We start from the raw sequence: 63220 nt of genomic DNA, 5'->3' as shown, positions 1-63220 counted from the left end.
ATTGAATCAGAGATGTTATAATACAAATGAATTTAAGTTAAATGTTACCAGAAGGCACCAACTTACCAGCAGACAGGAAGTTTCTCCATCCCTAACCTTTATATTTGTAGTGTTTCCTAAACTTTTAAACACTCTTTGATTGTTTTTCTGTGGAAAAAATGAAACTACACAGTCGGTAGAGTCACATCATGCTTTTATGACGAAAAAGGAATTAATTTACAAGACAGATAGTATATAAAACACTGAAATAAAAAAAAACAACTCTGAAGTGTTTTATAGACATGTACATTATTGTTATTATTATCCTTTCCTTTGAGATCAAGCAGTCATATGGGACTGAGCAAAACCTGGGTGATCCCTGGAGAAAAGAAATGGCAGTTAAATTCTATATCTCTATACCTACACTATTTACAGGTCAACAGTCATTTTCCTCTGCCAGACGTGACGTCTACAGATCTGATGACATGATATGGCTAAGAGAGCTAATATGTACATGTTTCTCTTCTTTACGTCCAAGGATCAACACATTATGGCACAAAATACACTCAATTTCGGATTTGATCGAATGGTTCAAAGACGTCAATTTTTAAAAACAGTCTTATTCTGTCGTTGACTGTTGTTAGATTGGAGCACTCATTCCTAGGTTTCATGTGGATCTTAGAGAGGAAAATAGTGCAAAAGCATCAAAGAAAAGAGAATTACGAGATTGGTGCCTAAATTACCAACAGAGAGGAAGAGGAGTGGAATAAATTACAAATTGTGTCCTGTTTTAAGAGCTGAAAAACATACCTGTGAGAGTGTTTTATAGAGTGGAGGAGGCCAGAGGATGTCAACATGGGCTCAGACCTGAAGAAAACAGATCAAATCTGGCACCTTCTCGTTTTTAAACATCATTAAAGGTAAGACAGAAACCTAGGAATGAGTGCCGCGCAGGTCTGATGGAGCCCCGGACGCCTCTTCCTCCTCCCTCATCAAGATCGAGAATATTCAAGAAAAAAACGAATCAATGAAACCATTGATAATTCTGTCCCCATAAAGCATTGATCAGTCCCACCACCTAGCTCGGAATATCAATCACTTATCAATCACTACAGCTTACATCTGCTTGTGGATGGAGATGTGTAAAAATACAATCATCCGTTACTTATAGAAGATGCATGCTCCTTCAATAATCTGACCTGGATTAGATTAAAAAAACAGTAATTTTATACTCTATATCAACCTTATCTGCAATCAGCATGACCCCTGGATCTCAGTGAGAGTGCACACAACAGTTTGGCAACACCACTCAGTGTGTACAAAAGGCATGCATAGATTTAACCTGCTCAGACCACGAGAAATCCACTTTTCCAATTAGCAGATGCTCAGAGAAATGGTTCTGTGAGGACAGTTTCTCAGCAAAAACTGTTGGTTTTGATCAAACTGAGGCCCGACCCGATGCACAGGACATGCTCAGAGGAGCTCACACTATGGCTATATGAGAACCAGACTTTTAAGGATAACAGTCAGTGTGCTTTTTTCAGATCTTTAACAGGGCTGCTGGTTCATTTCTTTTGTCAGTGGCGCATCTCTCATCCTGACCACTGGAGGGCAGTGTTGTCACATGACAAATGCAGTCCTGCAGGTGTTGAAGAAAGACCAGATTTGATTTTTTTTTTTTTTTTTTAGTAAAGCTCTGCAATGTGCTCATTTTACCTGAATGTCAGCCATCTGCATTTCCTTCTCATAATACAGCCAGAGGAAATTAGGAACACAGGTATTATTGCTGTCTGACACATGCTAGTACAAGTACGCCGAGACAAAAAGAAACGGATCGACTCCTGTGTTTCTCTGACATTTGGTTTGTAGAGATTGCTTATGGAAATGGAAATAATAAGCTAAATAATCACCCCAACGAGGCAGATTCACATCTCCATCATTCCATTACACCTCGTTTGAGCTCTGATAATTCGCCTCAAACTTAATCCAATCAAAACAGCAGCTGCAGGATGTGGAGTGAGAGATTGATTCATTAAGATCTAATGAGGATCAGAAACAACGGGAGGAAAAAAGCCGAAAGAATTCGGTTTTAAGTGTAATATTGAAGCTTTCAAAATAGATTTTGGTAGATTTAGTAGGAGGTTTGAGGCCTGGGTGGCCAAAACTTTCAGGTGTCCTAAAAGTTTTTGCTTCCTTAAATGGGGCTTCTAGACAAGAATACAGCAAGGACGAACTTGAAGAGAGAACAAGAGAAAGCTCAGCCTATTTCTCAACGTCAGATGAGGAGATGGATGTATCTGGCCTCCTCCAGGAGAAATGAACACAAGAGAGTCTTAGTCAAAGTGAGGTAAAAAAAAAAAAAAACTAATAAAAAATGTTTTGTCCAATAATCAATATCAATCAAGTTCTTCAACATTCTACAGAAGAACTGCCTTTAATGAAGAAATCAGGGATAAAAAACACAACTTTTCTTTTAGAGAAAGGTTGATCCCCTCCAGCTTTCAAGGACTTTTGAGGCTTCTTTCCATCATGATCAACAAAGATAGTTTTCAGAGAACAGACAGCGGACCTCAGTAGGCAGAAAGTGAGACAAGGCTTCAGTAACAACCCCGTTTCGACTTCAAGAAGTGTGACAACATCATTGTTAGAAAATACATACAGTATAGTGCATGGGTTTTCACATCCAGAGAAAAAAAACCCATCACTGCGCAGAGTGGCAAAGTTCATTACGTTTTTTTTTTTTTTTTTTTTTTTTTTTTTTAAGGGATGAATAAGGAGTGAAAGGGGATGTTTTGTGTTCTTGCTGCTTTTTTTTCTCCTGTTTTATTATTTTTTAAATTTTTTGAAGGGAACCTGGGTCACCCCTTTCTTCTTTTGTCACTACTTCGTGTTTGGTGGCATCACGAGGAGCAACGAATCACTACGTCACAGACTCACCGACCACACAGAACATGTGTCTACTACCACACAACCAGAATCCAGCCTAATACTGTGAACAAAGACAGAGAGGGCTGCTAAAGGAGGCAGGCGAGAGAAAAGGGAGGACAAGGATTGAGAAGGAGGAAACAAAATGAAACACACTCATCTATGCTCACATTTCTGAATGATGTTTACACAACAACACCATCAAAAATCACTACAGACATTCTCACTGTCTTCTAAACCTAGAGTTTCCACTGAAAAATACCAGGGAATGGAAGCACAAAAGGGACGCTGCAGGGACAAAAGACATCCATCCATGAAGGCTAGTTCCTGTTCTCAACACCATGAGGCCAAAGTGCCAAAGCCTAAAAGTAGCAATGCATGCGTTCAAAACGAGGCCATTTTTTTCTCCATCTCTTCTCATTTAGTCTCATAAATCATTAACAGATGCTCAGTTATTCATCCTGACAAGAGCTGCTGTCCCATCATCCCCGGCAAGGGACTTAGAGGAGTTTGAAGGATCTTTTTTCTCCTACGAGAAGAACAATTTTACCAAATCATGATTGCAAAAAGGAAGATTCGATCAACTTTTATTAAATTTTACTGTTTACAAACAGTTGTAAAGGAATGGATTCAATTTATTCCTCTATTATCTTTTCATGGTCAAATTCATGCTCATGGATTTTTTTTTTTGCCTGCACATTCTTGGATTCACATTAAACTTATTTTTAAATGGGAGCTTCCCCCTTTCGACCATTCTTTGGCAGTCACTCAGATCAGCCGAGCAACTGCAGCTGCGCACTCTTTAAACTGTTGTTGACCTAAAACCACACGAAAAGCTCAGAGCAGTCTGAGCTTTCATGCTGCCAGCTCCCAAAACTGTGGAAAAAACAGGTTATTGCACGAAAAAAATCTTCTTTCTGCCTTTAAGCCTCTTCCTTTAATGTTGTATTTTGTCTCAATTTTGCTTTTTGTTTGAATTAATTCCTTGTGGATTTTGCCTGTTCAGCACTTTAGTCAATAATGCTGCTTTATAATTAATATACTTGAAGAATTGTTCAGAAGAGATGGATATATTTTAAATTTATTCCTAAATTTGATTTTTTTTTGTTGTATATATTTGCATTGACACTTCTTCCTGCATCCAAAAATTGGTTAATTTTTTTCACTGATTTGGAGTTTTTTTTTCCATCAAGCTGCATACACACCAAGCATTTGAAGTTTAGCCCATGGTGTTCACACTGGACAAGCAGGGAGGGGCTTCTTTTTCTACTGTTTTTTTAGAACATTTATTTTTTTAGACTTGCAGTTGGAAGACACTTGGTACAAAATGTCAAAGGCAGAATCAGAATTCTTCCCCTAAGTTATGGAAAAATAGTGTCTTAGACTTGGACGTTGCTCCCACTTGATGACATCATCAAATAGTTGCAGGTCAGCTATGTTAGCGTGAAGCTGCTAGTGCTCAGAAATACATAACAGCATTGGTTCTATAAATGTAAAAAGGTCACGTTAAAACAAAAAATCATTACTTACGTTTAAATATAAACTCGTGCTTCAGAACATAGCCATGTAAAGAAAAACACTTCTTCTCTGCGGCACAGTGCGACATGGAATACCCTCGTGGTGGAGGGCTCTGCTGCGAGGTTTAGCCTTTAAAAAACAATTTTGGACAACCCTACCCCTCCAAATGACCCTACAATTGGAGGGGTAGCGAGAAGCTGTGGGGGTAGGGGAAGAATTAGGATTTGCCCAAAGTTTTGTAAATTTTGCTATTCTGACATGAAACTAAAATTGTTCATCACCGGTGTCCTTGCAATGGCGAATATGGGTTACCATCATGTCAGGAGAGTGGTCTTGATTTATCTTTTTTAAATTTTTTTATTATCTGGTTTTATTTGATTATTTGATGCTGTTAGGCTCATCGCTGAGTCTGGATTCAAACCAACTATCCTCTGAGTTTGTTAAGTTTTACCGCGTCACAACCAAATCCAAGTCCCTGATTGTTCAAAGTTTGACCTTGTTTTAGCTTGCAACGCTCCTTCATTAACAACGTGTTTTATATTTAAAGCTTGAAAACAGCTATAAAAACTTACATTCCTATGTGTAAACTAGGAAGAATTTGGAAATATGATACATATCTCAATATATCCCAATACTGTACCAGAGTGAGTTTTCACTTTTTTATTTAAAGAGCATGACTTAGAAAAAAATCAAGTCATACTGACTAGTACCTGTCTTATAACAGCTAAAACTGACTGAACCAATGAGATTGAATATTTAACAAAAGCTGGCTCTCGCGATTTCTTGTTGTTCTGATACTCAAAGTGCGCTGTGCTGTCAACTCGCGGTCGAGGGATTAGGTGGAAATCAAAAGTAAAACGCTGATGGATGCTCATAAATCATATATTAAATATTGTCTTGTCAGCAAAATATCGTGATATATCAATAAAAATCGATTTTTCCCTACACCCCTAACACACGATTAAATAAATTTTTCATTAGAAGTGGGTGCGTACTGCTGAGGGCGGTGTGAACGTGGCTTCAGGTTTAATGCACAAAACAACAAAGTTAGATGAGAGCTTGAGGCCACAATGAGAGATCATTTTCAGTTCAGTGTCTTTTAAACCCATTTAACCTGTAAACTGATTAAATAGGTTTGTCAGCTGATTGTCTTTAAAGGAGTAACCAAGCAAAGTAATTATTGATAAAAATTGTTTTTTTACTTCAGCAAGTGACTGAATCCAGCTCTAATGAGAAAACGTTCAATATTCCTATATTGTGAATCACCAACTTCCTGTTATAATTGACTTACCCTCCTTTAGGTTACTTCCATTGTTCGTTATCTAATCTGGGCTCATTTCATAATTATCAGGATCTATCCAGTGTGCTTTACTTGGAGTTGAGAACAGGAACCGACCTACATGGAAGAGTGGGAACTGCAAAACAGTAAACAGCCAAAAAGGTCACGGAGAACAAAAACAGAAAAAAAAAACTAAAAAAAAGGAAAAACAAGAATAAATTCCAAAGAAAGTTTTCATCATTTTTTGAACCATAAAAACCACAGTACTATTCTCCACTGCACGACGCACATGGTGTGGGTAGGGTTAACACGACTTCATTTACATTTGAATCCTCAGTCTCCAGCCAGGGACCCCTCCCAAAGGAGGACCCAGTGGGGGTGTTTGGGGGATGTGGGTAGAGGGGGGGGATGCACTGGGCTAGGGGGGGCAGAGACATTCGCGCACTGGCCGTGTCAGAGACAGAGAGAGGGTAGCTAGCATCACACTGAGGTTTCTGTGGCGTTTTATTGACTAAATCTTTCATTTCTGTCACTTCCTGTTCCTGTGTGCTGCAGGATGAAACATTTCTGCAAGTACAACTAAAGATAAGGAGCACTGATGTCATGAATCATGCAGACACTTCTGTAAAACCAAATGTATTTTCTTGCTTATCTTGGAGAGTAAAGATTTGTTCATGGCTCTAAATGTAGTATTTTTACTTTAAATGTAGTAGGTTTGTATTACAAGTTTTTTCACTCTTCCTGAGAAAAGATATTTGTCATGAGAACACTTCAGTGTGGACCGTGGGCCCAATTTCTGTCTCTGAGTCAGACCCAACCCTCCATGCTGCTCCCCCCGGGCAGCCCTGGTGAGGTCAGGTTAGCCCCAACATAAGAGACAAGAGCTGAGGGAGGCCGGCAGACTCTCTGCTGTTTAGAAAAAAAAAATCCCCAATGACGTCTGATGATGGAGATTCAGCGATTTGAGGGAACTTTGCAGCGGCGCTCTGCCCACAGCTCTTTCTTCTCCTCCGTTGTTGGCAGCCGTGCTGAACGTGGCAGCCTGTGGCAGCGGGGTAAGCAACCTGTCCGGGCCACAGGCAGCCACGGTCGTTCTCGGTCAGTGCGCTCGTCCCAAACTCACACAGCTAGTGCCATGGCAAATCTCACAAAGAGAAAACAGCCGAAGTGTGCTTTTGATTTTTCATCTTCAATGGACATTGAGAGAAAATGAAGTCAATGACAGATTTGAAGCCATGAAATTCAGCTTGTTAGTTTAGTCAATTTTACATTTGTTGTCTTAATTTAAGTTAAACCTTTTTACAAAAACTCTTTAAAGTAGAAATATCCATGTAAACTAATTTAAAGCTTTTTTTAATGTTTTATACCACTTTACCTTTGGTTTTTTTATAACTCTCCAATCAGCAGTTAAATTTACAGCAAATCTTCTACTTATATTAAAAGACAAAAACTATTTGACTACAAGCTGATGCAGATAAAAGTGGCGTGGAGGAACCAGGAATACCAAATGAGCTCCTCTTTCGAAGTTTGGTGCTTTTTTGTTCTTCTATAGTGTTTTCAAACTTCTTTGTGAGACTGTGGCTGTGTGTGTTTGCATGCATCAAACACGCTTGTGGAACGTGTTCATGCCTCCCCCGAGGGACCCCTGGCTGCGTTGTTTCATATCATTTTCATGTTAAACTTCCTGGTCCCTCCTGAAGAGCTCCCGGTTGTGGGTTCAGATTTCCGGAAGGAGTACTCCACTGTGAAGTTGTTCCTGCGCTGGCCCCGCCCCCGGCTCCACACGAACAGCAGCAGGAAACAGAAGAGGACAACTCCCAGGAAGGTGATGCAGCCCATCGCCGTGGAGACCAAGATGGTTGTCAGGTCCAAGGTGAACTTCAGGAAAACCCGTGTGTTGTTCATATTTGTGTCGTTGAAAAACTCTCCGCTGTACATGGAGCGGTTAAGAAAGAAGGCTGAGGCGGCATCCATCGGCTGCCCGTGCACCGTGAGAGTGGCAAAGTAAGTGTCATTGCCGCCAGCGTTGCTGGCGATGCAAATGTAGGTTCCTGTGTCAGTGAGTTTGGCAAAACGGATCTCCAGGGTCCCACTCGGAAGAACAGTGATGCGTCCTGGAGTCTTGGATGTGATCCGTCTGCGTTGTGGTGAAATCCAGACGATCGCTGGCGTGGGTTCCCCGTCAGCTCGACACAGAAAACTCACCGCTTGACCTTCGTTAGCAACCACCTGGACGATGAAGGAGGGGGAAAGGTGACAAAATAAACAAAGCTGTTTAAAAATAAGTCACCATAATGTATTAAAATGTTTCTCAGGATTTCTTAAAGAGCCACTCTGATCGTCTTTGATTTAGTCAAAGCGTTCCTAGTGGTTTCTTAGTTATGATGATGCTATTTTAAGACAAAATAAAAACCTGCTTTTTTTTAGGACATAGCTGTGTGTACATGTGCAAAATGTTTTGATCGGATCAAAGATCGGATTAGAATAAAACTGTGTACATAGGCCCTAAAAATCTTTATCCGATAACAAACGTTTACGTACGCTACATGTTCGATTGGATAAAGCAGTTCTCCTCTTCCAAAGCTCATCGGAGTGGGTCTTTAAAACCTTGTCATCCTGAATAAAGTTACTTGTGTGTTCTCTATTCAAGCAATTAGAATCATGAATTCTCATTACCTTCTGCATCTTACGGTTGCGTATTCTAGGTTTCTGGCATGTAAAGTGATCGAACAGTGCAGAGTCAGTGAAGGCGCTGAGGCTGACCCCCTGCACCTCCACTGGCCCTGCACACACCGGCACTCTGCCGTCAAAGTTGAGGGTCTTGCGCCTTTGCAGGATCCACAACAGACGGCAGTCGCACAGCAGGGGGTTATCGTCCACTCTGAGGGTCTCCAGACTGTTGACAGAGTGGAAGGAGCTCTCTTCTAGCGTCTGCAGGTCGTTGGAGGAGAAGTTGAGCACCCGTATCTGCCTGAGGCCGCCGAGGGCATGGGGCCCGACAGTCACCAACCCTGTGCTTACCATGATGAGCTCCTTCAACCTCAACAAGTCCTTGAAGGCCCAAGGCTCTAATGTGGTGATAGGATTGTAGGAGAGATTGAGGTGGGTCAGGTGAACCATGTTCTTGAAGGAGCCAGATGGTACGGATGTGATGTTAGTGTTTGTGATGGACAGCCAGTGGAGATCCAGACCCTGAAAACTTAGCGGGGAGATGTACTCAAGATATGGCCAGTGATCAATTTCCAGACCCCGCAAGCTGTAGAGCTTTCGGAAATTCTGGTCCTCCAGAGCAATAATGCTGAGGTGACGAAGGTGAAGCGAGACCAAACTGCGGAGATAGGACAGCGTCTGGCCAGAAATGGATGTCAGGTTACAGCGTTCTATTGTGAGATCCTCCAGTCCGAGCAATCCTGAGAAAGCCTGAAGACAAAACAGACCAAAATAGATAACTTAAATTAAGCATTTAAGAGTTCTTTCATATCTGGCTGTTTGAGTTATTTTTCTCAAGTAATCCACTTCATTTGGTTTGAAAGCCAAAGACGCATAAACACACTGAACCATTTATTTCTTAAATCACTGAGGTGGGATTATATAAGTTTGCTTCCTCCTACTCTCTTTCAAGCAATCGATAATTTGATGCCTAGTTATCCTATGGCTGACATATCTTTGTACAGAAGTAAATCCTCTCTAGATTGTATTGCACATGCATTTTACTTGTATTTGATTGCTTGAAATAAACCGTATCAAATCAAATAAAAAAATCAAATCCTGAAGAGGATCAGGTATAATGGCTGGAAAAACAGCTTCCACTAACTGCGTGGGAAGCAGTAAAACTTGACGTGTTGGGTGTCCAAAACTTGTCATTTTTTGACGTGCTGGCTGTTAAATCCGGGGGTCCCCAACCTCTGGGCCGCATTTATTCTGTTTTTGATTTTAAGTTTAAGTTTATTATATTTATATGGCATCTTAAAATGACCTCGGTCGAACAAGGCGCCGCACATTAAAAGTTCAAAGAACAATAAAATCACAGCTAAAAGGTAAAAAAACAAAAAAAAAAAAGAAAGAAATTACATTAGATAAAAGACAAAAACACCAGATAAATACAAAGATAAAAACAATAAAGAATAAAACACAACAGAAACACACCAGCAGAGCAGAGTCTCATGCCATGTCAAATGCCTGGCGGTAAAAATGGGTTTTAAGAAGTGTTTTTAAAAAAATGGATTTTGATTTAGTGTTTCTGATGTTCCTGATGCTTCATGAAAGGAACAATGTCTGATACCGCTTCCGGTACCGGGTTTGGGTACTACTACTTCCGAGGACCAGTCCTCATCTGGTACCGCGTCCAAATGGACAAATGGATTGATTTCACAAACAACCAGCACGTCAAATATTGCTGAGTTGGGGACACCCATCACGCTCGGTAAGTGATGTAAGCGCCACACATTTAGACATTTTGAATCCCAAGAAAGTTTAAAAAATTTGAGGCACTTCCTACAAATTCAAATGAGTCTTCCAAAATATTTGAGCATAACAGGCTCACAGGTTTTGACATTGCTTTCTGTTGTATTTGGTGCAGGTAAGCTTACCTTGTGAGAAATGTAAACCAAATCGTTGTCTCCAACTTCCAGGTGTTTTAGATTCCTCAGATCCTGGAAGGTGTAATCTAGTAAAATCACCATCTTGTTTTCACTCAGGTCAAGGCTGGTCAGGTTTCCTAATTTGGCAAAGGCTCCCATGGGCACTAACTTCAGCTGGTTCCCCCTTAACTTTAGCACTTTAAGATTCTGAAGGGCTGAGAAGGCATTGGGCTCTAATGTGGCGATGAGATTCTCACTGAGGTCCACCTCCTCTAGCCGTGGGTACGGTGAAAGGTCACCCGCCTGGACCCAGCGAAGCCGATTTCTGCTGAGGTCCAGAAGCCTCGTCTCGGTGGGAATGCCCTCAGGGATGTTGACGAGCCTCCGCCGCTGGCATGACACTGACCTCAGCTGAGCTGAGCACTCACACCGCGGAGGACAGGCCTGGCTGTTCCCTGGTAGAGTCAAGGTAATCCCAGCAACCAGTGAGGTGGCCAGGACCCATCTCCACACCTTCAGCCATGGCACTAAGGCACACCGACCAGGGCCAGAAAAGCCAGTCATGACCCTGGTCCTCTGACACCTCGCCTGTTGAAGGCAGGGTCAGTGCACCAGACACCTGCAAGACAAGACAGAGGGGATCTATTAGCACACTTGAAATGGAAAATGAGTTGCTCAGTGGTGCAGTGGTTAATCACAGGGAGAATGTGCTGGTTTAAATACCAGCTGAGAGTTTTGCATGTGCTCCACGTGCATGCATGGGTTTTCTCCGTGTACTCTGGTTTTTTTTACAAAATATTGATGTGCATTAAACATCTAATTGATGTAGGAATTACTATAAAAATTTGATTTATTTACAAGGAAGTTACAATAATTTAACAGAGCATTTTGTTGACTTTTTATTGTGACTCCTATTACTGTAAATCAATTTAGATATATTTATTCTATAATGTAATTTATGGTGCAACTGTAGTTTTTATGGAATTTCTCTGGTAACCCCAGCTGCTGGAATTATTCCGTGAATAGATGGATGGATGAAATGGAAAAAAAAGAGGAATATAAATCTAATAAACTATCATACTTCTCGTTCATGAAACTTGCAAATGATCTTCAAGCATTTTGGATAGAATCTGATTAAAGCTGAGAGAAAAAAAAAAAAAGAAAAAAAAACCTATGACCCACATTTAAATAAAACTGGCCTGAACCAATCATAGCCCCCTCATCACTTTTGAATGTTTATGACAATTTGACTTATTTACAAATGTATCTTGGGCTTCCGCTGAGAAACTGCCATGTCTTGAGCCATGTAAAGAAGCCTCCTGCCTGAGCAGAATTCATGCATCTTGCATCGTTTCTGCTCTCTATGCAGATCTATGGCTGCTGCTCCACTTTGACAGACAATAAATATTATATCACAATGGAACTGGTTTCCTCAGCAGCCCTTCAGCATCACACGTGAGAAGACGCGCATCACAGTAACATCATGTCATGTGCTGGGGTATAATTTGATGGATGCTCGTGCGGGCTTGGCAGCATGAATTAAAAACTGTTTGGTCCTTCTAGCATAAAGATGAAATGAATCACCTGTGGTTTGACATCCCTTCGAGCTGCTGGTTCTCCCCTTCCACCCGCTGTCAATAAGCACCTGCTGGTGGATCTGGAGGACTGCCTCACATCTCCATGTAGTTCCATGGAATTAACATTTTTATACTTAAGAAACTTGATAAATTGTTTGCTAGCTCAAGAAGATCCCTACAGGGTTGCTTGCTAACGTATCTTTTAGAGAGGAAATAGAAGAGAATACATTAATCATCGCTTGGGAGTATCATGTTAAAATGCACTCTGATGCTGGCAGTGAAAGGAGACAGAGCCAAACAGATTAATAAAATATGAGTTAGTTTGTGCTGAATGGGCAACACTCGGAGGGGCAAGAAAAATTGTTAAAAATGATGTCTGGTTGCAAGCTTGGACTCAGAAAGCCTTTTCTGGTAAGTTAAATCAAAGAACCAGCGCATCGAACAGCTAATCATATCTAACTGTTTCAACAAGCTGGCATTAGGGGCTTCTCAGCCAACGAAACGGTATGTAAAATAAATTTGACTCATGGCAGACAAATTCTGCACACTCAAGCATGTTTCTCAGAAACTTTCAAACATGACCACCCAACCCCAGAGGGTTTGGTCTCATCTCGGCAGGCTCGCCTGTTTACCGTTTGAAATCTGGCACAGTGTTTCCTCTCACCGAGACAAAACCCTGACACAGAAGGGATGCTGCGCAGGCTGCCGCACAAACTGACCCACTTCTCAGCGGCAACGTAGGCGCTGTCAGCTGACAGCAGCTCATCATGACCACAACAACAGAGCAGAAAACCTCAGCATCCCTCAGGAATACAACCCAAGAGAGGATGTGAGAGACATGAGAGCCCCCATTTTCCTACTGAAATAAATGTCCATTCAAAGGATGAAACCAACCATGGAAAAACACAGGACTGTTTTCTGTCTTCTTCTATGCAAACACGATTCGCTTTTTAAAACTGCAATAGTCTTGTTGGTTGTATCATTTATTAACATGTCTTAAATGCAAAAATAAAAATGTTCTGTAAAAAAAAAAAAAAAAATCCAAATCTCAACACCACCCTCAGGTGACTTTAAAAAAAAAATTATGTGACAAATTTAAAATAGGAGCTTGGTATGAAGAATTTATGGAAAATGTAAAGAAACGACGAAAGAAATGATCTTTTTTTTTTACATATTAGGACATTTTTAAGTGTAGGGGGCAAGATGGATTATGGATTTTCATAATCCAGATTGTAAAATGACATTAAATATTTAAATTGCAACCATCTCTCATGTAGATGTTTGTGATGTTTCCAAAAAAGTAACATTTCCGTCATCCAATCTCAATTATCATCTTTCAAATATTGTTCTTAGCTTTTTTTTTTTTTTATAGTTTGAGTACTTAAAAACCCCATTTTGAATATTTTGAAAAGGTTAGTTCAAAAAGGTTTGCAAGAACTGAGCAGAAAGGCTGAACGAGCTTTCTGAGTTAATGTGTTGCAACATCAATTTCAATATGCTCTGGCCTGGGCTTTAGGAAAAACACTGCATTATAATGACACGATCTATATTACACACTTCATCCTTCAGTGCTCTAAATGCTGTAGCCCAAATATGTTTGTGCAGCATTGAGCCCGTAAGTGGAGTGATGGATGTTGCCTCCACGCCCCACCTGGACTCCATCCTGTGGGTCAGTGAGATACCGGTCGGTCCTCCAGGCACTGAAAGTTGGCACAGTTTATTTCAAGGTTGTTTTGTGTGGTTTTATTTATGTATCCATTAAGACAAACTTTTCACAAAATGGGTTCATCTCAATAAATCACTATATCATCAGAGTCATGATTTTAGTCATTCAGATCAGTAAAAAAAAAAAAAAAAGATGATTAAGCATTTTTGCATGTTTCAAGATTAATTTCCCAAAATTTGATTATTCCGAGGAGGCACAATGTGGTATCCAGTGTGGGGGCTTAGGCAAAACCCTTCCCAATCCAAAAAGAAAAAGATGAAAAGCAACACAAATGATGGCAACCTTTGAAGGATTTTAAAACAAAGTCTAGTCAAAAACTCAGCCTATACTCTAAATGTTTCTTGAGGTACAGTGGAAAGTTTTCTCAGTCAGTGGAGACTTGAGAAGAAGTCATGTCGTCTATCGGGTCGGTTCACTGCGTTTGTCAGGTCGAACATCAGCTCAGCTGTCTGCCAAGGAGCTTCAGGGCTCTTAATGTTTCTCTTGACCCTCCAGCTTTATACTGGTTTCCTTTTTCAGCAAGACGTGGTACCTGCACTTACAGAAGTACCAGTTCATGGTCTGAGAACTATAGCATCGCCTGTGAAGAACTGAACAGCAAACACAGCCAACCAAAACCTGAATCTGACCCAACAATGCAGAAGAAGAGATCAGTGTCAGATTAATTTTATATTTTTTTAACCTTTATTTTATTTAACATTTTTTCTTACCAGGAAATCACATTCAGATTAGATCTCCTTCTGAAGGGAGACTTAGGCCGAAAGGCATCATCACAAAAATAACTATAGTTAAAACAATAAAGTAGAAATAAAATTCAATTAAAAGGAACTATAATTATCATGACTTCTACAGTCAAGAGTGACATGTGACAGAGTGACATTAATCACCTCTGCACAGCCACAGAGCGATCAGTTTACAGCCCTTCTAGTAAACTGCGAGTCACAATTTTTTAAAATGAGAAAAAACTAGACAAAAATATGCCAATTTGTTGAGAAAATTCGTCTTACCAGGAATTCTTGTTAAAATATTTGATTCAATAAAACATGTTTTCTTGAATTTAGATTATTTTGGTTTTGGAAAAACTTTCTTGATAAGATTATTTTTCTTGCAAGACAAAAAATTAAGGCATTTTTTCTTGAAACAATTGGCTTTTATTTTCTCAACATTCCATTTTTTTGTATCACCATTGATGACAAAATGATCATAAAAATAGTTTCATCCAAAAAACTCAGATGTTAATCCTTTATATGCCAACATTTTTGTGCTTCTTTCTTTCATTTGGTCTTAAATAATACAAAATTTCATTAGCTTAAATTTGAATTCTTGAAATGTAAAGAAATAAATCCGTCTGTAATTAATCTATGATTTCTATTTTTTAAACTTAACTTTTGAAACCATTTTTTTATCTATTTTTTTTTTTGTTTAACATATGGTATGGGTTGCCTCTGCATTTACACACTGATAAGCATTATGCATTTTCCAAGGACTCTACGATGTTTATAGGAGCTGAGTGTCAAACGATTGACTTTGTTGTTTGAGCAAACCTTCCCTTTAATCCACAGCTGCCCCAAGAAAAACACAGAAACTAAACACCCTCCGTCTTACTCTGACACCAGAAAAATATAGATTTTTATTTTGCTCATGCCACTAAAATGCTATCTAATTGTGAGTTTTCATCCTCTGGTGAGTCAGATCTGTTCAAAGTTTTCTCAGATATTTTTCCTGAATCTGGATGGTGGACAAACTGTGGAAAAAGTTATCGTCCGTCAAGCCTTTATATCTGCACTACAAACATGGAATTACCATCCGCCAGATGTTAAGCCAACATCAAGGATGAGTCCAGCAGTTCCTCCGACAGCGAGCGTGTAAACTACCCTCCACTGGGAAAGAGGTAGAGCAGAGGAAGTGAAATCACCTCCAAAGCTAAAAATACTGCGGCTGCATTTCACACAGCTGACCTTACGAGCAGATGTTGTGATGCAACTCCACTGCCCAATCGTGCATTCATCAGCAGCTTGCACAGGCACAACACCGATGACCACAGCCAGCTGTTCGGCACAGCGCTTCGCCCGTCACCGTCAGCAGAGTCTGATCAAAACCAACAAGCAGTCAAAGAGCACACACATCAAAAAACGGCAGGGGAAAATACAAGGTGGTGGCTTTTTGCTCGTTGTTTCTCAGTTTCTGACTATAAATAGGTCATGCATATTGACTGGTCGCCTTTATAAGCCATTATATTTGGCCAGCAGAGCGTGGATCTCCTCAACCCAATATCCCTTCTCCAGCATCCCTGCTTCCTCTGTGTTGTCCGCCTTTTCTATCTCTCATCCTCTCTTGGCCTGTCTCACACTCTTGCCCACTACTACACACAGTCACACATTCAATAAAAATGCTCATTTAGCACATGATGTCAGGGCAGCCAAGCAGTCAGCAGGTTATTAAAGAAAGCCTTTTTCTGTATTGTTGCAAATATTGCAGGAACCAAACTTGACAAGTTTTTACTTTTCACGCTTAAGATGACAGCTTATGCTAAGTTACTTTAAAACCAATATTAAATTGGTGCTTAGTCACTGTCTTTTAAGGCCAAGTCAGCTGTGGAATACAGCTCTGCTGCTCTCGTGGGGTGGGAATGGAAAGGCAGGCGTCAGGCCAGAGAAAAGAAAAAAGCTTTAGAGATCTTTTTCAGAGAATAATTGAATTCTTAAAGACTCACTCTAATGAATATCGTGCTTTTAACATGTTCTTAGGGCATTTTTCTGTCAATGAAAGACATTTATCAAGAAAATCAAGCTTAAATTTTGCATTTCTGAGTATTTATTTTTTCAAATTTGGAGCAGACGAAAAATGCCATTTGAGAAAGATCGTAATTGTTATGTGGAAAAAAATACTCGGCGGGCCACAATCCCCCACTCACTCCACTTGGATGCATCAACTTGCAGTCAAATTGATCCATGTATGTCTTTATTTTTCTCGTCTGAGCTGGTATCTGGCTGAAAAATTGTACAGCTGAATAGTTCCAATATTGCCCACCACTTTTTTTGCACTGATAATGTTAGGTTGTGGGAGTGAGGGGCTGTGAGTTAGTAGAAGAGTGTTAAAATAAACTGCTTAGTTTAGTAAACTTTAACGAATTACTGCCACTCTGCAGAAACTATTTCCAAGAAAATTACAGAATTTTTTAAAAATTCATAAATAAAAGACCACTGGGAACGCTTTTACAATAGATTAAATGATGGTTGAAATAAGACTTAAAACAGGATTTAAAACAATTAAAGTTTAAAAAAGGTTATTTGATCCTTTTTTTTTGCAAACATCATAGAAGTTCCAAAAACAACTAAAAACAAAGATTCAATTTTCATCACAGAAGTAAAAAAAAAAAGAAAATGCAAACTTTTGACCCGAGTCATAACCACAGAAATGTAATGCATTCAAAGGCCCAATCCGAAGAACTTCATCTTTTTTGTGTTTTTAACATTTTCTTGTAGCATTCTTCTCATAAAAGAAGATCTGAAAGAATTTACTATTTAAACTGTGTTTCAGAGTATTTCCTTGTTCAAATCGCAATGGATCATAAGACCGGATTCTTGAAAATGCTAATTTTGTAGCTACAGAGGTGTACCAAAGTCTCCTCTTCCGCCTCTGCACACCCTGGCCTGCTAACACTTAGGTGTGTGAAACATGACGAGCGTTCCACCCTCGTGCTGTAGCATATTGTGATTTTTGGCTCAAAACTGTAAGGCTGGATTGATGCAATATTGCCCGCCATAAGTTTTGCGTTGTTAATGCTGGCTTGAGACTATAAGTTTGCGCATAAGCTTGCGAACAGAAAGCCAACAACCCGGAATTGTATTTCTAGTAAGCTTTTGACACTGTGAATAAAATATGTCTTAAAAAAACGACAAAGGATTTTTAATTTGGCTAAAAACTGCAAAACCGTAACTAAAAAATAACTAAAACGATTTTACAACAGGAAAAAAAAATGGTTGGAGTAGGAATGTAAGTTGCAGTCAAAGAGGCCCTGAAAAATACGTGGCAGCAGGAGCTTTAGAATAAATAGATTGTCGAATTAAACCAAATAAAAAACAGAACCCAAAGAGATGAGAAAGAGAAAATACTGAGCCAAGATCTAGATTGCTTCAGTCATTCGTCAACATCATGGCACTTGTTATCACAGCACAGAGTTACAGACAACAACTATGAGGCTGTAATGAAAGAACATTTTTCAAGCTGACATGATATCAGTGGGCTGCAGTATGCAGTGAGAGGGACACCGCTCCTGCTTCAGCGTGCGCAGAATGATGATACTCGTGACATGAAATCTGACTGGAGCAGCCTCCTCTTCTGCTACAAGAACTCTGAGTCACTGACGCAGCAACAGAGGATGGATCGGGCCTGACGTGCTGCCTAGCTTGACCTTCAACTGGTTGGAGATAAAAAACACAACAACCTTTGACTTGAGTTTGGCTTTAATGCTTTAGTGAACAGTGTGCAGCTAAAAATAGATGTAACATCTTGAATTGTGTTTTTTTGTTTGTGGTTAAAATGTTGTAGTGTGTTACATTTTGCTCTTGTGTTGCAGTCTTGCCTTTAATTAATATTAATTTTTCACACTTGATTTCACTTAATTGAGCTCTTCAAATAACCTTAACCGGATCCCATTTTGCAGTTATTAGTTTTCTTTGTTTTATGTCACATCCCTACGTTTTGCTCTTTTCCTTGTTTGCTTCTTTTTAAATGGTGAATAGCGTATAATTATGTAGCGCTTTAGTTTCTTAGAAGGCCCAAAGCGCTTTATAGTCACAGTCTCACCCCCCCACACACACATTGACACATTGATGGCAGCTCTATTTTCGATCACTGGTGCAAACCTATAACCACCCGGAGCAAATGTGGAGTTGCCCAAGAAATGTTGACAGATGGACGGGCAAGGTGGGAACCAAACATACGATCTTCAAATCAAAGGTTGACTGCTCTACCACTGCACCACAGCCATCATTTAAGTTTCAATATTTGATTTTTAAATAAAACATTTAAGTTATTCGACTGTTGTTTCCATCAAATATACCTCTGATATTCCATCTTCCATCAATAATAAAAAATTAATTGCTGGTAGAATGTGCAAAATTTAGGAAATTTTCACATCAAGATAGATCTCCTTAAAATAATGATTTTTGTTGATCATTCTTTTTGGAGAATTAGAATTATGACAATAATATTATATGTCACGTAACCTATACAGAAGAATATTAAACTGCATGGTCCAGCCATTGACTGTATAAAAGAACTGGACTGAGTGAGCCCTCCCCTTTCGCGTTCCAAACAGGAAGTAACCGCTGGTCCCGCAGGTGAGAAATAAGCAGCCAAAATAAACAGCTATTACTCAGTCGTTCTATTTGTTAGAATAAACATTCTTGCTCTGATACCTTTTTGAAAATCCTTGTTTGTTTTTTTTTTTTTTAATCTTTTTTGCAACTTATTGAAGTTATAAATTGGCCAATCAGATGCCTCAATAAATGTAGGCAGGCGAATGTTTAATTGACAGATTCTTTTGAGCCCGCTTTCAGTGGAAGGGGTGTGGCCTTCTAATATGCTCTCTCCTGATTTGAGAGAGTGGTTGCCATAGAAATGTAGACTCATGGATCTATCATGGTTTGATAGGGACGTCTGGTTCCAACATGCCAACAGACATCCTGGAAAAAGGGTGACTGAATTGACTTGATTTGGGTGGAACGAGAAGCAATTCATTTTCTATGGGTGACTTCATACTTGCTCTGTCCAGTTCTCTTATACAGGCAATGGTCCCAGCATGCAGCAGTGAGGAGAGATCACCTGGTAAAGCCTTTCATTTGTAGAAAGAATAACAATAGTTAGAATTCATTATTGAAAATCATGTAAAGCTTTGGCATAATATCAATAATTTACCTCACTTCCTGGTTGTTACTTCTCTCTACACACCACTCATCGATTCCGCCTTCTCTCTAAACCAATAGCTAAACTGCTCGTCTTTTTATCTCTACCAACCACAAACATATTTTTCATTTTCTCCAATGAGGGTGATGCTTTGGCACAGTCTTGACCAAAACCAGATTCTAGGCTCTGGGGTTCATAAATCTACGTTTATCCCAAGAACACAAGACAGCATCAGCCCAGAGCCAAACCACCAAAGATAATGGACTCATTTCATGCACATTTTTCTGTATCACAAATAAATCTTTACTCATATTCCTAAAGTCTCTCCTTATTGAAATGTCAGCTCTTATTATTATTGGATTTGCATTCAGTCAACACATTTCATGACTGTGCTTTTGAAAATAATAACACACTATTAGATTACACCAGCAGAACCGTTTCTTTAATCTTTAAAAATGAAAATTAAAGTCAGTTGTTTGTGCGGGAACTTATTTTCATAAAATTAATGAGCGCAAAGAATAAAACTCACCATCTCCATGTTGGTCTTGTTGCATAGATTGTTGCACAAGGACCACATCATTTGTCTTGCAACATTTTGGGTACATTTGCTTTTGTTGTCTGATAATATCTGACAGCTTACTTGAAATTAGAGTAACATGACAGGATCCTGTTGTCCTTAGTCACACACAACTGTCTTCAGGAAGCAACACTTTTTTAAATTAATGATGTAGTGATGGAGAATGCATGAAAATCTCAAATATCTTTTTATTATTTTTGGAAAAAATGTATCCTAGTTCTGCAAGGCAGGTGTCTTGTTTTTCTTGCACCTCCCACACGATTGAGGTGTTGCACCAAAGGAGGAGCATGGGAAACAAATAGGATTGTTGGCTATTCACCCATCCCAGTGATTCAGACATGCATGGACAGTGATTATAAAAGAGTGGAACTAACAAGACAGAAATATAACCTCACAACCTCAGGACTGATGTAAACTAATCTAGAGAGAGCTTTAGCACTGACATGCAAAACTAATGATATGAGTGCATCCAAGGCTAAACTTTTTGCACTGTGGAGTCCAAACTCTGCCCTCAGTTGTTAAATTGCCTCAAAGTCTTCCAGCCTTACAGTGGAACTAAACACGCACACAGTGCATTAAGAGTAATGCCTGACAGCCACAGGGGAACAGCACAACAAACACAACTAAAACAAGCTCAGACCCAAAAGAACAACAAAGAAATCTGATTATGAGCAGCTTCTTTTGCAGAATCCTCACATGACTTCCTCAACAAATCAGTCCAAGAACCATTTATGGCTGAAAGCAGAAATCTATCTCAATGTTGGAACAGCCGCCTGTGATAAAACGTAAAAATTCCCTGAAAGCTCCTGAATTCAGAATGGAGCTGTCTGGGATGATGTGTGGGCAGGAGGTAGACGATGCTATGAAGATTAGAAAGGAGGTGAGCCCAAAAGGTCATTTCATCTTTCTCTTTTTTCCCTCCCTCCCTGCTTGCGTGCATCATGCTTTCGCTTTGAACTTCACCGACACTGAAACATCAGTGTGGGGCATCGGCGCAACGGGGAGTGGAACTGGCAAATCCATTGACGTTGATAGCTTTAATCTCTGTCTCAGTACAGCAGAAGTCACTGAATGTGATTAGTTACATGCAGCTAATCTGAAATGTATCGACACAAAGGCGACGAGTGGCTACGGAACAGATCACTGTGAACACGAGTGTGCCAACAAAAGTTTGATGACTTTGCCAAAGCAGTAGTTTGTGAGCTGTTCAGGAAATCAAACATGAGGAGCAGTATGAGAACAGACTGAGCCAAAGTACCAAAGTATTTAGAAATCTTCTAATTTCTAATTGCAATTCATGTGTTGTCCTTTTTTCCCACTCCCTTCTGGGAGAGATTCAATGTGGCTGGTCTGTGCTCTTGTGCCTGGCAGTGGACCTCGCCTCTGGCTCCCAGCTGTCCCCCAATTCCATCTGAATGAAACACTGAATGTTACACTAGTCAAGCTTGTAGTTGTAGAATTAGATAAGCTAACTTCTTTAACAGTCCTGGTAAATCGCTTGTTCCTCAGGTTTCTTTGTTTTTTTGTGACAGAATCCGTTTTTTTTTTCTTGGAGTTTTTCCTTACCGAGAAGGAGGGTCTAAGGTCAGTTTAGTTTAGTTTAGTTAAGGAGCCAGCTATTGTTTAGATTTTATGTTTATAGACAATTTCCAGTGTGAAGCTCACTGATACAACTATGTTGTGTAATTGGGCTATATAAATAAAACCAAATTGTTGAACTGGAATATACCACCTTCTGCTGCTTTTAAAATCTCAGAATTGTTGTGTTGTCATTGTGCAAAAGTTTAAAACAAAACAGCCTGTACGACTTACCAAGTACATCCAATTTTGTGGCAGTTATTAAATGTTGGTGTAATTATATAATGCATTAATTTGGCTTTTTGTGTGAATTTCTCTTCTGTGACTTAAATAAACTTCTATTATATTCTGTTCTGTTCTATTCCAAACATATGCAGCTTTAAAATGCTTTGATTTCAAACCTTTTCATATTTTTCGTAGTTCCAACAGTAGTGTATGAATCTGAAACACGTGAGCCTCAATTTAACCAAAACTGCATTTCTAAAAAATTCTAAAATGTCAGTCCATATAAAAACAGACAAGTCCATTCCAAAATAACTTGTGAAATGTAGGCATTTCCTAAAGCTTTTTCTTTGAGGGTTGTGGAGCACATGGACTGATAGGAAAAAAAAACTGATGCTACTTTAAACTGCTTATTAATTAAGGAATGAGACATTTATTAGGCAAGAAAAGACAAATAGATGAAAAAATGGCAAGAAATATCAAATAATGCACTTCTACAGATGCTTTGATGCAAAAACATGTCATATCTTTATTTAGATTCCCTCAATATGAAAGCAAACTGGTTACAACAGCTGCTCACGTGCATGGGGACACCATTAACTAAAGTGCTAATCTGGAAGAAAAGAAACTTGAAGAAAATAATTGGTTTGTCCTTCTAATCCTTTGACTGTCATGTATTCATTAGCACCTCCTAACAACACAACATAGATTGACAAAACATTTTCCAACCTTTTCACACTTCATTAGATTCGTTCTCTTCACTTTAATTCCTGCTCTACACTTTCAACACGCCACCTACAGATCTTTGTTTGGTTTTTGTCTGTTATTTGGTGCAGAAAGTCGATGTATTTTCACACGGTTACTGAAATGAACCTTAAAGATGAATTGAAATTCTTATTTTTTGCATCTGGTTTGTGTGGTCAGCTGAGCTTTTCCACCTGCTAAAAAGCAGACTATCCCATAGAACAACTTTGCCCCAGAGTCAAAATCCCAGAGAGAAGTCCTCCTTTGTGTCTGCATCTGTGCCTGTATTTATATTTCATAGCATATAAGCTTTCCCTGGTATGCTAATTTTAACAGAAAGCAGGCATTATCGCTTCGAAAACAGTCCTGGCAGTTGTGATAAACACACGGCGAAGTAGGGCGAGGAAGACAGAGAAAAACAAAAACATCCAGCGAGTCACTTCAAATGCGCTTTGTTCTTTCTTGAAAGGCAATAATCATCTCTGTGTTTATGCAGGAACCTGTTGAGTCCCATCTGTTGCCTCTTTCTCTCTTTCATATTTAAATTGAATTACACATAAAATTTCACTCAGATATTACTGCATTCTGGATTTCCCAAGTGTCATTAGTTTATCCATTAATTCTAAAATAAACCGTTCAATAAAGTTTAAGCCTTTTATTTTATTTAAAATTATTTTTCCATATAAAAATATTTAAAATACAAATTTTAAAAGATTTATTACTAAAAAAATCTGAAAATAAAACCTAATACTCTTTTTTTTGTCAGTTTATTTTACTAGAAAGAACAGAATACTTTCTTATTAAATGTGTTTCTAAACACATATTTTAACAAAATGTTTAAAAAATATAATTTTCAAATATTGGTAAATAGCTATGATACATTAAATCTAGAGAGACAGTCTTATAACAGTTATAATAGTTTGAATATATGCAGCATTGTTATAAATAATAACCTTTTATGAACTCAAATCCTTTTTTTTTTAAATTAAATCCTCTTATTTTGATACTCACAACACTACGGAGGGGTTGTAAGTGACGTCATTGAACTTCCTGTCTGCCATGCTGGAGGGCAAGCGAACAACTACTAGCAACACATCAACTCACTGTTTACTGTTGAGGTTTTATACTAAATGAATGCTATAAAGAAAAAAACTTTAACACTATGTTACACTTTTATACTTTGGTATTAAGACGTTGATGAATGCATACATGAACCCACATGGCTATTTTGGCTAATATGAGTTTGCTCTGATCTTTTTGTCAAGGTGAGTTGCGATTTGTGAACTTTCGCTAAATATACACTAGTTTATGCGTTGCAGTGAATAGCAATGAAATTCAGTGCATGTTTACAGTCGCTAACGCAAATTTTGCCAAGAACTGTAGGGCTTAGTCATGACAGTGGACCCATACATGTGTGTGCATGATACTCTGTGTACTAGAGTGTGTAGTTTAGAGAGTGCATAGACTCTGAGCAGTAGCACGTATTTTTGTGTTGCTTTCTGTGTACAAAAAAATGCAAATAGAACTCCCCCCAGCTTTGATTACAGCAATGTTCAGTTTGGGAAACACCACAGCAATATCACATCCTATTGTGAAACAATTCCACTGTGAATTAGCGTTTCTTTTGACAGTAAGAAGGTATTGCAAGTTTTTATATTACAAGAACCACCGTTCATATTCCCCAATTTCACCTTAATTTGCACTTTGTACCGCCATTGCCCTCCAGCATTGCATTCCAACGTGGTTGGTAGTCGCTCACTGATGATATAACTGGAACCTCTTTATAGTGATTCGACCATTGACTGTGTATAAGGAACTGGACTTAGTGACGCCACTCCCCCTCCTCGCATTCCAAATAGGAAATACCTGCTGCCTCCAAGAAGTCAAAATACATTTTTTGAGAAATAAACAGCTGTTACTCAGTCATTCTTTTGTCCAGAATAAATATTTTGCTTTGTTTTTTTCTTAAAAAAAGAAAAAAAAATCTCTCTCTCTCTTTCTCTCTTTCTCTCTCTCTCTCTCTATCTCTCTCTCTCTCTCTCTCTCTCTATATATATATACATTTTTTTTCTGGTAATTTTCTCTTTGTATCTTCTTGCCAATCCTAATCTTTTTTTTTTCATAATGTTTTTGTCTTGAAAGTGACTATTTGCATGTATTTTTTAAAATACGCAGTCCATGCAGCCAAGAAAAAAGTTCAGCACTGGCCACACGGACCCGGAGGAAGGAGTTGAGGTTAGGATTACGGTTAGGGTTAAAGCACCAAATGGTTCCTGAGTAGAGCCTTGTCTGCAGTTCATCACTCCCCCACGGGATGGATTAATTGCGGAGAAAACATTTCACACACCTAGGAACATGACAGCTAATTGGACTTTAACTTTAATTTAAAATATGAGAGGCCAACAACAAAATTCTGCCCTGGATGCACTTAAAATACTTGTGGGCAATGCAGAAATGTGCATCTTGGCTGCACGTATTACGTGTGGCCAACATGAATTTTTATTACTTTTCGCATGTAAATATGTGTGAATAACATCAACCTTTTATTTTTTTTTTTAGTGTATTGTATTCATGTTATAAACTGACCAATCAGATGGTTCAATTAAAGCATGTGCTTCCCACTAGAGTGATTGACAAATTCTCCTGAACCCGTTTACATGTTAGGGGTTTGTACTTCCAGCAAGCTTACCTATGATTAGCTGCCTAGAAACGTTGACTCAGACTGACTTGGACCAATCACTGATGTTTGGCTCCATCATGGCGATGCTCGTATTGTGGAAAAATGGTGATTGAATTAGCTTAATTTCTCTGAAACTGCAGGTTTAAGGCATTTTCTATGGGTGACGTCATATGCATTCCGTTCATGCTCTCTATTTATAGTCAATGGTTTTGTCTTTTGTCTGGCAAATCCTTGAGCCCACGGATCAGAAAACTTGAGAATCCACACACATGAAATACAATGCTAAGCCGGCTTTCAAACAAACCAACACATGAGCAGACTCACAAACTAGCTTGTTCTTAAGAATTTTGCGTACTAAGCATTCAAAAGAGGGAAGTGTGGATCCATTAGCCCATACCTGCATGAGAAGCAGGATCTTTCTCAGATGTCACATCCTTAGACTTTTAAGTAGATCCTATTTCCATAAATTCACCCACGCTGCATCTGCTCTTTGACCTCCGGAGGTCAGGAGTCCCTGCGTGATCATAAATCTTGAGTGCAGGTTCTACCTTAACTCCTTTGACAGGCATTAATAGCTTGCTCGGATTAAACGAGCGGATTAGTTTACATTCAAGTCAGGCACAAATTAAGACAACACTTGCTCTCGGCTTTCCTTAAACTCCAGACATAAATATACTCCAAAAATATCTGCAGACCAGCTTTGCAAACTTGCAAGTCTTAATCAACATGACTTCACTTCTATTTTTGTCAAACAGAGGACTTAAAGTGGAGTTATTATAGTGGCTAAATATTTTCATTGGCTGCTAGTTCTGTATGCAGAACTCATAATACTTAATAAAGTCTGGCTATCCTGAATTAGACTTTGCCTCACATGCAGATTGGAGCTCAGACAGATTTCTAGCTAACAGATGCATGAAATCACCTGTTTCTTCTGGGACCAGACTGGAGCTAAACAACTGTGGTCTGTCTGGCTGTATGTGTGATACAGAGATGCATGTGAACAACTGTGTTTTTTTTCTTTTTTTTCCATCCTGAGTGATGAGGAGCTGCGTCTACAGATCAGACGCTTGGACACCTGCCAGACACAAGTCATCAAGTGTGTTGTATGCGCACTGCTGAAGCTACACAGTTTCACAGAAGCCTGAGCATGTTGATTTTTTTAAAATGTGTTTCAGGAAAAGCATTTAGAGTGGTAATTGTTTTTTCTTGAGAGTAATTAAGCAGAAAGTAAAGATTATTACTCTGTTAAAAAAAAAAAGCAACCGAAAGAAGTAGAGCAAAGGAAGTAAGTTAAAGCATTTAACAAACACTGATCTCTTGCATACCTCAAATTAATTTAAAGGATCTATGGCTTTGTAGCTGGTCTCAGTTGAAAACAAGTTAATTAATTCTGTTAAATTGGCTAGGAAATTTATAATTTGACATATTTTAACACTTTTCCTTAAAGATGAACGCCAACCATTTTTTGAGCTATTTTGAAAGTGTTACCAGTGGACTTTTAAACATGATTATATTTTTATCCAAAATAAAAAAATAAACCTGTGTTGTTTGCTTGTACATATTTTCTGCAGAGCAGCAGTAGTTCCCCTCAGAATTGCAGAGTAAACCTATCCCCATTTCCCATCATCCATCTATTTATGTGCTCTCCAGCTAGCTCACAGCCCCTTGCAGCCCCGACACAAGATTACTGGTGCAATAAAAAGGGCGATCAATATCAAAGTTACCCAACTGTACAGTTCTGAGCAAGATGCCAGCTCAGATGAGAAAAACAAAGATGAACATGGATTGATTTCTGTGCAAGTGGATGCAAGCTTGTGGCCTGCTGATTTTTAACACCTCTGCTACAAGCTTTTACCAATGGAATCTTTCCATCTGTTCCTGATCCATGATGATTTATATTATGAAATACTCTGAATTTGAGCCTATTTTAAGCTTAATTTCCTTATATATGTCCTCTATTATGATAAAAATGCCAAAAATACACAAAAGGTGCAGATATCATACTATTTCAAGCTTTCAAGAGTAAATCATTTCCATATATATTATAATATATTACCTTTGGTCACTAAAGAATACATTTTCTATGAAACATGAGCTATATTTGCAAGCTCTTTTTCCCTATCCAGAAGTAAGACATTTTCATTCTCTGAGGTACTGACTCTGGGAAACCAGAACAAACTCCTAAATCTCTTTTGCCACTTAGAAGACATTGTCTTACGCAAAAAAAAAGACCAGTTTTCATCTCTGAAGATTAGGTGCAAGAGTAACCATGACTTCTCAGAGTTGATACTAAAATGAAAGCTGATCACTGCTAGCTCTGTGGGTAAAGTGGGTGTGTGTGTTAGTCTGGGGGCGGTGCTGGCAGCGAAGACTCTTCCTGGAAGGGGCTGTTCCCTTTGTATGAACATGGGGACTCAGTCATTCTTGGGATTTGGAAGGGGCTGGTGCTCAGATAGCAGGGTGCTAGAGGAATTCTCAGAGATGCATGAATGGATCAAAATACTGCTTTGGGTTTGCTTTTTGTGAGGAATTTACATTATAATACAAAAAAGCTAAAAAAAAGAGTTAATTTTGCATGATGTAGGCCATTTAAATGCACCATTTTCACTGGAGTGGGTCTTTAAATTTCCCTTTGTATCAATGTAGTATACTTAGGCTCAGCTCTGACTCAACATCACATTTCCGTTCACAGAGCTCTGATTACTGGACTCAGGATGAGAAGGGAGTTCACTCCTGGTGTCATTTCTTTGTAAAGGCTAATGAGCTTACAGATGAGGAAACGCTGATAAAATCCCAAAGGTTGGTGCAATCGCTTCGGCAGAGCGGCCTCAGATTGGAGGATGATATCCGGTCAACTCTTGTGGAGGAAAGCATTTCCCTTGAGACGCCTCACCTGAAAGGCAGCACCTCCCCCTTCGTCACCCTCTGTCTGAGAGTGCCAGCATCGGCATGTGTGTGTGGTGCGTTATTACATCCCTTTGGTATCAGGAAAAAGGAAATAATTCAATCCTCCTGCTTCTTAGATACGTAGAGGCAAGACAGAGCTGACGCCAACGCGCCTTTGATATGCCACTGCAAATATGAAGGCTGCACCGAGAGGTGTGAAGAAAACCAATCGCAGGGAAAAAGATTGAAATAGATAAGAGCATATTATGACCAGAGTGTGAGTGAGGGATGGAGTTGTGTGTCAGGGGAGGAGATGATGGAGGACAGGAAGGAAGAAGAAGGAGGAATGAAAGAGGAGGTGGGAGGGACTCTGTCACTCATAAATGGAGGAAGGTCAGCGCTGTGCAGCAATTTAACAATGCAAATTAGGGATGAAGCTCAGTTTAAAGGCAGGAAATGATGATGCTCCTCCTCCACAAACCGTACTGTACCAGCAGCTCAATGTCAAGGAGAAAGGTCACGTCGTCTCAGCAAGACAGCGAGAAAAACTTTGAATGTGTGGAGCCAAAAACAGCACGACCCAGTGAATGGTACAAGTACATAACAGCCAGGGCGGCGAGTAAACAGCGAGGAAAGGAGTTGGAAGGAAAAAGACGGGGGAGGGGAAGAGTGTGACAGCTTTCCTTCCGCAGTCTTTGAAGAGCAGCGTGGTGCTGGATTCACATGGGGAAAATCTATGATGAATATGTTCGCACGCTTTGACCTGAATGCATAAAACCATTTGCAAATGCATCCTCGGCTCAATTCGAGCTCGTCGAAATTCCTCCATTTATTGGAAAATGTAAGAATCCTATTCACCCTGAGATCTCCGACATAAAATCATGACCTTCCTTTCTCTATCGAGGTGCTTAAAAGACAACAGATGCATGCTGGTGCACGGCAGAACTGTGCAGGGATGAGGAAAGCGTTGCATGTGCCTCTCCTGGCAGGCATGTAGACAGCGGTAATTGCGCTGCTTCATGGATAACAGTGACCCTGTTAGCCCAAAAGCTTATTGGCTGCACGTTCCTCTGATTCGGCCGCCACGACCAATCGGAGCCGCCAGCAGCTGTGTGGACGACGGAACAGAAAGAAGGGGGTGAAACGGTGAAATAGAGGTGAAGGTTAAAAAAATATGGATGATGTGGTGGGGAGGAGAGAGAAAATGGAGAGTGACAGGAATGGAGATGTGGGATCAAAGGAAGCAGGAGCGCTGGAGTAGACTGCTTAATCCTCTGCACTGAGGAGACAAAGCGACAACCCCTGAGCACTGGCAAAGCTGTTCAGCTTGTGGTTGAACAACACCAACAGAGCATATGTGTGTGTGTGGAGGGGGCAGGGAGGCAAGGATGTGCCGTAAAGCGGCGTTTTGTGTGTAAAGTTATGGTGTGCTTCACAGAACATTAGGGGATCATCACACTTCCTTGACCCTCTTCTCACCAGAGATCCCACAGGATGAAATACAGCCGCCGCAACACACAAACGCACACATGAACTTAGTAAACACAGAGCAAGGTGGTGTAAATGAAACAAGGAGAAGGGGAGACCACAGAAAAAAGGAAGGTTCTGGAAGTGGCTGTAGAAGTAAAATAAGGAAAATGGTTAAAAAAGAAAAACTGGTGGAGAACGTCTGGGGAGAGCTTCTGGCTGGATAACTGACAGATGATTATCTGGACTCGGAGGACGGTGAAAGCCTCTCCATGCCTGTACATGCATGAAGTGTTGAAAAACACTTTTAGTCGGGGTGTCATTCTTTACAGTTTTACATCTCCAGTATGAAACAAAACACAACAAATTCTTAAACTGAGACTGCAGTTCTTTACAATACCTATAAAGCAACAAACCAAACCCCAAATTTATTTAAAATCCCTGAAAAAATGTAATAAAAGAGGGCAAAACAATAAATAATAGGAATGGAACGGTTCGCTTTTTCACAACAATTTGGTTTAAAAGCCGAGGGGCACGGTTTTGTTTGGTTCAGTATAGAATTTGTGTATTCTAAAATGACAAAACCTTTAGAAAAATCCCCCTTTTAATTTGCTAATTTAATTAAATGTATTGAATTTAATTATTGAATAAGGACAGATATAAACACATGCTGTGAGTAACAGTCCCATCCATCTCATGATGCTTTTGGTCGGGGCTAGTTTACAGCATTTGTTCTTAGCTGGGCTTTTTTTGATTTACAATTACAAAAATACTTAAATAAGATTAAAAAAATGTTAAAATTACATAAACCAGTTTAAAAGATGCAGGAACAATTATAATAATTGTATAACAAGCAAATGACAATAAAGAAAAAGATTCTGATTAGCTTACACTAAATCTGGTGTAATACGATAAAACAATAATAAATTCTTCTTAATTTTGGCATGACAATTGTTAGACACTTTTACCATAAACATGCGATATGGAATATTAAACAGCGATTCACTTTCCTCACATTTCAGCTTAATGGTGTAACGTACAGTTCGGTTTTAAACCGAGAATTGTCGAGTCCCTAATAAATAATATCAAGAAAAAAGAAAACAACAGAGAAATAACAGAGGAAGTCTTAAAACAGTCCAAAGCAATTTGGTTTTTGCATTATAAATGGTAGGGAAGAGGATTTTTTTTCATCCTTTATTTATTTATTTTTTAAGGTTTCTTTGCTGTTTTGTCAAAAAAAAATATTTATCTTGTATTCCCTCTCTAAAAGATTTTTCTAAACTTCCAAAAGTAAAAATCTGACTTTGAATAAAGGAAAGAGAATAAAGGAGTCTGTAACATTGAGTCTACCACAGGGCAGACTGAGAACAGTTTCAGCAAACGGTCCATCACTGGTTGCTTTCATCTCCCGAAGAAGACAGATTTTTGCATTCATGATGCAATTTTCCAAAATCCCATTTCTCTTTTTTGCATGATTTGCATCATTCTTATCAACATCTGATCACAGCGTGTCCTCAGTGCCTCAAAACGCTTCTCAGATCAGAGTTAAATATTTTTGGAACTCATTGACAGGAACAGAAAATAATGTTTATTCTGTTTGAGCTTTAGCTAAAATGTTGAAAAATACTGTTTTTTTTTTTAATTTACCAAAAATAAAATACATTTACAAAGTTTGAAGAGTTTCAGGTTCAGGAAATTGGGTCAACTGAAAAAAAATATTCAAAGTCTCACTCCAATCATCTTTTAATCTGTTGTAAAATCGTTCCCATTTGCCTTTTAATTATAACTAAGCTGTTTTTAATGAATAAACTTGTGTCGTTTTCTGGGACATAGTTTTTGCAGTTAATCAGAAATTTGCCTCTGAGTTGTGGGTGGGACTGTTGGTGGGGAAGTAAGCTTCCACTGATATCCCATTGTCCCTTTGACATCAAACAAACTCGGACAGAAATCAAACTGAATCTAGAAAACAAACTATAGTGATGTGTAAACAAAATAGAAGAGTTATTCGCTGGCTGACCATTGACATAAATTAGAGGGAAGAAAATACTGACTGAATTAATATACGATTAAACCACAGTCTTAACAAAGGTCATGTTTAAATATTTATAAAAGGATAATTACACAAGATAACAGAACAAAAATAACTAAATTCTCACACTACGTAAAGTCATCCTTGCTGTCATAAAAAACTGAATAAAGCTAATTCTTCAAAATTTTCTATTTCTATTTCTATTGCCACAAATTCTCAATTTTGTGGCAAATCCACTTTTATTTTAAGTTTGGCTTCATGAAACTTTCCTCCAGGAAGTTGTGCAAACTTAAAAAAAAAAACAAAAAAAAACGACCAAACTTTGGGTTTTAGAAAAATAAGTTGCACCCTCTAGTCCATGATAAAAACATTGATCGTAAGTGAGTAGGAACACTGTTGTTCATTAATGCAAGAAAAAAGTAGAACTTCTGAAAAAATAAATAATCATTACAAAAAAAGGGGGTCACACTCATTCTGAAAGTGTATTACATATAACTCTGGAGTTATTTTTGTCCAAACATCACTTAAGAAATTAGCATTTAACATTATGGCTGGAAAATATTTTTGAGCAACTTTTAGGCATCTTCCATGTTTATTTGAAATGATGGGTAACTTTGAAGAAAGAAAATGTTGGATTTTGTTTTGGTTCCAGTGCTCTGTGGTATTTGGTTAAACATTTAACATTTTGCAGCTTAGAAAATAGCGAGGAGGCCTAAGTCTGGGTCTCCCTATTGTTGTGTCAGAAAGGGCAAAATAAGGGTGTAAAAATCTCTGCGGAACCACCTGTGTGAGTCAATGAAAAAGCTGATTTGCTGTGGCAACCCCACATCAACAGACTGTAGAAATTAACTCCAATAATCATAACTTATTCTAAATATGTTGATATTTTAAATATTGTTAAAATGGAAAACCTTTCTGATTGGTGTAGCCAGAATAAGACTCAGTTAGGACAGGATGCTGGTTTTAGCTGAAATGTTCTGAAATGTGAAAACAGCTTGTGCTGTAACAACATGCAACAGTGAGTCCTAATGCTGTCATAACTTTTCCCATCAGAGAGACAGAGTTTACTGAGTTTAGTGCTGATGAAAACTTGTGCAGAAATTTTCAGTTTGGATTTGTGAACTCAAAATAAAATGGCCACACATATGGCATGCCAACGAGTGGCATTGCCATTGTGTGTGGGCGATTTTGTAAAATGAGACACAGAATAACAAAAAAAATGCAAAGCGTCACAATTTATTTTTTCCTGCTGAGAAAATGTCTGTTTTTGTGGAGGAATGTGCAATGTCATAAAGTTTTTGCAGCAGACTGTTTCAATTAAAAATGTTTGTTGAAATAAGAATAAACCTGCTTGTTTTTGAGAATATGCTCTAATCCAGAACATGTCATTTATTTGGACAGATTTACAGATTAGTGTTCAGATGAAGAACATGACAGGTTCTATGTTTGAGGAAATTCTTCAGATCAATGCTAAGAAAGATGGCTGAATTTTTAACTGCAAATTACAGGAAGAATGTATCCAGATTGCACTAATAGTATTTGATTTTAACGTGGAATTTACCCTGAAATTGATTGAAGTCAATAAAAAAACAGATATTATTCGTTTAAATGTTTTTTCTGGATTTTCATCTTACATTTTTTCATCAAAGGAGACGTCGGCGTCTTATTCAGGCCATGGTGAAAGAAACTACGTGGGAGTGACTACGGATGAAACACTTTTGGGAAATCGTGGTTGGTGATTTTACAGAGGAGAAATTCGGCATGACACGCTCAATTTCTGATGAGTTCCGTGACGCTTTGGGACGAGACACTGCACAGCTAAGCATGGTATCCGGTTGTTGATCATGAGACTTTGATCGAAAAAAGTGTTTCCATTGTAGTTTATCAAAATATGACAATTTCATTAAGTTGTTCCTACTTTATCCATGAACGTTACAGAGCAAAACGTTGGTTAAGTGTTAAATTATTACCAGTATGAACTGTTTAGTTTTGTTTGAAGTCAATGCTGACGACAACATTCTGCACAAGTTAATGGGGGATCAGGACGCTAACCTTGTGGTCAACTGTGTGGCACGCTGTCTGTTTTGAGATATTTTTTTGGTAAAATTTTTTTGTTGTTTGAGATTTTTTTTTACTTTTTGACATCGTTTTTAACATTTTTCGAGATTTTTCTTTTCACTTTTACAACCTATTTTTTTGTTTTGCTTTTTGGCTCTAATTTTTTTTTTTTTTTTTTTGGATTACAACAGTTGTAGTCCTAAAGTGAGAAGATAAGGAAACATCTAGAACTTGCATTACTCAAAGAAGCTGGTTCACTCTGTGATAAAGAGTAATGATGCATTTTTATTTTTTCTGGAGTTTGTTTTAATAATAATGGGTACTTATGATGTTTTTGAGATTTTTTATGGTGAATCAGTGAGAAATTGATGTTTGTCTTGGGTGTTTTTGTGTACTTTATTGACGGTCCCTGAGCTTCTTGTGGATCAACCTCAAGTAAAACATCAAAGCTCAGTACAGGCGGATGCATTTATCGAAAAATAGATTATAGCTAATTTTCTGCATCAACACAAACAAAAATGAAAGTTAATACTAATACTTCTTCAATATTTTGCTCTGTAATGTTTGTGGATAAAGCATATAAATACTCATATATATATGTATTCCCTTTTAATTAGGAGCAAAAAATACTGATGCAGTGAACATTGTTTTCACAAAAAGAAGCAAAGAGATTGATGGAAAAATAAGAAATGGTTCCCTTTGAGAATAATTTAGTCATCAGGGTTCCTGAGAAACAGGAAACTGAGCACTCTGCCACTGAGGATGCACAGGGATGATTGGAGTCCCCCCCACCCACCCCAAAGCATCCAGTTAAAATTCAAGGACTCTCTTCATCTCCCATTTTTGCTGCCTCTAGTGCTTGTCCTGCTCCCGCTTTGCCTCTTAGCAAGGTCATGACTGAAAAGCTTGAATGGTTCCCCAGGAGGCTGAGAATAATCACCCATGTGTACGTCTGCGTCTAAGTGTGTGTTCAAGCGCATGATAAGCCTTATGTGAATACAAAACCATGCGTTTGTCCATGTGAGGATCCTGTATGGATGTGCCTCTGCCCTTGCAGGGTTACCAAATGCACCGTTTGGCAAATGAGGCAGGTCGTGATGTGGAGCAAGGTCTGTTTTACCCCTGTGAAGCCCCCTCCATCAACGTCATGAATGACAGCTTATGGAATTCGTTCAAGGAATTCAATATCTGTCACAGCTGCCAGTTCCTCATCAGTTTTTATGAGCGTTGAAAAGAAATGTCTTCGGTGCAAATAAAAATCAGCAAAAATATATCCTCAATGCTTAGAATAAATAATAAAAAAAGATAGATTAAACTGTAAATAAACAGTAACATGGGAAAAAAAAGCCACAAAATGACAATTTTGCTCAGACTAACACGAAGTCTCATCCCATATGCTTGATTTGCAGTCCCTTCCAAGGACAAGGAAGATGCTGTTGGATCTTGATGTGATAGTGAATGAGCTGGTGAGAGAAATGAGAGGCAGCAAGAAGAGAGAGAAAAAAATAAGCGCCGCAGGAGAAGCGCTGACAGCTCACCATTCCAAAATAGCCTGAATAGTGCAGCTTGAAAATAATTCTCTGGTCCTAATTTCAACCACAGTGTCTGCATTATTCATTCTAGACCAATGACATGCGGAGAAGAGGACGAACAGTCATTGCTCTATTTTGATTCGCATAATAAATTCATGACGGGATATTTAAAAGGGGGAAGAAATAGGCCAGGGAGGAAGGTGGGTTGGAGATAGTTCAGCTCTCAGGACATGTGCTGAGTGCAAGAAAATGTAAAACACTGGAGAAACAGGAAGAAGGAAAGGGTGATAAAACACAGTTTTTAAAGTGGAGAAAGTTGTAAAGCCTCGGTAGATAAATAAATGAAGTGATTTTTAAATGAGTTAAGCTCTCTGGGGTTAAAGAAATCAAGTAAAGGAGCCTGAAGAAGATAAAAGTTGAATTTGTAATCGACTAAAGTGTAAAAAAAGTCTGACATATTTTTAAGGATATACAGATGAAATTAGGAACAAAACATAGTTTAGTTTCTTTTTTGAAAAACTGTTTCAAATACTGTTGCCTAATCAATCTTTTATATGATGTATGTAATGTAAGGTTTACACAAGTGATGTTCAAGCTGCAGGCGTTGCTCATTTACATTTAACTTGTTGGAGAGTTTACAGTCTGCAGTGCAGTCACAGACAAACTTTCTGAAATGTTGAATTATTGCACTAAATGCTGCTCAGTGCTCAAAGGTTGTTGTGTGTCAGAAAGTAATCTGAGTTAATCTGACGAGCAACTTTGAACAGCAGTTCCTAATGCTTTCTGTGCTGCTGATTTAAATATGCAAAACCTTCATCTCCTCCCCGTATAGAAAATCTGTGCTAGAGAGTACACTTCTTATGGAACAGCTTGATATATGTTTTGTTTGGATGCTGCTCATCGCATAAAGCTTTATCAGGAACAGACTGCAGTCATCTTTCAGCTGACTTCCAGCTGTCAGAAGGAAAATTCAAACAGATTAACAGCCTTTCCTATAATATTAATGTACATTAAGGTAGAAGAAACAGTTATAAGAGTAAGAAGTTCTAGTTTCACAGCCATCTTCACAACCACAAAAAATGATTTCTTGTTGTCGTCTCTTGCAAAGAAGTGTTTTTTTGCACATATGGAGATAACGTTTGATTGCTTGTTTTACAAAAATGTCATTTTATGTTTATATTAGGACATCTTAAGATCAAACTGTAGTAAAAAACTGCCATAATATGATAGCAGTTCACAGTTTAATCCTTAATCCCTAAAAAAAAATTCAATATGATGATAATGTATGGCTATTGTTTAACATTTCTCAGGTTTATGCAACATGTTGCTTTCCTTAAATTAATATAAGCGTAAATGAATGCAAATAAGTGTTTGCAATAAGAAGTAACCCCATAACTTCTCTCTCTAATGAAAAATGTGTTTCTAAGATGTTCTTGTGCATTTCGGAATATTTTTTATTCAAATCGTGAATCAGTAGTAAAAGAAATAAATGCTGTTTAAAAAAGGGCACATTTGTTACATGTAATACACACTAGAGGGCCAGTAGCTCCCTGCTCCGCTTCATTCTGAAGCATCCACTTGTAGATAACTAGATCCACGTACGTCTGACGTTTGGCTCAAAGCTGAACGGCTGGGTAGCTCCGATATTGCTTGCTATTTTTGTTGCACCAGTAATGTTAGGTTGGGGGTGCGGGGGGCTGTAAGCTAAAGAGTGGAAACAAAAGGATGATGGGATGTAGCGGGAGGCTTACCGGTTGGAGAACGTAAGAGAACACTGATTTTAGCATCACTCCAGATTTGATCTTAAAATTTAATTTAAAGATTTTTTTATTTGTTTTAAAGTCTGACTCCAAATTACCTCTCTGAGCTGCTTTCTCCTTATCAGCTCCTTCTGGAGATATCGAGGTCCAAGCAGAAGGTCAGAGAGGACAGAGCCTTTGCTGGCTATTAATGCAACATGAGACTGCTGATTTTTTATTGTTATTTTATTGCTTTTATTATTTTTATTGTCTTTGAAATTCTGCTTTTACCTTGTTTTAATGTCATCGTCTTTTATGTTCAGCACAGGTTTTATATAAATAACGCTCAGTTGAGTTACTCCACACCCACAACTGTAGAAACTATGCAGAAAAAAACAGTTTTTTTTTTTTTTAATTTTGCCTAAAATCGGTATAATCATAATTAAATGACCACTGGGAACGCTTTTCCAACAGATCAAAAATGATCAGAGAGGGACTTTAATAAACTAAAGTAACAGGAGATCAGTTCATCAAGTAACCCCTCAATATGCTGTTACATAAGCATCTCAGATCCGACTCACTACAAAGCGTCTAATCCTACAACATCTGAAAACTTGGGGTCTCCTTTCACACAAAAGCCAGAGCCAACTAGTTTTCTGAAAAAGGGCAGAAAAGCAGAGAAGTGAAGAAGCAACTCTGCATAAGTTTATGCTCCTTCTGGCCAGCCCAGCCACTTTTACAGCCTGGAACAGTCTGAGTCATGTGCAGCAATGCATCATGCAGTCTGTGCACAAGAAGATGTCTTTTTTATTACCGAGTGTATTTCAACCCCTTTTGTCTGAGCTCTTAACATTCTGAGCTGTAAATTCTCTGTGGACTTGGCTTTACATTTCTGGTGTTTGTTTCTGTATACTGATAAAATGCCCCGTGCTCCCTTGCCACCAGGGGAGAAGTCTAAACCAATTTAAAGCTGGTGCCAAACATAGAATTCAGCCTGCAATGGAGCGCATGATTCAAGGCATTTTAGTTCATGAAAGTGGGAAGAATCCAAGCAGAGTCATTTCACTTAAAAAATGCAGCTAACCTTTAATCTCCATGAGAATCCAGCAGATATTTTATGCACACTCCAACTCAACGATTGTTCTCTTTATTACATGTGACAAATAATAAGGACAAAGCCACACATATGTGCTTCCATACCCAAGCATCGCACACAGGCCTGTAGACATACAGGGAGGGAGAGTGTGCGAATGCGTATGTCTGTGTGTGCATGTATATGCACGCTAATGGTGAATGGTCCTTAGGCCTCTGCGAGCCTGTTTGTGCAGCAGTGAAGCAGAAGTAACGTCTGAATCTGTGCTCCCTCTGAGCGAAATGTATGTGCAACTGGCGTGTGTCTGTGTGTGTGCACGAACATGGGGTCAACACTGAAGGACAACACAAATTCACTCCATCTTCCTTCATTAGACAAAGTGGTCTTGAGGAAAAGTTGGGGTTAACTGGCAAATGGGAGATTCTTTTTTAAAAAGCCTTATGGTTATTTTTGCTCTCAGTAATTAGCTGACACTTAAGCTAACTTAGTTGTTTGATGTTGCCATCATTTCCTGTTATCTGGTCACTATCTTGAATTGGGTGGGGTTTTTAAAGAATTGCTGTTTATTTTAATGACTTTTCTCTTATATAACAAATCGAGTCTTTACAGTCTATCATTGGCGTCTTCTTCTGACTGAGGAAAATAAAATTATTTGAAAAGCTGTAGTACAGAAACATGATTTAGCCTTGAAAAATGTTGAACTCTCAAATATTTTGTTGGTTAATATGGAGACCACTATGGAGCTCCACTGACAAGACTTAACCTGGGAGGTAGTGACCAGTCTTCTATTGATCATTTACTCTCATAGAACATCGAAATTTTGCCCAACAAAAAGAAAAATATAATTTTTGACAAATCTAGATATAAAAACACAAGAACAGAGCCGCAGTTGTCTGGCACATCTGTTGCATTTAAGATGTGAACTTCACAAAATTCTTAAAACCCCACTCCGATCATCATTTGATCCATTTTAAAAGCATCCCCAATGGTCTTTTAATTATGATTTTGCTGTTTTTAGCCAAATTTTAAAAATCAGTGTTGCTTTCAAGGAGATATTTTCTGTAGAGTATTTCAAGTTCATACAAATTCACCTTTTTTTGTCACAAATGTGCTCATTTCTTGTCCTTTCCCGATATACAATGATTTGTATAAATAAATACTCTGAAATGCAAATTTAAGCTTAGTTTTCTTGTCCTCCATCATCAGGAAAATGCCTCAAGAACATATTAAATACACAAATAACACTGTTGTCTTTGGAATGGCTCTTTAAAAATGTTCTACTATAAATGATAGGTTGCATTCATTTTCAAGGCTATAAGGCCTGCAACAGATTTTAAGTGTTTTTTTAAGCAGCATTCCCACGCAGTCGGATGCTAATGTCTCCTGCAGAACAATGCCCAGAGCATTGCAGTCTCTCCATTTGCCTTATTTAAGAGTGCATCTCGAGCTGTGCACTCACACTCATCTGTCTGTGTGACACAAATAGAAATGTCATTCATCATCCAGGTCACTGTTTCACATTGCTTCACGGTTCTCATGTTTTCAGTGTAAACGCTGCCGGCGCTGAGCAGAAGTCACCATCAGCTCTTCCATCAATTTGGAGCTTACCTGCCCCCGTGCACAGTTAGCTGTGTGCACTGGCACGTTTTGATCATGCTCAGCAACTTACACCAAAGAACCAGTGGCTTTTTCATGTTGTATTAACATGAAGGATTTGTTTTTTTATGCACAAGTGAGCTCAGCTTGACCATAACTCAACCTCAAATCAGTGTTTCCTTTACTACGGTACTTCTCTCTTTCTGCTTCTCTGCTCTTGAATTCACAACTTGTGTTTGTGTTCTCTGTGTTTAAACTGGGACTATTGATTACGTCCTTCCCGATCCTGGTTTTCTTCAGGTTCTGTTCCCGTTAAAGACCCATTCCAATGAAAACTGTGTTTTTGGTGATTTTAAAATGTTCTTGTAGCTTCTTCTCAGCTCCAATAGTAAATCCTCCACTTGCAAACAAACAGATCCATTAACGTCTTCACTATTCTCATCTAAGCTACCATCTGTACCATAACTGTACGACTAGATAGCTACAATATTGTTCGCCATTTTATTTTGCTACGCTAATGCTAGCTTTGACTTGTAGTGTGGTTTAAGCTAGTTGGAGAGAGTGTAAACAAAGGAATGCTGGGAAGTTAGTGAGAGGCTAACTTCTGTGCAAACAGTCCCACCCTCAACTTGGTGAAAACACTTTTTGATTTGCGCTAAAAAAAACGGCATAATTTTAACTAAAAGACCACTGGGAATGATTTTAAATAGATCAAAATATAGTTGGAGTGGGACTTTAAGAAGTCTGTTATCTGGGTAAAAAGGTAAACACAACCTGTTTTTATCTGCTATGAATATTAGATGAAATTCACAAAAGAAAATATTTTTACCAGTACTGAAACAGACTGGAATGAATCATCACAAACTGGACTCAGCTACAGCTGAATTCGACAGAATTAGAACAAATGATTAGTGTGGTTCAGTTTAGGTCAGAGCATAAACAGTTTGGATAGATGTGATGAGCCATTTAGACTGTACTGAAGAGAAGCAGCTAAGAAAAGCAAAGATTTAGAATTCACTAAAATGAGGATAATTTAAGTTTTACTCATATTAGTCATGTTTGGCAAGTTTTTCCAACATATATTTTTATTTGACTTCTGAAACTACAACAACCAACAGTTTTGACCTGTTTCCTGTTTGCCTTTCTTGCAGGTTACCACCTTCTCCTCTGCAGGGAGCAGTCAGCAGTGTTCAAGAAATGATACTTTAATCATTGAAATCCAATTTGGAGGACCAGGGCGCAACACTCCATCACCGCTTTCAGCTGAGCCCTGCTCTCGACAGGAAAATGAGGTTTGTATTGTGTCTTGACAAACTCAGGAATTAGTAGAAGAATCAATACCAATGCAATGTTGTTTAACAGAGTTCCTGTGATCAAAGAGCTGTTAGAACCGCAGATGAAAGGGAGAAGAATGGCGACGGAGAGAGAAAGAGTCAAGAGGGGAGGAGAGGAACGAAACAAGTCAGACTGCTTGGTTTCATGCGAGTAACGACATTGTTCCACACTCACACTCCCGTAGTGCTTGTGTCTTGAAATCATGCTGTTGGAGTTAATGAATAACTTCCCCCCTGCCCCCAAGATCAGATCTACAGATGGCATTAGATGGCAATACATACACAAACACACATGCATAGGCACTCACACATGCACTTTTAGGTAATCAAGGCCAATCACTGTAATGAGAAATAAAGGTTATCACCACTACAAACCCTACAAGTAAAAAGTTCACAGTTGCATGATCGCCCTCTCCTTTTCACACCTGCACTATCCTGCTCTCTTGAGAGCAAGAGGTCAGGTGAAGTGAAAACAGGGGAGTTGCAACGTCTTGTGGGTGGTAATTAAAAAAGTTGCACTATTAAAAGTTGAGGTACCTGCGCTGACTTGTGGTACCGTCACCTAAAACAGCAAAAATAGGCACACCGCCTCAAACTCCCATATCTAAAAGTCAACGCATTGACCTGCTTTGACATCTGAGTGGGACAGGAGCAACAGAGCTGCACACCTCATGACCCATGTTAATATTCAATGAAACAGCAGCTTTACATTGAGGAAGCACAAATGATGAGGGGTGTGCACAGCTTTACTGAAGCCTTCTCCTAACAGTGATCAGAAGACAGGAGAACAGATTGTTTAAATCGATCGTTTTTTTAAGACAGCTTTAATTCTGAGTATCACAAAATCTGATCAGTTACTTTTATTATAAATATTAATGGAGGTATTTTGCTTTCCGATAAATTTCAGGATATATCTAGACTGACTAGAACCTTTGTAGCTGATCTTAATTTGACCTTTCCAAAAGGTTTGAATGCTTAAATGTTGAATTTTTTAAGAACTTTTCGCACAACAAGCTGTTCTCTGACAAGTCGATTGATCAAAGTAACCAAGATAAATGTCTGAACCATGAATCAACCTCTAACTGTTCTTTCTGGTGGAGGCCCATGTCTCAGTACATCCACTTATAAAATGCTGTTGGCAATTAATGCTTGTGTTAAAGAGAGACTCAGATGAAAATCCTGTTTATAACACTTTTTAATTAGCTCTAAAAACAATCGAGTGGGTCTTTAACATGTGAGGGTAGAGATACTTTTAGTTGCGTTATGCCTATATCTATTGATGGATTTGTCTGAAATCCACGTTTGTCTTCGTTTTTTCCTTGTCTGAGCTGGCATCTGGCTCAAAACTAAACGGCTGGATAGCTCCTACAGTGGCTCAAAATTGGATAACCATAGTTAAAGGACCACTGGGAACCCTTTCACAATAGAAAAAAAAGTAGTGGTCCCATTTTTAGATTTAGCCATAGATTTGAACCGACATCCTTGCAGTTTCTAGCAGACTAGGTCACTTGGAACTACTTCTACTTTTAGGCTAAAAGTGTCAAATTCTCCACCTTCACCTTCATCCACAAAGTCTTTTCCAGATTGTCTTAAGAAAAATGTCTGCATGTGTTGTGTCCTATGTTCATTGTACTCCAAGCCACTAGGCGGTGCTAGAGAACAGAGGTCAGTGAGAGAGACAGGAAAAGGAGAGAGAATGATGACGATGAAAATGGAGATCTGTTGTTGAACGATAATAAAGCAAATGATAAGTAAATACGTTCGCCTTCTTACACCTCGAACATTACAGCATGTTCCATTTTGGAATCCATCATTCCACCTTCCTGTCCATCTCTCCAATATTTGGTCAGTCACGTCAGTTCGTGCTGCTTTCTGTTTTACGACTTCTTGACTTTTGGAGTTTCCATTCATTTTTAGTTATGCCAACACAGTATCCTTGTATGATTCTAGAGTTTAAACTGATGTGATCGTTTCATTTTTTGCACCAACTGCTGTTTTAACCTAAGTTATTGTGACTTTAATAGAGTTTAAAGTCTGTATCTGCTTAAATCTTAGCTAGACAGTTTATTAAAGACATATTTTTATTTCTCAGACAGCAAAAAAACAAACTTGTATCAGCAGAAAGCAACAACAATTGTTGCTAAATGACATCCACTTGACACAAACACATACATTTTTTGCTCTCTGCAGTTAGACATAAAACTCTCTTTGGGCAGGCTGGTGTCTTGGATTAAAACGCTTTCTTCTGAATCAGACAACAATTTTTTGAAGAGCCAGTATTATCTATTTGTCTAATTGCATCAACAAGCTGACAGGCGGCATAGCGGAAACTCTTCTACCGTCTCTCACAGCAGCGCTGAGCTCTTTAACTCAAGAATGGGATGAACACGCCATCAAGGAATTTGTATTCCTCAAAGGAGGAAAGTTTCTGTAATTAGAAGGGAAAGATTTAATAATCTCTTAATTGAATTGGAGCATTTATTTAAAATACCATGAGAATGACTGTAGGGATATTTGTGCCACGCTGAACGGTGATGCAGGCAGACAAATGCTAATTGATTGCAAGTGCCAGAGAGCAGGTGACCTTAAAACTTCCTGAACAGATCAAAGGCAGTTAGAAGTGAAAGACAGATGGGTGCAGATGAGTGCAGGAGACGGAAAGACGGAAGCTTAACGGGGGAAGTAAACAACAAAAAACTCAAGCCCTGGGTCATCGGCTAAAAAGACATAGCCGTGAAAAGAAAAATTAAAGGCGGAAAAAGGAAGTATGAGAGAGAATACCTGATGAAGGAAGTGGCAGAGAAGGGAAAAGTTGCTGAGGCTGTTGCAGGCTGGCAAAGGAGGTTAACATTTTCAGCTGAATTTTAGATGATGCTGGCTAGTTTTCCATGTTTCCATACGGTAGAATCTGACACACACACATATACACAGAACTCACTGGAGATGAGTAATACTGGAAGCAAAAACACTAAATTCAGGTCTATCTCTGACGCAACACAGACCTCCATGTTGTAACTCCACATTCTTGTAGGGTTTTACAGCTTGTGTGCAGGTGTGTGCACATGTTTAAGTTGGCATGTGTGAGTATTGCTGTAGGCGTCGGATGTGAATCTTTGCCCTTGTCCATGCAGTCACCTCAATCATGGTCCAGCGGTTTAATAGAAGCAATCCTCCATGCAGGACATCTTTAAGACCACTGATGCATCTCTCAAGGTTGGTCATCACCCCTCAGCAGACACGGCACAGGTTCACACGCATGCCTGCGTTCACACCCAGATCAAAAGCTTCTTTGACACACCTGCTTCTCTTAAAACTTTCTTTTTTCTCCAACCTGCCTCTTCCTCCATTAAAAGACACCACATTTTCCTCCCTGAGGTCATAATTTTCCGAAAACTTACATTTAATTTTTCTTATGATGTGAAATCGGACAAGAATCTACAGCACTTCAAAGCTTCGACCATCTCCTGACTTCTTATAGCTTTTATTCAACAAGAACCTCAGCCACTAAAACTCAAGTTTGTTTAAAAAAAAAAAATAGGAAAAGCCAGTTTTATTGTTCCTTGACATTTTGTGCTTTTCAATGTGGTTTGATATGCTTTGCTGATGCAACTTAAAGACCCACTCCAATAGAAATGGTGTTTTTAGTGTTTTTAACATGTTCTTGTGGATCTTTTTCTTAAGATGGAGGACACATTAAGAGCATTAAGAATGAAGATTCCTTTTCAAATCATTGTGAATCGGGATAAGACAAGAAAAGGCTGTTTGGAAAAGCTTGTATCAGTGCCACAAGCTCCCTGCTCCACTCCATTCCGATTCATCCACTAGACAAATAAATCCATGTAAGTCCATGTAAGTCCTTGTTCTGGGTTTTTGTTGCACTGATAATATTATGGGGGTTTGAGATGCTGTAAGCTAGCAGGAGAGTATTTAATATAAGAATGTTGGGAAGCAGAGGTGAGGTTACTCCATGCCAACAGTACTGCTCACAAGTCTGGGGAAATTTCTAATGAGCTACAGCCGCTCTGCAGAAGCTATGTCCTAGAAAACAACACATTTTTTTTCCAAAAACAGCCTCATAACATCATACCTATTAAAAGACCACTGCAAATCATTTCATAATAGATAGAAAGACTTTTTAGGTCGATATCATAAAGTATTCTCTGTCACAGTTTTCCTTAAGGCCCAATACATTAATCTATTTACTTTTTTATTTATTGCATCTATTGTAGTGTTTTGACAACTTCTTGGATGAGCCCAAATACGTTGAATAGGTACATTTATCCTAATTATATCAATGTTTACATCAGAATTAATTTTCTTTTGGCTCAGAAAGCCTATTTAATTTGAGTCTTTTTTTCCCTCCCACATATTATTCTCTTTATAACAAATGTTTCCTCCCCCCACTCCCACGCTGACCCCAAGTTTCTTCTGATTGTTTTTTTTTTTTTTTTAAGATTATTGTTTGATGGCTGCTTATTAATTCACCAATAGTTCAGAGGACTGCTCTCTGAAACAGAAACATAGACTTAAAATTCATCATTCCTGTTACACATCAGTAAGAATGCACTTGTGCATTCCTTTGATCTAAAGATAATGCAAAGCAGTAATTGAACAAAGCACATGTACTCCTGAGCAAAGACAAGATACATGAAAACAAATTATTTTTTAGCAGGCTCCTGGGTAGTTTAAATAACAATCAACATATCAGTCTGCTGCCTTTTCCAATTTAAAAACACACTTGTAGAGTGTGAGGAGTCAGATTTTTATTGAATTCAAATTTATTGAATTTGGCCACTAGGTGGCGATCGCACTGTAGCATACACCTCATTCCAGACGAAGAAGAAAGTATGCACAAAAACTGTGCTTTAAACCACAAATGGTTGGTTTAAAACCACAATTTCCTTAAAAAAGTTTGTAAAACTCATGACTGTGAGAATACAAATATGTTCATTTAGTCAGCAATGTATGTTTAGGTTGACCGAACGTTAGCATTAGCTGTCCTATGGGAAATCCCATTATACATTAGAATAAAAATGGCGGACTTTAGCATTTTTAGCTAAATCGATCTCTACTTTTATGGATCATTTATTGATCTATTAATCTTAGATCGAATCGGATTGATTAATCAATTTTATCAATCCAGCCCTAGAAACACAAATAGATGGAAAGTTCTTTTTGTTACCTTGTATTGTAGTTAAGCTGTTTTATGTTACAACAAGTAATTTTAAGAATAACAATCCGGATTTTCTTATTTTTTGAATATAACAAAATAAAGCAAAAACAAACCACTAGCCTAAACCATCAAAAATAAATCTGTTTACTAATGAAAGAAGTAGTACTCACCGTGAAGTAGTCAAAGTAAAGTAGCAAAATCCAATGAAAACTTTGGGAGGTCTATTTATCAGATGTTTTTTTTTTTTTTCATTTTCTAAAATTTGATTCTAAAACAATGTGATTTGTACCTTTACTAAATCAAATTTGCAATGTAGTGCTAGATTTTCTTTTTTTCAGACATCTTTCAACACCAATGTTCCCTCATTGGTGACTCATAGTCTCACTGTCTGTCACTGCCTACAGGCAGCAACACCAGCATGGACATTTGGATTGAAGACAGCAGCTCCAAGCTACTTTTAACGCCCAAAAATACAATAAGCTATTTTAAAAGTAATTTAGAATACTTTATATTTGAGAGAATTTTACCTAAATTGAAGCTTTTTTATATTGTGAAAATTATTCAAACAAAAATTTTTCAACAAAACTGTCTACAGAAAAACTAGATTTGTACAACAATCATCAAAACTTATGAGCTTTTAAATGTTTTCCTTGTTTAAGTAGTATCATTTTTACAAGTTTGGAGAGAATCTATGGCTGGTCAAAATATATATGTACATAGATGTGTGTAAATGTGTTCAGTAGTATCATTGATTCCAGTGAGTAATATACAATTATATTTGTTGGTATTGATCTCAAAGGCAGCCTTTGCAAGAAAATAATGGAAGAATTATTGTACCAAAAAAAGAAAAAAGGTGAAGAAAAAGCACAATGGCAAACTCATGAGGCTTTATTATAGGTGAGGTTTAAAGTTCTACACGGGATATATTAAAACTGTGGCATAAAGAAGAAATATCCCCCATGCTCTCTTTGTGACCTTGCAGAACTCAAATTATACACCTCAAACGTTCAATGAGCAATTATCCTGCTGTTTTAAGGGTGAACGAGATGTTCATTTGGGCGTTTTCTTTGTTCGCTCGGTTTTTCATCCCCAGGTTGCTGCTTCCCATATCAGCGGCAAAACATCTCAGCAGGTCTCGATGATTGCTTCCATTTCTGCTCTCTGGCCTTGCTGCTTTTTCAAAGGGTTTTCTTTTGCTGTGGCTGCACGGTTTTAATTTTTCACAGAGAGATAAAGAGCTTGTGGTAGAGTTGTCTTTGAAAATACCCACTTGTGCCTTATTTTTTTGCCAGAAATGTTAAAATACCTCATGAGACTGTCTGGCTTCCCTAAACTTTAAAAAAAAATATGCAACAATAGAAAACTAATTAATTTTTGTGAGTTTCAATGCTACATAATTATTTTTTAAAAGAGTAAAAGTGGATACAGCATTTTATAAAAAACCTTTTTTATCTATTGCAGTTGTGGGATGTGTCCTTTATCTTCATGACACTGTCTACATTCACTGACAATAAAATCCTGTCAACACAAAAGACAAACGGATGACCCACTTTCACCTTTATGTCGAGCCTCAAACCTGTCCATCTTTGATTTGCAGCCCTCAACAATCACTTTCATCTCAGGGTATTTGATGTCACATCACTCTTCCTATCTCCAAATGTCTATTAATGTTGTCCCCCACTTTAATTTTTCTTTCTAGATTATGATAGCATGCTTTAGACTGGAATACGTCCCACTCCAATCATCTTTTGATCCATTTAAAAACTGTTCCCATTGGCTTTTAATTGTGATTATGCAATTTTTTATTCAGAATCTGAAACTCTTCATCATTTTCAAGGACATTGTTTCTGCAGAGCGACACAAGTTAATCAGAAATTCACGTCAGAGTTGTGGAAGGGACATTTCCTTGTTTTTGTCTAGAGCTATCCAGTCGTACACTTTTGAGCCAGAAATCAGCTCGGATGAGGAAAACGAAGACGTAAATTGATCTACTTGTCTGCAAGTGGATGGATTAGCATGGAGCGGAGCTGCCCGCCAACTGTAGCACCAATGACAAGCTTTTACAATTTTTTGTCTACTCCCAATTCATAACGATTTGAATACATACTAAGTCATGAGAAAAATGCCACAAAGTCATGTTAAAAACACAGTTTTTCTTTGTAGTGGGTTTTTAAATTATGAAAAATGAGAAAATGAACCATGAAACTCAACAAAATAATGTCGAAAGCTATGAAGAAAAGGAGGACAGCAGCTCAAACCCCAACAAGTGGGTCGTTTGTTCTATCTTACAAGGACAAGAATTAACTGAGATTGAATCCAAACAAGGCAATCCTAATCCTAACAGCTGTCCTTACCACATTGTCTATTATATGCACATATTCCAAAAATATATTTACTACTTATAGTTAACATTTATTTCATATTATAGTACATGTTTCTCATACTTTATTATATCTTGTTTTGATATTCCACTTTATTTTGGTGTTTATCTTAAATATCGGTTTTGTTGGCAACACTATATATATACATATATAAATATTTAATCATTTTCCACTCTTTACATCTCTTTTCATCTCTCTGTTTACACGTCTGACACTCGTACAAACCATTTTTACTGCATATATGACCAATAACATTTGAATTTGACTGTGATGATATAACGCTCAGGCACACAGCTGATAGGACCAACTATTCATACTTTTCTTCTCGACCTACAGGAGCCACAGCAACACAAAGTGCTTCTATGTTCAGGCAGCAGAGATGGCGCCTGTTGCTGAGGTTAAAAGCAACCATAAAAATACAAAAAAAAAAAAAAAATGGCCACAAAAATCGTTCCTCCTTCAATTCCATTGCTGGAAAGAAAGCCAGAAAACCAGCCAGTAATGCCGTCTGAAAGGGAACATTCAGGTGTGGGTAATTGCTGGTAGCAAGACAATGCTACAGGAGATTGGATCAGTGGGGAAAAGGAGAGAAGTGACAATCTATAATTTGAAATTGAGAAGGAAAGACGACTGGGGAAGAAAAGGGATGAGAAGAGGGTTCAGTAAGGAGAGGTGGGTAAACATGTCATGCAGAACAGCTGTCACAGGCCTGATGCCACTATGTGAGACAGGACGACTGCATTTCCTGTCAGGTTAAGAGTGCATCATGAAAAGATAAAATAATCTCAACCAGGATGCAAAAATGTATTCAGTGAAGTTTCAAATTTTGCACGAAAATGTTGCTATAAGCTGACAAGTCGGGTGTAAAGTTAATGAAATGAGCCGGATAAAGTGCTCTGCCTTGCCACATGAAACATGAAAACATTCCACTTGTGGAAATTATTTACATGCATCACTCAGACAGCCTGCCACCCGATTAGGAAGAATGCCTGTAGATACTGAACACTAATTTTGGAACAAGATGTACGCAGCAAAAAGGCATTCCAAAACAAACACAAATAGCCTTTCTTCCTCAGCTATTTTCCCTTTATAGCAAGTATTTGAGAACGGCTAGAAAGTCTTGTCAGTGTGGGTTGTCTTCAGCCCAAAAGATCAACAAACACACAGTTGTGTTTTCAAGAGTGTCTGCACTCTATTTTTAACAACACACTGAGGCTAAAATGTGCATGTCTCTGTGCCCGAGTGCGTGTATTATGAATGAACATACCCAGGACTGAAATGTGCTCCTCGATGCCTCCTCATCTTTCCAGCTGCGTCCCTGTTTGAATTTGCTTTCCTCCCCTCTTGGTCCTCGAGTGGGGGTCACCGCTCAACACGTGTGAGCCCTCTGATCTTCTGCGCCCCCTCGCTCTGCCTTACTTTCAGACCTTGGAATCGGTGTCAGACCTGGTCGTCGTTTGCTGCTTTTTTCCCCCCTGTTTTTCCTCTTCTGCTCTCCCTCCTACCAGGAGGCTTTTCTCCAGCACGTCAACCTACTCCTTGTTGCTCGTCTCCTCCACACACACACAAAAATAAATGAAGAAATTTCAAGCAATGCAGACTTCCCTCTCAGTCGGTCAGCGCTTCTCAGCAGCTCGGGGTGCCCTCCATCTCCCACTGAATTGGGAGAATGGGGGGAGGAAAGGAGGAATGGGGAAGGAGGATGCTGTTGCTGTAGCTGTTGCTTCTTGAGTGTGAGCGCCGCTCTGGCTTCACATGCTTTTCATCTCTTTCTCTCTCCCTGCTCTCAAATTCTTCATGTCTCTCCACCCCCTCCCTCGCTTTCCTCAGTCACTGTCTATCCGCTGTTGGCTCCACCATCCAGCCTGCTGCAGAGCGTATGCTGGTGTGAGGCTAAAACAGCCGGGCAGGAGCAAAGAACAGCAAAGTGAGATGGAGAGCAATTAGTGAACGAGAAAGAAATATCAAAAATGGAGAAAAAAGAACATAAAAATAAAGACTGCTGTGAGATACAAAAAAAACTTCCAAAGGCATCATCTAATTTTGTATTAGATTGAGATGTGTTCATGAAATGCTTTCAAAGTATAACAATTAGAATTTCTTATGTAGAAATATTTTTAGGGTGTTTATGTGCAGTTTTATTGTACTGGTCCAGATAAATCAAAGAATGGAGGGAAGAAGTTGTTCATCACTTAAACACAAACTGACTTACTTTGCAGAAAAAACAAAATACCAGAGTTTTTATGAACCAAAAAAGCATGATGATGCAAAACAGTACAATCAAAGGGGGTCAATCTAGTACTAATTGTCTTATGATCTATTTTCAAAGCATCCCCAGTGGTCTTTTTTATTATAATTATGCTTTTAACAAAAAAAAAAATCTTTGTCATCTTTTAGGATATAGTTTCTGCAGGGTGGCAGTAGTTAATTCAACTACTGCCCCCATTTCCCATCTGTTTACAGGCTCTCTTATCTTTTTAGAATAGCTTTTAATGCTTAGTAATTGGTAGTATTTTATTTGTTCTATTTTATTCTTACTTTTGTTGCTGACTGAATTTTGTTCTTAATTTGCCCATTTTTTAAGCTGTCTTCTTTCTTTTATTGTGAAGCACTTTGGTACACCTAAAGACATTATAATTATCTACGTAACAAGTACTCTCTTTTTAAAATGCATTTTGTCGTCTGCTTCTGGTTAACAACATTTTGAATAAAGAAATACTCAGAAAATAATTTTTAAACTTAGTTTTCTTTATGTTCTCCATTATCAGAAAAATGCCACAACATAATGTTAAAAATATCAAAAACATGATTTTCAATTCTAATTGTTGTAGTCAAAATATTTTGATTTTAGCAACACATGATGTTCAGAATATATGATTAACACTCAAACCATCATCACTTTTGAGTGGATTAGGGTCCAGTATTACTCATTTATAGATTATACGTGACTTTTATTTCTAATTTGTACAATAACTTATTTTAAAAAGTTAATATGCAGGATTTTTATTGCACTTTTGCCAGAAGATCTTGAGTTAACTAAACTAATTTGAGCTTTGATTATAAAGGAACTCTAGTAAAGTAAAAAACTACAATACTTGGTCATAAATTTACTGCATTTAATTATTTTCTTCTTTATTAAATAAAATATATACTTTATAAAATCTATACTTTATGATTTTATTTTAATATCCATTCTATGGCGCCATAGCTTTTTGAAAGCATAATTTTAAGATACTCTTAAGTCGAACTCATTAGTCGCATGATCCTTAAAACAACTGGAGCTCGGATCCAACATGAAGATGACTCTGGTAATTTTATGGATAGGATAGGTTTGATATGTTCCTGATATTGTTCTGTTTATTCCCCTCTTTTCTTCCATCTCATGAAAAAAAGGAAAAAGGAAAGAAAGAGGAAGAAACAGAAATGTTTTATTGTTCTATTCTGTCTGTCCCTGGCCTTGTCAGGGCAGATCAGATCACAAGGTGCTGAGGATGAAGTGCACACATGCATGCACACATAGAAACACAGAGAAGGAAACACTCCTCCTGCCTGACTGACTGCCCCTGAGGTCAGTAACAGCTCATTGCAGGAGAAAAGGAGAAGTCTGTCCTGAAGACCTGTGGCAAGAGGTGAAGCCCATTACACTACATGGTGGAGCCTGAGTCCTACAAGCACAACAACCTACAACCCCAGCCTTTTGAAGGAGATCTATCAGTTATTTTTCATCTTTTTTCGTTAAAATTTGTTGATACAGTTTTTTGTATTCACAAATAACTTGCTTAAAAATGTAAAATTATGCTTAGAGTCCTCTGTTTTTCTTGTATAAAGTAGTAGATAAATGAATAGGCAGACAGATTAGCATACCAAAAAGAAATAAATGGTAAAACAATTATGGTAAAAATGGAAAAATCTTGAAAATCTTTAAAGAATCAAGCTAATTCCCTGCACCAACAAACAGAAAGAGAAATAAAAATAACAGAGATTTTCTTAGGTAAAAAAATAATAATTTTGTAGGTTAGTAGAATCTGAATATGATTAAAAATCAGACTTACAAGGAAAACACAACTTTTTGCAACATAAAGGTTTTTTTCCTGTTGTATTTTGCGTTATTGACAGCTACCATTTGGCCAGGATGGGTAACAGGGGACATTTTCTGTCACTTTCTTATTTGTGATCCACTACTCTGGAGATTTCATGGAATTAAGTCAATTCAATTTGAAATTAATGAAGGTTTTTGAAATATTCCTGTGTAAATTACATCAGTCAGTCTAAAAGGTCACTTTACTGTTTGAGTCACCCATTCCTGAATACAGTATTTGTTCTGGGAATCATCATCATGTTTTTTCTACAACAGTTCGACATTTTTTTAATTTTTTGCTGATCCACTTAAAATTCTGCACGTGTATTCATAAAGGTGTGCGGTGATTGCTCGCAGGAGGTGCCGACTAATATGATGATGTTAGAACTGTGGGTCACTGGAGTGAAAGTCTACTTTCTCAAACTGCTGACTTTTGAGGAGGACTTTTGGATACAGTGACATTTAGGACATAATAGGATGGCATTTGAGCTCTGAGTGTGAGTCCATGTGGGACGCAGTAGACATCAGTGCATCACATGATGTGGATGGCATATAATACAGATCGAGGGGGGGGGGCATTTTTACTGCAAAGCTGGTGCAGAACTAACTGTCTGTAAATGTACTTAAGGCAGTTTCCTTTTGTAATTTTGTATATTTTTGGACAGCACTTTGAATTGCTTTGGGTATGAATTGTGCTTACTAAATAACATTTCTTGCTAGGTTTGTAACCATTGAGTGTATGCTCGCCATCTTTAAAAATGGCTTCCATTTAGGATTTTTCTCATGGTCTTTCTGAAAGAAGGGATTGTAAGGTACATCCATGGAACATTTAATGCTTGTACCACAGAGTGCACCCCATCTCTGGTATATGAACCTAACCGGCTCCGCTACTTATCTGACCTCAACAGAGAGAAGATTAACTCCATTGCTGGATGACGGAGGTCCTTCAGTATCTTCTTTACTCTGGTGCAGCATCAATACGGATGTCCTTCAGGTGTCCTTTATATAATTTATTATTTAGACACATTAGTGCATGGGCAGATGCTTGAACTTATGTATCAATATCATCACTTTGGGATTGTTGTCACAGATAATGTTGATCCTACTGCAACTTTTGCTCTGTATTTTATCACTTAGCAGTCTCCTGTTGTCTTAGTGATCCTTTTCTCATAAATCAATTTTTTTATTTTACTTTTCTCTGGATGTTTCTTCAACATCTCCTCTCTTTTCCATATAATCCAGAGCTTAAAATGACATTTACCCTAATTTAAAGGGCTATTTGTATGAACTCCTGGGTGTCTAATGAGCTCCAGAAAAATCCCTCAGCTGCCGGACAGGAAGAAAAAAAAGGGTCAGTTTTGTTTTATCTCTTTAATTCCTAGTTGCACTCATTTGTTCTTCTCACCTTTTGCTTAAGTCCCTCAATAGACTATGTAAATGAGTTCCTCAGTAAAAAGTAATTTAAACATGCATACATTATGATCATCTTCTCCTGCAGGGCATTATAGTCCAAATCAGAAGCTGTGCCATAAAATTAGTCATATTGCTAATACCATGCTGCTTGACCTCCTCTCTGCATTTTAGACTACTTTTAGCTAAGTTAAGAGCACTGGTTGTTTGTTGCACTATATACATTAAAATGATGTTGCAACATAAATTCAAATGTTTATGCTATCTGTATATAAAAAAGTAAATTCAAATGTGTATCATACGGAAGAAAAGGCGAAGAATTGTTCACTCCTGGCGAAATGGGATAAAATGTGTTGAACACATTGAAGAGGATCTTTATTCTATGGCAAACCACTACATGGATGACAGAAAAACATAATTTATATGTGCTTTAATAAATATATTTTTACATTTGAACATTTCTAACTCACTGAAATCCTTAAAAATATTTGCACACCACTGTGTAGGGATGACACCGTTAAGAAACCGAGAGAGCCCCAGTTGGTGGCATCCGGCCAGCAGCAGCTCTAATTGGACGATGTGTTAATGTCTCCGGACGCCGGTCGTCCATGTCAAATGCCACGGGCCATTCTGCACACCTGACGGCCGCCTGACTGCTACATTCAAGACCATGCCAACAATTAAATTAAATAAATTGTATTAGTGAGTGTATCTCTTCACACAGACTAGTGAACAACACAGCTATAGAGCAGACGGGCCCTACAAATTAAATGTTTTCAGTAGAGGGTCACTTTTGCCACAGTGGTGACCCACAAGGTCCATAATACACCCATCTCATGGGCTTTCCTCCCTCCTACCTTCAGGCAGGAGATATCTGAGCCTGAAATGCAGAACAGTGAGGCTGCATGACAGCTACTAACCTACTGTACAAAAACCCTCAAGTTTTGAAATGACCAATCAGTCAGTTTATGCCTTACACGTGTTATTTTGCACTAAATCTCTTTGTAGAGGTGTATTTATTGTCTTTTTTTTAACTGCATTTGCCTCACTGACCAGTTTTGACTTTTATATTCCCTCCTATTACTTATGATGTTTAGACAAATTTGTATCTGAGAACCTGAGTACTAAAAATTTAATAAGATATACTTCCATTTTAGCAAAACTATGAAACAGGAAGATGGAGACAGAGTGACAGCTAATAGGTTGATACAGACAAACTGAAAACAGTGAACTTGAACAGACGAATTACCTAAACTAGAAACAGCTGTGGATGATTATTAGATGAGACCAGGCTGTGACTGAAGGAAAACACAAACCCTGTGAATAGAACATGACTTCAACTATATTAAAGAAAACATATTTTAACCAAATATATAAATGTATAAATAAAGGTAGACACAACCAACAGATGCTTTGAGACACCTCTAGAGACATGTCAAAGCAACTCTAACACCAAAAGGAAAAAATAAGTTTTGAAATGCAATTCTGCACACCAACAATACACAATAGACTGCGTATTGTTCTTTAATCGAAAACTTTTTGTGTGTTTTTATTTAGTGTTTCTATGCATTCTTCTGGATTCAAGAACAACAATGTCATTTCAACTCATACTAATGTGCACCAGACTATAGAGCGGATTTTCAATTTTTGAACAAATTCAAGGATTTTAAGGGAAAATATGCTTTATTAGCTCTGATTTTTATTTCAGTTTGTTAGGTTTACAAATTTTTGTCTGAGATGCAACACAAACAGCAAAATACACAATTTTTATTTTCTTAATTATTACTGCTGATATTACACTACCTACTGCTACATTTTTCTGAGCTGAGTAGCACAGGCTGTCTTTTATTTTGAAAGGAAGTCAGAAACTATTTCTGAGTTTTTTTTACTCTTTAGTCCTTCAGGTTACAATCTGAAAGAACGCAATCAAAAAATAATCAACTACATATAGAAAAATCCATTGAAAACATCATAAAAACAAACACATATTTGAATCAAAGTTTTGATGCTTGTTAATAGAAGCGCATTTCATATTTTGTCTGTGTTGATGACATTCCTGACTCCCAACAGAGTCTGCAGAACACACGCTTCTCATTATAACTTTGATTTTAGTGTGGCTCAAAACCAAAGCAGACCAAAAACGGGGAGATAAAACATGAAAAGAAGTTTGTGACCCCTCCAGTTCCCCTGTCTCCTTCTGTTCATCCTCCTGCTTCCCTTCACTCCCTGCCCCTGTTTTGCTGGCAGAGAAAAGATTGCTGATGACAGATCCATTAGACACAATGCGAGGGAAGAGAGAAACAGCAGTTAGCTGCGATGGCAACTCCAGTATGATGGCAACGTGCCCTGCATGTGTGTGCGTGAGCATGCGGATGCTACAAAGGGCCTTATCAGTGGAAACAGACCTGGACGTGATCAGGGTGGTGAACGAGAAGGAAGATGTGGGAGGAAGGGTGGGAGGGGGGGTGTAGAAAGGCATGCATTTAACAGAAGGATAAAGAAATAAATAAAAGACTGTAAACGGGCAGAGATGGGGAGATAAACAATAGACAAAAGTTATCAAGAGGGATAGAACCTTTCAGATTATGAGAGATAAAAGGTAAAAAGGCTATAGGTATGGGGTCTAGGGGGAAGAAAGAGATGTGATCTGAAAGGAAAAGAAGTAGCAGAAAAAAAGAGGTTGGTGGAGGGAGAAATTTTGAAAAAAAAATGACAAAGCCAGTGTGGAAACAGGCTTCAGAAATGAGGTTTGTAATGGACTGATCATCAGTGCAGATACCTCAGGGGAAACCAGGAGCCTCCAGCTCACCTGTCTGGAGTTTGGCCATAGCTTTTTGACTGTAGCTCCCATCACCGAAGAGCCAGTCAGATGGTCAAATCCCAGGACACACTGTTGTTGTCGCCTTGAGCAAGACTCTCAACACCTCAATCCCTCTCAAAGTAAGTCACTTTGGATAATACTGTCTACCAAATGCTGTGCGATGAAATGCCTGTATCACGACGAAGAATTCTGGGTAACAAACTACCTGAAAGATGCAGCATAGTGACAAAAGGGGGTTCAAATTTATTTGTAGAATCAATGCAAATTCAGCTAACACAATTTATGGAAAATTCTCAGGAAAATATAATGAATTTTAGTTTTTTAGTTAAATTAGACAAATATGTCTCTCTGTCTTGCTTTATGTTTACCTGGCAGTTATTATTATTTACCTCGCTGTGTCTTTAAACCAAAACAGCATTTCATAGGACTGTCTGTGTCATTAGAAAAGCTGCAAAAATCCACCAAAGCAAGCAAACAAATGGCTACTTTAAGGCTCCAGATACAAAACAGCATGTAATGAACAAAAAGGTTAATGTTGCAGTAAGTGCAGGGTGGTGGTGGGGTTCCTCTCTGCAAGACATATAAACACACTCAGAAGTGAGATGGCTTTGATGTGCTTTTAGCATCAAAGTAGAAAGGTATAATGTTCTATTTTTTTCTTCTGTATTGTTGAGATTTTTTTTTTACCATTTCTTAGTTTTGTATTGATCAAATCAATAAAATGATGCATGTGTTAAACAACTTTTTGTTTTAATCATTTTTTTTTTAATTCCAAGGTCAAGTCCTGATTTTTTTCTCTCTGTTGCTCAGGTGACTCTGCCTGGTTGCCATGGTGACATGTCCAACCTCAGGTCCTGAAGACAACATGGTCTTTTTCTTATCATTCCAGGGAATGAACAGAAAACATTGAAAAGTGTATGCCTTGATCAAGTATTATAATTACCTATTGCTTGCTTTTTATAAACTGCTAAGCAATTTGGGGTCTCACATCCTCAGAATTTATATTGAAATATTTAGTTCCACTCCAATTATTTTTTTATCTACTGTAAAAGCACTTCCAGTGGCTTTTTATCAGGTTTATGCCACATTTGGCCAAAATAAAAAATAAAAACCCTGTGTTATTCATAGAATATACAGTAGTTTGTCTCTGAGAGTGGGACTGTTGGCGTGGAAGTAATCTCACGCAACATCATTCTACTTACACGCTCTCCTGTTTGCTTACAACTCCGCACAAGCCCAACAAAAATGAGAAGCAATATCAGAACTATCCTGTACAGTTTGGAGCCAGATACCAGCTCGGATGAGGAAAACGAAGACGCACATGGATCTATTTCTCTATAAGTGGATGCATCAGCCCAGAGAGGAGTAGGGAGCTTGTGGCGTGCTGACTGTAGCTTCTACGTCAAATCTACAAACTCTTTCAAACAGCATTTTTTGCTCCTAATTCAGGATTTGAATGAACACTCAGAAATAAAATTTCAAGCTTAACTTTCATTGTCCTCCATCGTGAAAAAAACAGCGCAAGAACACGTTCAAAAACACCCAAAAAAGTAAAGTTCTTTTGTATTTAGTGATTTTAACATATTCTTCTATTTCTCTCATGATGGACATTTATTACATCATTTAAGATTAAAAATGTGTTTCTGACTATTTCTTTATTCAAATCATGACGAATTAGATGCAGACATAAACCAGCGATTTGTAAAAGCTCAGATTTGTGAACTGCCATGCGTGCCAAAATCTCCTATTTCCACTCTAATTCTGAATCTTTCACTTGCAGACAGATCCATTAACGTCGTCATTTTACTGCCATCTGACTCAAAGCTGGATAGTTCTGATATTACTTCCCCATTTTTTTCACCAAGCTAATGTTAGCTTGTGTTTCTGAGGAGCTGTAAGCTAGCGGGAGAGCGTGTAAACAAAGGTATGCTGGGATATCAATGTAGGCTAACTTCTGTGTAAACAGTCCTGCCCACAACCCAGAGGCAAATTTTTGTTGCAACTGCAGAAAATACGACTTAAAAAAACAACACAGGCTTTTTTTTATTTTGGCTAAAAACTGAATAATTATTGTTATTAAAAAACTACTGGGAACGCTTTTGCAATAGAAACAAATATAGTTTAAAATGTGTTTGAAATTCAAAATTTGTGTTTTAAAAAATGGTGTTAAAGCATTTTTTGGTGTAACACTGTTAGCAAAAACAGTGCTATAGCTTGGTATTCACCTTGTGTGTTTTGGCTGCACCCTATCATGCTAAACAGTGGCTATAAAATCTCAGATATAAATTTACAGCGAGACAAGATGTGTGTTTCTGAGCGATTTAGAGAAAAAGGAAGTTTCCCCAATTTGCTAGAAAATCCTTGTGCAGCTGTGCTATGCCCCGAAGGCTCTCCAAATACACATTGCTTTGCTCAGAAGAAGCAGCAGGCATTCAGAGACCAAGCGTGTGACTTCAAACAGAAAGTCACAACAAAAGCTCCGACATAAAAAGAGGGGTGAAGCGAGGGGAGATGAAAAAGTCAGAAAATCTTCAGAGGTGAGTGGGACACAGCTTAAGGGATGAAGATAGTGCAAAACGTATGTTCGAGAAGAATAACTGACAAGTCGAAGGAGAGATTAATAATAATATCTGGAAGGGTGCTGATACAGAATGTGCCTGCCGGGAAGTGCCAGAGAAAGAAAAATTATGGGGAGGGAGGAACTAAAGTGAGAAATTGCGTGTAAGTGTATTTGTGAAAATGAAAACAACACTGCGAGGAGCAAAAGAGCCGACATGCGAGTGAATTAAGAGATATGGAGATATGACAGGAGAGGCCATGTGAAAATCAATACAGCTCTGACTGGAGAGAGATGAAGTAGATTGAGGAGAACTGGGGCAGAGAAGGGGAACAATAAAGCTGCAAGAAGGGCAAACGAGGGAAGAAAGAAGTGATGAAGAGAGGGTGATGAGGATGGGATGGATACAGTGAGAGATGATGTGAGAGGAGCTGTTGTTTGTCCTCAGGCTTCTCTCTTCAAGAAAGGACAAGAATGTGGGGGTGGTTAGCAGCATTTACTGACACAAACTGTGAATGTGTGTGTGTGCGCTTTCTTTCTCACAGCAACCAGTCACCAATAACATTATATAAGAATGATCAAAACAGATGAAACCATGGCAACTGTAATCCACTCATAAGTTTTTGCCGTCTTCTCACATATTTGAAGCATGCATTAAATGAAGGGTGGCAATGAAATTACTGACATCTTTTTAAAATCAGAATATCTGCCTTCCATAATCCAAAGATAATGTTATTTTTACCATGAAGGAGGAGGAATCTTTCTTTCTGCCTTGTGAGGAGATGTTGTTCATGCCACCTCATCACACAGACTCTCATACGACGTTCACACCGGGCATGTGACGCGCAAGAAGGCGTTGAAGGAACCTTATTTAAAGCACGTAGGTAGAGTCCTGATTCCTTCACTACTCACTACATAGTGCACTATATAGGCCGTTTGTTATTTTGTAGTGCAGTCCGAATCTACAATTCCAAAATCCAGTGGCCTAGAAATTTCCAAGAAGTAGCAGCAAAAAACCAGAGTGCATCAATGCTATCTGGTGAATATCAACCAAAATGTATTGCATTTAAATTATTAATATGTGAAAAACGTGTATATTAATATTTTTTATGTAAACTATCCAGTTTTCATCGCTTGAACACAGAAGATTCCCAAACAATCTTTGTAAATTCTTCATATTTATTAGGTTTTTACTTCAGGAGATCAGTCACATCATATTTCCTGTTTAAAAAAAATGTAGTGAGCATGGTGTCCTCAATACTTTTAAAATCCATAGTCTCGAACTATGTAGGTTTGTTTTTAGTTAGGTAGTACGGAGGAAATTTGTATATAGCCATAGTGAAAAACGCCATTGACAGTATTTAGAGAAAACTGGACGGATCAGCCCCTCCCCCTTTGCGCTCCAAATAGGAAGTACCGCTGGTCCCAGAAAGCCAAAATCCTATAGACTTCTATAGAAAAATAAACAGCTATAGTCATTCTGTTTGTCAGAATAACCATTCTTGCTCTGGTGTCTCTTTTTAACATGTTCTTGCTAAACCTACTTTTGTTATGATGATATATTTTCTTCATCGCAAGTTATTCAAGTTATAAACTTTTTGGTCCTATTTGGTCCCAAAATGGCAAAATCGGGCGATATCTGTACCGCAGAAAAATGACAACTGAATTGACTTTATTTAATTGGAACCTGGGGTAATAGGCTTGTTTTGTCCATCTCTATTCATGTCAATGGTTTACACTGGACAAGCAGGGCGTCTTCATGTTTTTGTTTTTTGCAATGCCTGTTCAATTTTGTACGTAGAGCCAAAAATGGTGCCACCATCCAGGGTCCGGCAGAGCTTGCCAAGCCTCAAGCCCAGGTTGCCAGTCCCCGGATAGTCTTTTCATCAATACAGTAATAAAATGATCCTCCATTTTTCTTTGTTTATGTTTTTCTCCACTCGGGTTAATGCTCACACTGGGCCACAGACAGACCGAAGTAACATTTAAAATGGTTGTAATCCAGGAGCAGCTCCCTCTGAAAGAGTGAACTACATCGCACCTGGATAGACTGAATGACCTGGTGAACCCTGACATGGCAACGTGCCTGCCAGCTCCTCTGTAAAGCTCTCCAAAACATGAGCCACTTGCTCAACATCATCCATGTTTTCCATTATGTGGCTAGAAATGAAGTCCAGAAAAACTTAGGGGGTTATTTCGCAAGTGGGTCTTCAAGGTGTCGAGCAGCAAATTTAAAGAGAGGCATGCGCATGCGGCATGTGCAATTTGACATGCAAATAGCACCTGGTGTGATTTCACCATTATGCTACGTTCATACCGTGAATCTGACGCACATTCCAGAATACAATAACGGCGCGTTCTTTTCTACTGTTTACTAGCATATGTTTTGCCACCTAGAGCTGGAAGAGGCTTGGTGCAAAATGGTGAAGCGGTGCAAATCTTGCTCCAGGGTTTTTCTTTCACAGCTCTATTCCAATATATACTTTGAAAATGGTTGTAACAACTTGTTTGAACACAAGAGTTTGGAATTTGGAAGCCAGAAAACTTACGTTCACATTGACTTTTCATTGGAAGTGGCCTTGTTGAATGCATGTTGCCGAGGACAATGTGAATGTATAACTTTAGAGAAATTCCGACTGGAGCTAAGAAAGTGGTGGCTGCATTTTCCCAAGAAGCCACAAAAACAAAGACTGGATGGACAAAAGATCAGAGTGTCACTTTTTCAAATGACTTCTTTCCTTCCAGAAACAATTCTCCCCTACAGCTGTGTATATCTCCAACTAAGAACTGGATGAGATGGATAAAAGAGGAAGCTCTGCTTCAAACGCTGCAGCTTAAAGGCTCATTGGCACACTAAACACAGGGCTAAACCTGGCTTTGATTGTCCTAAAAAGCAGTCATCACACCTTTTATTATTTTCTGAACCACAGCACACTGAAATGTGAAAAGGAATAAAGAAAACCATCCACCAATAGACCAAAAAGCTAAATACCAACACTATTGATACAAGCTGCTTTCCTGTCTTATGTCATCAGAGTGCTAACAGTAATCAGCCACATTACTTATCTGAAGTGATCAGTGAGGTAGCAGCTCTTGGCTATAGCTAATGATGAAGCAACACCATTATTATGGGAGTCATGCAGTAAAAACATAATCAGTTCTGACTGCAAAATTAATAGACAGAGTAAATGTAGCATGCTAACACAATTATTTGTGGCTGAGGAGCCTCAAAGCTGCAAACCGCAGCTGACTGATGTAACAACCACTTGGAAAAAAATACATATATATGAATAACTTTTCCACTTAAATACCCTTAAAAACACTTGTTTGCTAAATGAAAAAAAAATGGTTCAGCAAATGGATTTTATTGTTCTTCTGGATCTGTTGTTTTTATTGTTGATTGTAAATTACAGTTACACAATATCATCTACTTTGTCTCTGATTTCAGGTTGGGGCAAACAGTGTCAATAATTCTTTATATTTAAATCTATTGTAAAGCAATAACCTCTGGAAATTTACAGAAAAGGCACAAAATGCACCCTGATGTTTTCCTATCTCTGGCTAAGATTTTTTTTTTTGTAACATTGTAAAAAAATCTCTTAGATGCACATGTATTGATTTTTTCCCCCCCTGAACATCTTAAATGATGTCTTGGAACCTTTAAATTGTCCTGAAAATGTCCACACATTTTATTGGTCCCATGAGCACAGTATACTGGAGCATTATTGGAGCAGAAAAACATATAAATTCTTGCCTTAAATAAAGCATTCT

At 38.3% G+C, this 63220-nt stretch overlaps 1 protein-coding gene across 1 annotated transcript; it reads right to left on the bottom strand.

Annotated features, from left to right (window-relative positions):
- Positions 1 to 4307: 4307 nt before the first annotated feature.
- Positions 4308 to 51263, bottom strand: LOC112147682 (leucine-rich repeat and immunoglobulin-like domain-containing nogo receptor-interacting protein 3). Its single transcript, XM_024274224.2, has 4 exons — positions 49851 to 51263; positions 10291 to 10900; positions 8378 to 9121; positions 4308 to 7930 (listed from the first exon to the last, which is right to left on the bottom strand). The coding sequence occupies exons 2-4, from the start codon at positions 10843 to 10845 to the stop codon at positions 7361 to 7363; spliced, it is 1869 nt and encodes a 622-aa protein (XP_024129992.1). The 5' UTR covers positions 10846 to 10900; positions 49851 to 51263; the 3' UTR covers positions 4308 to 7360.
- Between the last annotated feature and the right edge of the window lie 11957 nt (positions 51264 to 63220).

This window comes from Oryzias melastigma, linkage group LG17 (genome assembly GCF_002922805.2).
Source record: "Oryzias melastigma strain HK-1 linkage group LG17, ASM292280v2, whole genome shotgun sequence".
Classification (NCBI taxonomy): domain Eukaryota; kingdom Metazoa; phylum Chordata; class Actinopteri; order Beloniformes; family Adrianichthyidae; genus Oryzias; species Oryzias melastigma.
Note: the sequence above shows the minus strand (reverse complement) of the source record. Positions and strands in the feature narration are given on the sequence as shown.

Coding starts and splice junctions, on each gene's coding strand:
- LOC112147682 (XM_024274224.2), bottom strand. CDS start 10,845: ATGACTGGCTTTTCTGGCCCTGGTCGGTGTGCCTTAGTGCCATGGCTG. Junction 9,122..10,290: donor TGGTTTACATTTCTCACAAG/GTAAGCTTACCT, acceptor TTTTGTCTTCAG/GCTTTCTCAGGATTGCTCGG. Junction 7,931..8,377: donor GCAACCGTAAGATGCAGAAG/GTAATGAGAATT, acceptor TTCATCGTCCAG/GTGGTTGCTAACGAAGGTCA.